At 44.7% G+C, this 72,089-nt stretch overlaps 3 protein-coding genes across 5 annotated transcripts in view; all 3 read right to left on the bottom strand.

Moving 5' to 3' along the window:
• LOC138784285 (uncharacterized) overlaps positions 1 to 12,364 on the bottom strand; it is a 25,032-nt gene extending 12,668 nt beyond the window's left edge. The window contains exon 1 of the mRNA XM_069959801.1: positions 12,082 to 12,364. The gene's annotated coding sequence lies outside the window, so the exon portion shown is untranslated. The remainder of the gene's footprint in view (positions 1 to 12,081) is intronic.
• A 6,100-nt stretch (positions 12,365 to 18,464) lies between these two features.
• On the bottom strand, positions 18,465 to 37,948 carry GPAA1 (glycosylphosphatidylinositol anchor attachment 1). 2 transcript variants are annotated; one of them, XM_069959800.1, is made up of 13 exons: positions 37,873 to 37,948; positions 32,844 to 32,936; positions 32,569 to 32,748; positions 32,089 to 32,200; positions 31,737 to 31,884; positions 30,958 to 31,059; positions 30,519 to 30,715; positions 27,056 to 27,252; positions 26,216 to 26,369; positions 24,162 to 24,233; positions 23,874 to 24,070; positions 20,889 to 21,059; positions 18,465 to 19,143 (listed from the first exon to the last, which is right to left on the bottom strand). In XM_069959800.1, the coding sequence occupies exons 2-13, from the start codon at positions 32,915 to 32,917 to the stop codon at positions 18,900 to 18,902; spliced, it is 1,848 nt and encodes a 615-aa protein (XP_069815901.1). In that variant the 5' UTR covers positions 32,918 to 32,936; positions 37,873 to 37,948; the 3' UTR covers positions 18,465 to 18,899. The 2 variants fall into 2 exon arrangements, with proteins under 2 accessions (XP_069815901.1, XP_069815900.1); XM_069959799.1 differs by having other exon boundaries at positions 37,838 to 37,884.
• A 6,563-nt stretch (positions 37,949 to 44,511) lies between these two features.
• Positions 44,512 to 50,529, bottom strand: EXOSC4 (exosome component 4). 2 transcript variants are annotated; one of them, XM_069959796.1, is made up of 4 exons: positions 50,483 to 50,529; positions 46,998 to 47,169; positions 46,460 to 46,666; positions 44,512 to 45,050 (listed from the first exon to the last, which is right to left on the bottom strand). In XM_069959796.1, the coding sequence occupies exons 2-4, from the start codon at positions 47,166 to 47,168 to the stop codon at positions 44,679 to 44,681; spliced, it is 750 nt and encodes a 249-aa protein (XP_069815897.1). In that variant the 5' UTR covers position 47,169; positions 50,483 to 50,529; the 3' UTR covers positions 44,512 to 44,678. The 2 variants fall into 2 exon arrangements, with proteins under 2 accessions (XP_069815897.1, XP_069815898.1); XM_069959797.1 differs by lacking the exon at positions 50,483 to 50,529 and adding an exon at positions 50,075 to 50,413.
• Positions 50,530 to 72,089: the final 21,560 nt, after the last annotated feature.

The following is a 72,089-nucleotide window of genomic DNA, read 5'->3' as shown; positions in this document are numbered from 1 at the left end:
TCTGCTTCACTCTCAGTACAGATCTCGCCTATCAAGTATAACGTATCCTATCAAAGCAAAGCTGTATTACCTGCTTCCTATATCAAATAAACAGATCTTATTTATTGTAACGGGACACCTACACAGTGGATACACCATCCTTGGGACATCTCCCCTTTCTGTGGGTGGCAGTGCCAATAGTTCGGGTGGGTCACTAAGCAGTGTCCCAGGGGTCAGTCACTTTCCCCTCTAGTGTGTGTTCTCCCTCTACCTTCAAGAGGGAAGGACGTGTTTTCTGCTGCTCCTCAGGGAGAAGGCCACAACTCCACCTAACTACCTCTGAGACATATTCCGGTCCAGTCCAGACCAGCCTCATCCTCAAGATCCTTACTTCACCTCAAGATCTGGGTACATTTCTCAAGTCGCTATCTTCATCTCATCGCTAACAGCAAGTATTCTCCTCAGTATAGTTATACCCAGCATCATTCTCAGGGAACTACTACTCCCATCCTCCGTTAAGATTCCTCTCAACCAAAGTGACTTTATCACACTACGGCAGGGGTACTCAACAACTTTTGGTGAGGGTCCACTTACCGGGGTCTATTGTCAGGTGAAGGTCCGAGCTGAACATCAGTTGTTCAACTATTTACATACAGAATTGCTGCTTATTAGCAGGAAAACTGGCATATTTTCTCTCTCACCAGCACTTTGATATTAGGTACAAAGGGGGTGACTGCCCTGGTAGTATATAGCCCCCCTGTTGCTCCCCCAGTAGTGTATAGCCCCCCTGTGCGCTCTTCCCCAGTAGTTTATAGCCCCCTGTTGCTCCCCCAGTAGTGTATAGCCCCCCTGTGCACTCACCACCTGTAGTATATAGCCCCCTGTGCGCTGTCCCCTAGTAGTATATAGCCCCCCTGTGTGCTCTCCCCAGTAGTATATAGCCCCCCCTGTGTGCTCTTCCCAGTAGTATATAGCCCCCCTGTGCTCTCCCCCTGTAGTATATAGCCCTGTGTGCTCTCCCCCTGTAGTATATAGCCCCCTGTGAGCTCCCCTCAGTAGTATATAGCCCCCCTGTGCTCTCCCCCTGTAGTATATAGCCCCCTGTGAGCTCCCCCCAGTAGTATATAGCCCTCCTGTGAGTTCCCACCAGTAATATATAGCCCCCCTGTAGTATATAGCCCCCCCCCTCGTAACGAGCGCACATAGTTACATGCAGCAGCGGCACTGACAGGGCAGGAGCCTTTGGCTCCCTCCCTGTCAGTCACTCTTGTGGCCGCAGGAAATGTTTTCCCTGTGGTCACAAGAGGCCGCTCTATGTCTTTGGTGCCGGCGCTCGAGGCGTCACTGGAGTGCCGGTGCCATGACAACGGGAGAGCGGCCTCTTGTGACCGCAGGGAAAACACTTCCCGTGGCCACAAGAGGGAAGAGAAAAAAAGGAAAGAGAAGAGGAGACGCCGGACCCAGGTGAGTAAAAATGTTGATTTTTTTTGTGTTATATACTATATAGGAGGTAGAACACACAGCGGGGCCTATATAAATAGGGGGAGCACACAGTGGGGGCCTATATAAACGGGGGGAGCGTACAGGGGGGCTATATAAATGGGGGGAGCGCGCAGGGGGGATATAGAAACAGGGGGAATGCACAGGGGGCTATATAAATGGGGGAGCGCACAGGGGGGCTATATAAACAGGGGAGCTCACGGGGGGGCTATATAAACAGGGGAGCACACAGGGGGGCTATATAAACAGGGGAGCACACAGGGGGGCTATATACAAGTGGGGGAGCGCACAGGGGGGCTATATACAAGTGGGGGAACACACAGGGGGTATATAAAATTGGGGGCAGCACACAGGGGGTATATACAACTGGGGGCAGCACACGGGGGGGGCTATACACTAGTGGGGGAGCACACAGTGGGTATATACAACTGGGGGGAGCACACAGGGGTATATACAACTGGGGGGAGCACACAGGGGGTATATACAATTGGGGGCAGCGCACAGGGGGTATATTCGACTGGGAGCAGCACACAGGGGGTCTATATAGTATACTGGGTGAGCACACAGGGGGGCTATGTATAACTGGGGGATCACACGGGTCTATATATAACTGGGGGAGCACACAGGGGGGTCTATATACTACTGACGACAGCACACAAGAGGTATATACTACTGGGGGCAGCAAACAAGCGGTATTTACTACTGTCGGCAGCGCACAAGGGTTCTATATAACGGGGGGCAGCACACAGCGGTCTTTATTACATTGGGACTGCACAGAAGTGCCTATATGCCTCACTACTATACTGGGGCACAGAACATACCTAATTATTAAGTGGGGGCACAGGGACACCTTTAATCTGTGGGGGCACAGAGGGGCGTAACTACTATATGGTCAGGACTCCTCCTCCTTACAGAGTGTAAGCTCCTATGGTCAGGACTCCTCCTCCTCCTTATAGAGTGTAAGCTCCTATGGTCAGGACTCCTCCTCCTCCTTATAGAGTGTAAGCTCCTATGGTCAGGACTCCTCCTCCTTATAGAGTGTAAGCTCCTATGGTCAGGACTCCTCCTCCTTATAGAGTGTAAGCTCCTATGGTCAGGACTCCTCCTCCTCATAGAGTGTAAGCCCCTATGGTCAGGACTCCTCCTCCTCCTCCTTATAGAGTGTAAGCTCCTATGGTCAGGACTCCTCCTCCTCCTTATAGAGTGTAAGCTCCTATGGTCAGGACTCCTCCTCCTCCTTATAGAGTGTAAGCTCCTATGGTCAGGACTCCTCCTCCTTATAGAGTGTAAGCTCCTATGGTCAGGACTCCTCCTCCTTCTTATAGAGTGTAAGCTCCTATGGTCAGGACTCCTCCTCCTTATAGAGTGTAAGCTCCTATGGTCAGGACTCCTCCTCCTTCTTATAGAGTGTAAGCTCCTATGGTCAGGACTCCTCCTCCTTATAGAGTGTAAGCTCCTATGGTCAGGACTCCTCCTCCTCCTCTTTATAGAGTGTAAGCTCCTATGGTCAGGACTCCTCCTCCTTATAGAGTGTAAGCTCCTATGGTCAGGACTCCTCCTTATAGAGTGTAAGCTCCTATGGTCAGGACTCCTCCTTTTTATAGAGTGTAAGCTCCTATGGTCAGGACTCCTCCTTATAGAGTGTAAGCTCCCATGGTCAGGACTCCTCCTCTTTATAGAGTGTAAGCTCCTATGGTCAGGACTCCTCCTCCTCCTCCTTATAGAGTGTAAGCTCCTATGGTCAGGACTCTTCCTCCTTATAGAGTGTAAGCTCCTATGGTCAGGACTCCTCCTTATAGAGTGTAAGCTCCTATGGTCATGACTCCTCCTCCTTATAGAGTGTAAGCTCCTATGGTCAGGACTCCTCCTTATAGAGTGTAAGCTCCTATGGTCATGACTCCTCCTCCTTATAGAGTGTAAGCTCCTATGGTCAGGACTCCTCCTTATAGAGTGTAAGCTCCTATGGTCAGGACTCCTCCTCCTCCTTATAGAGTGTAAGCTCTTATGGTCAGGACTCCTCCTCCTTATAGAGTGTAAGCTCCTATGGTCAGGACTCCTCCTCCTTATAGAGTGTAAGCTCTTATGGTCAGGACTCCTCCTCCTTATAGAGTGTAAGCTCCTATGGTCAGGACTCCTCCTTATAAAGTGTAAGCTCCTAGGGTCAGGACTCTTCTTATACTCCTATGGTCAGGACTCCTCCTCCTCCTTATAGAGTGTAAGCTCCTATGGTCAGGACCCCTCCTCCTTATAGAGTGTAAGCTCCTATGGTCAGGACTCCTCCTCCTCCTTCTTATAGTGTAAGCTCCTATGGTCAGGACTCCTCCTCCTCCTTATAGAGTGTAAGCTCCTATGGTCAGGACTCCTCCTCCTCCTTATAGAGTGTAAGCTCCTATGGTCAGGACTCCTCCTCCTTATAGAGTGTAAGCTCCTATGGTCAGGACTCCTCCTTATAGAGTGTAAGCTCCTATGGTCAGGACTCCTCCTTTTTATAGAGTGTAAGCTCCTATGGTCAGGACTCCTCCTTATAGAGTGTAAGCTCCCATGGTCAGGACTCCTCCTCTTTATAGAGTGTAAGCTCCTATGGTCAGGACTCCTCCTCCTCCTCCTTATAGAGTGTAAGCTCCTATGGTCAGGACTCTTCCTCCTTATAGAGTGTAAGCTCCTATGGTCAGGACTCCTCCTTATAGAGTGTAAGCTCCTATGGTCATGACTCCTCCTCCTTATAGAGTGTAAGCTCCTATGGTCAGGACTCCTCCTTATAGAGTGTAAGCTCCTATGGTCATGACTCCTCCTCCTTATAGAGTGTAAGCTCCTATGGTCAGGACTCCTCCTTATAGAGTGTAAGCTCCTATGGTCAGGACTCCTCCTCCTCCTTATAGAGTGTAAGCTCTTATGGTCAGGACTCCTCCTCCTTATAGAGTGTAAGCTCCTATGGTCAGGACTCCTCCTCCTTATAGAGTGTAAGCTCTTATGGTCAGGACTCCTCCTCCTTATAGAGTGTAAGCTCCTATGGTCAGGACTCCTCCTTATAAAGTGTAAGCTCCTAGGGTCAGGACTCTTCTTATACTCCTATGGTCAGGACTCCTCCTCCTCCTTATAGAGTGTAAGCTCCTATGGTCAGGACCCCTCCTCCTTATAGAGTGTAAGCTCCTATGGTCAGGACTCCTCCTCCTCCTTCTTATAGTGTAAGCTCCTATGGTCAGGACTCCTCCTCCTCCTTATAGAGTGTAAGCTCCTATGGTCAGGACTCCTCCTCCTCCTTATAGAGTGTAAGCTCCTATGGTCAGGACTCCTCCTCCTCCTTATAGAGTGTAAGCTCCTATGGTCAGGACTCCTCCTCCTCCTCCTTATAGAGTGTAAGCTCCTATGGTCAGGACTCTTCCTCCTCCTTATAGAGTGTAAGCTCCTATGGTCAGGACTCCTCCTCCTTATAGAGTGTAAGCTCCTATGGTCAGGACTCCTCCTCCTTATAGAGTGTAAGCTCCTATGGTCAGGACTCCTCCTCCTCCTTATAGAGTGTAAGCTCCTATGGTCACGACCCCTCCTCCTTATAGAGTGTAAGCTCCTATGTCAGGACTCCTCCTCCTCCTTATAGAGTGTAAGCACCTATGGTCAGGACTCCTCCTCCTCCTTATAGAGTGTAAGCTCCTATGGACAGGACTCCTCCTCCTCCTTATAGAGTGTAAGCTCCTATGGTCAGGACTCCTCCTCCTTATAGAGTGTAAGCTCCTATGGTCAGGACTCCTCCTTCTTATAGAGTGTAAGCTCCTATGGTCAGGACTCCTCCTCCTCCTTATAGAGTGTAAGCTCCTATGGTCAGGACTCCTCCTCCTCCTCCTTATAGATTGTAAGCTCCTATGGTCAGGACTCCTCCTCCTTCTCCTTATAGAGTGTAAGCTCCTATGGTCAGGAATCCTCCTTATAGAGTGTAAGCTCCTATGGTCACGACCCCTCCTCCTTATAGAGTGTAAGCTCCTATGGTCAGGAATCCTCCTTATAGAGTGTAAGCTCCCATGGTCAGGACTCCTCCTCCTTATAGAGTGTAAGCTCCTATGGTCAGGACTCCTCCTCCTCCTTATAGAGTGTAAGCTCCTATGGTCAGGACTCCTCCTCCTTATAGAGTGTAAGCTCCTATGGTCAGGACTCCTCCTCCTTAAAGAGTGTAAGCTCCTATGGTCAGGACTCCTCCTTATAGAGTGTAAGCTCCTATGGTCAGGACTCCTCCTCCTTGTAGAGTGTAAGCTCCTATGGTCAGGACTCCTCCTCCTTCTCCTTATAGAGTGTAAGCTCCTATGGTCAGGACTCCTCCTTATAGAGTGTAAGCTCCTATGGTCAGGACTCCTCCTTATAGAGTGTAAGCTCCTATGGTCAGGACTCCTCCTCCTTATAGAGTGTAAGCTCCTATGGTCAGGACTCCTCCTCCTCCTTATAGAGTGTAAGCTCCTATGTCAGGACTCCTCCTCCTTATAGAGTGTAAGCTCCTATGGTCAGGACTCCTCCTTATAGAGTGTAAGCTCCTATGGTCAGGACTCCTCCTCCTTATAGAGTGTAAGCTCCTATGGTCAGGACTCCTCCTCCTCCTTATAGAGTGTAAGCTCCTATGGTCAGGACTCCTCCTCCTTAGAGAGTGTAAGCTCCTATGGTCAGGACTCCTCCTCCTTATGGAGTGTAAGCTCCTATGGTCAGGACTCCTCCTCCTCCTTATAGAGTGTAAGCTCCTATGGTCAGGACTCCTCCTCCTTATAGAGTGTAAGCTCCTATGGTCAGGACTCCTCCTCCTTATAGAGTGTAAGCTCCTATGGTCAGGACTCCTCCTCCTTATAGAATGTAAGCTCCTATGGTCAGGACTCCTCCTCCTTCTTATAGAGTGTAAGCTCCTATGGTCAGGACTCCTCCTCCTCCTTATAGAGTGTAAGCTCCTATGGTCAGGACTCCTCCTCCTTATAGAGTGTAAGCTCCTATGGTCAGGACTCCTCCTTATAGAGTGTAAGCTCCTATGGTCAGGACTCCTCCTTATAGAGTGTAAGCTCCTATGGTCAGGACTCCTCCTTATAGAGTGTAAGCTCCTATGGTCAGGACTCCTCCTCCTCCTTATAGAGTGTAAGCTCCTATGGTCAGGACTCCTCCTCCTTATAGAGTGTAAGCTCCTATGGTCAGGACTCCTCCTCCTTATAGAGTGTAAGCTCCTATGGTCAGGACTCCTCCTCCTTATAGAGTGTAAGCTCCTATGGTCAGGACTCCTCCTCCCTATAGAGTGTAAGCTCCTATGGTCAGGACTCCTCCTCCTTCTTATAGAGTGTAAGCTCCTATGGTCAGGACTCCTCCTCCTCCTTATAGAGTGTAAGCTCCTATGGTCAGGACTCCTCCTTCTTATAGAGTGTAAGCTCCTATGGTCAGGACTCCTCCTCCTTATAGAGTGTAAGCTCCTATGGTCAGGACTCCTCCTCCTTATAGAGTGTAAGCTCGTATGGTCAGGACTCCTCCTTATAGAGTGTAAGCTCCTATGGTCAGGACTCCTCCTTATAGAGTGTAAGCTCCTATGGTCAGGACTCCTCCTTATAGAGTGTAAGCTCCTATGGTCAGGACTCCTCCTTATAGAGTGTAAGCTCCTATGGTCAGGACTCCTCCTCCTCCTTATAGAGTGTAAGCTCCTATGGTCAGGACTCCTCCTCCTTATAGAGTGTAAGCTCCTATGGTCAGGACTCCTCCTCCTTATAGAGTGTAAGCTCCTATGGTCAGGACTCCTCCTCCTTATAGAGTGTAAGCTCCTATGGTCAGGACTCCTCCTCCCTATAGAGTGTAAGCTCCTATGGTCAGGACTCCTCCTCCTTCTTATAGAGTGTAAGCTCCTATGGTCAGGACTCCTCCTCCTCCTTATAGAGTGTAAGCTCCTATGGTCAGGACTCCTCCTTCTTATAGAGTGTAAGCTCCTATGGTCAGGACTCCTCCTCCTTATAGAGTGTAAGCTCCTATGGTCAGGACTCCTCCTCCTTATAGAGTGTAAGCTCGTATGGTCAGGACTCCTCCTCCTTATAGAGTGTAAGCTCCTATGGTCAGGACTCCTCCTCCTCCTCCTTATAGAGTGTAAGCTCCTATGGTCAGGACTCCTCCTCCTCCTTATAGAGTGTAAGCTCCTATGGTCAGGACTCCTCCTCCTCCTTATAGAGTGTAAGCTCCTATGGTCAGGACTCCTCCTTATAGAGTGTAAGCTCCTATGGTCGGGTGACTTCCCTGTTCCCGGCAGGGTTCTCCTGCAGTTATTATGATACTATTATGGATCTGCTGGTAGTAGAATATATTTCTATACTCCAAGCAGCGGCTCCGGGGCGGAGTAGCAGGTTAGGTTTTGTATAGTGACCCCTCCACCTCTCATTGTGGAGTGAATACCCTGTGATGTAAACTGTTTGTAATCTGCAGCATAACAGGGGGCTCCTCCATTGTTCCTCTATCTGTAAATCGGCTCCTTGGGGATCACGCCCCCCACCCCCGGCACAGACAATACTTGGTGCGCTGCCACCATTCAGCTGTCTCCGTGTGTCCTACAGGCAGAGATGAGACAAGATACTAAACAATAAGTTCCGTTAACCCTTCCAAGGACGATGAGATATAAAAGGTTTGTATCTACCACATCTTGGTGATGCCACCGATATCATTGGATAACCTGATGTCCGGGCAACACTGGGGCACACTGCAGATACTATTACTATGGGATATCTGCTAGTACTAATACGGGGCACACTGCAGATACTATTACTGGGAGATATCTGCTAGTACTAATATGGGGCACACTGGAGATACTATTACTATGGGATATCTACTACTACTAATATGGGGCACACTGCAGATACTATTACTGGGGATATCTACTAGTACTAATATGGGACACACTGCAGATACTATTACTGGGGGATATCTAGTACTACTAATATGGGGCACACTGCAGATACTATTACTGGGGATATCTACTAGTACTAATATGGGGCACACTGCAGATACTATTACTGGGAGATACCTACTACTACTAATATGGGGCACACTGCAGATACTATTACTGGGGATATCTACTAGTACTAATATGGGGCACACTGCAGATACTATTACTGAGAGATAACTACCAGTACTAATATGGGGCACACTGCAGATACTATTACTGGGGATATCTACTAGTACTAATATGGGGCACACTGCAGGTACTATTACTGGGGATATCTAGTACTACTTATATGGGGCACACTGCAGATACTATTACTGGGGGATAACTACTAGTACTAATATGGGGCACACTGCAGATACTATTACTGGGAGATATCTACTAGTACTAATATGGGGCACACTGCAGGTACTATTACTGGGGATATCTAGTACTACTTATATGGGGCACAGTGCAGATACTATTACTGGGGGATAACTACTAGTACTAATATGGGGCACACTGCAGATACTATTACTGGGAGATATCTACTAGTACTAATATGGGGCACACTGCAGATACTATTACTGGGGGATATCTACTAGTACTAATATGGGGCACACTGCAGATACTATTACTGGGAGATATCTACTAGTACTAATATGGGGCACACTGCAGATACTATTACTGGGAGATATCTACTAGTACTAATATGGGGCACACTGCAGATACTATTACTGGGGGATATCTACTAGTACTAATATGGGGCACACTGCAGATACTATTACTGGGGGATAACTACTAGTACTAATATGGGGCACACTGCAGATACTATTACTGGGAGATATCTACTAGTACTAATATGGGGCACACTGCAGATACTATTACTGAGAGATAACTACCAGTACTAATATGGGGCACACTGCAGATACTATTACTGGGAATATCTACTAGTACTAATATGGGGCACACTGCAGATACTATTACTGGGGATATCTACCAGTACTAATATGGGGCACACTGCAGATACTATTACTGGGAATATCTACTAGTACTAATATGGGGCACACTGCAGATACTATTACTGGGAATATCTACTAGTACTAATATGGGGCACACTGCAGATACTATTACTGGGGGATAACTACTAGTACTAATATGGGGCACACTGCAGATACTATTACTGGGGGATAACTACTAGTACTAATATGGGGCACACTGCAGATACTATTACTGGGGGATAACTACTAGTACTAATATGGGGCACACTGCAGATACTATTACTGGGGGATAACTACTAGTACTAATATGGGGCACAGTGCTAGAAGTATTACTATGGGAAATCTACTAGTACTAAAATTGGACACAGTGCTAGAAGTATTACTAGAGGAAATCTACTAGCACTTGTATTAGGGGTATACATCTATACAGAGCGGCACAGACCATTTTATAGGACATTTTCCATGATAATCCCCCCGGGATGTAGGAATGTATCATCTTCACTATTTATTTGTACATTCCCATAAGAGTCTCCTATAACAGGATGTGTCCGTCCCCGGGGACCCTCCTCTGCTATGTGCTCAGTGTCCCAGTGATGAGGATGATGAGGAGGATGATGATGATGATGATGATGGATCCCCTGTTATTGTCCTTGTAAGAAATGTTTTTCAGAATCACCAATTATGTATTTATCAGGTAAATTCACAGACACTGAGGCCAGAGCTGCGGCTCCCACTGACAGTAATGTAATGGCCGCCGGGCACCATAGTAGCTGCTATAAGTGTCTCTAGTGCTGCAGAAGTGCAGAGCAAACAGGGGACGTTGCATAACAGCAGACTGCAAACATGGAGACACCTCATGAGGACTCTAGTAGTCACTGACTATTAAGGTGGTTTTCCCATCTGAGACCTGGAGATGTACAATAAACTTCATGAGAACCCCTTTAAAAATCAATCACTGTATAAATGACAGAATTTCCAGAGATTAGTTTGCTGTCACTGACAACAACTTTCAAAGACTGCTATCCAGTATATCCAGCTGTCTCCAGTGTAGACAATGCTCTGTGAGATCTATAGACTGATACATTGTACATAGCTAGTCCTGCTCTCAGCTGTATCCAGTGTAGACAATGCTCTGTGAGCTCTACAGCCTAGACTCCAGACTGATACATTGTACATAGCTAGTCCTGCTCTCAGCTGTATCCAGTATAGACAATGCTCTGTGAGCTCCAGACTGATACATTGTACATAGCTAGTCCTGCTCTCAGCTGTATCCAGTGTGGACAATGCTCTGTGAGCTCCAGACTGATACATTGTACATAGCTAGTCCTGTTCCAAGCTGTATCCAGTGTAGACAATGCTCTGTGAGCTCCAGACTGATACATTGTACATAGCTAGTCCTGCTCTTGGCTATATCCAGGGTAGACAATGCTCTGTGAGCTACAGACTGACACATTGTACATAGCTAGTCCTGCTCTCAGCTGTCTCCAGTGTAGACAATGCTCTGTGAGATCTATAGACTGATACATTGTACATAGCTAGTCCTGCTCTCAGCTGTATCCGGTGTAGACAATGCTCTGTAAGCTCCAGACTGATACATTGTTTATAGGTAGTCCTGCTCTTAGCTATATCCAGTGTAGACAATGCTCTGTGAGCTCCAGACTGATACATTGTACATAGTTAGTCCTGCTCTCATCTGTATCCAGTGTAGACAATGCTCTGTGAGCTCCAGACTGATACATTGTACATAGCTAGTCCTGCTCTCAGCTGTATCCAGTGTAGACAATGCTCTGTGAGCTCCAGACTGATACATTGTACATAGCTAGTCCTGCTCTCAGCTGTATCCAGTGTAGACAATGCTCTGTGAGCTCTACAGCCTGATACATTGTACATAGCTAGTCCTGCTCTCAGCTGTATCCAGTGTAGACAATGCTCTGTGAGCTCCAGACTGATACATTGTACATAGCTAGTCCTGCTCTCAGCTGTATCCAGTGTAGACAATGCTCTGTGAGCTCCAGACTGATACATTGTACATAGCTAGTCCTGCTCTCAGCTGTATCCAGTGTAGACAATGCTCTGTGAGCTCTACAGCCTGATACATTGTACATAGCTAGCCCTGCTCTCAGTTGTATCCAGTGTAGACAATGCTCTGTGAGCTACAGACTGACACATTGTACATAGCTAGTCCTGCTCTCAGCTGTACCCAGTGTAGACAATGCTCTGTGAGCTCTACAGACTGATACATTGTACATAGCTAGTCCTGCTCTCAGCTGTATCCAGTGTAGACAATGCTCTGTGAGCTCCAGCCTGATACATTGTACATAGCTAGTCCTGCTCTCAGCTGTATCCAGTGTAGACAATGCTCTGTGAGCTCCAGACTGATACATTGTTTATAGGTAGTCCTGCTCTTAGCTATATCCAGTGTAGACAATGCTCTGTGAGCTCCAGACTGATACATTGTACATAGTTAGTCCTGCTCTCAGCTGTATCCAGTGTAGACAATGCTCTGTGAGCTCCAGACTGATACATTGTACATAGATGACACTATAGGATATACTGGACTGGGATAAATAAATTATTGCTAGAAAGATACAATGATGACCTATAAGTAACAGGTGAGATAAGAACATGAAGCCATGAAGTCTCCATCACCTGCAGCGGCTCCTGTTACATTGTAGAGCATGGGGCACTTACCTGTAGTAGAACCGTCCCTCAGGATTAGATACGCAGCTCGGATACTTCCAGGGGTGCTTCTCATGTTTGCCTTGGATCACTATATTCCAGATGCTTCTTCTCCTCCCTTTTCCTTAAAGAAAAATAAGTTGTCATCTGGCAGAGAGTCAGAAGCTGCGCTGAGTGAGAAGACAATGGCCGAAGCCTCGCAGGAGAGTGCGACAAACAATGGCTGACACAGATGTGAGCGGAGAGGAAACAACTGGGGGAATCTGAAGGAAGAGGCTGAAGTGGAGGACAGGATGGAGAGAGAGAGGGGCGAGCAGCTCCGGGGAGGACGGCGGCCGTAATAACCTGACGAGGGAAATCCTATTACTGCTCTCTATTTACTCCTCACAAGGACTTCTAGAAACCGGAGAGCAAATAAATCCTCATCTCCGTATATCTCCGAATACTAACAGGGATCTGAAATCTGGCACATTTCCATCTAAAACATTTATTATGTGTTTTAAACACTTTTAGGCTATGTTCACACTATGTATAACTACGGCCGTAGTTTTGAGGGGTGGAACATAACCTTATTTTCAATGGGATCCCGGCCGGAGCGTACACACATCGTATACTCTCCGCCCAGGATCCCATGCGGCGCCAGAAAAAACTGACATGTCAGTTTTCTGCGGCCGGAATTCAGTGAATTCAGTCCGCAGAAAGCCCTGTCAGTTCACACGGTGAAGCAAGCGGCTCCAGTCACTCGCTTCACTGTGTGCTATGGGAAGCTCTGATGCGGGCGCACGCTGATGCGCCCGTATCAGAGCTCCGCGGCCGGAAAGATCACCCGGCCACTACTTAAGTACCGGCCGAGATGATCCGGGCTGAGACTGTCCGTTCAGTGACCCGGCTGGGGTCACGGAACGGACAGATGTTCACAGCGTGTGAACATAGCCTTATACTCCAGAGCTGCACTCACTATTCTGCTGGTGGGGTCACTGTGTACATACATTACATTACTGATCCTGTATTATACTCCAGAGCTGCACTCACTATTCTGCTGGTGGGGTCATTGTGTACATACATTACATTACTGATCCTGAGTTACATCCGTATTATACTCCAGAGCTGCACTCACTATTCTGCTGGTGGGGTCACTGTGAACATATATTACGGATCCTGAGTTACATCCTGTATTATACTCCCAGAGCTGTAATCACAATTCTGCTGGTGGGGTCACTGTGTACATACATTACATTACTGATCCTCTACTGATCCTGAGTTACATCCTGTATTATACCCCAGAGCTGCACTCACTATTCTGCTGGTGAGGTCACTGTGTACATATATTACGGATCCTGAGTTACATCCTGTATTATACTCCCAGAGCTGCACTCACTATTCTGCTGGTGAGGTGACCGTGTACATACATCACATTACTGATCCTGTACTGATCCTGAGTTACATCCTGGATTAATTCCAGAGCTGAACTCACTATTCTGTATACAGTCAGCTGTCCATCAGTGTGTTTGGGGGAAGCTGTCCAGTCAGTGTAGAGATACGGATCAGCAATATAAGAAGCTGATATGGAAACCTTCATTATGTTCCATCATCAGATCTCCGGCCATATCGGACGTGTTACTTCTGTTTCCAAAACCCATTATGTGGAAGAAGGAAAGTTTTTTATTTTTATCAAAGGAAAGATTTCCCACCGCCTCCTCCTGTACTTGGCATCAGAGTGCGGATGTGGGCACAGGGGGCGCCGGGCACCAATGTCCTGATATTGTGCCACACATTACAATGTATTCTTAGTATTAAGATTCTTTACTCTTTGTCCATGTTGTTATGTCGCAGCCTTGTGCCAGAATAAGGATGTTTGAATTTGCCCCCATCATTCTGCCCCCAATACCCTGAGATACTAGGACAACAGAATGGTAGGAATCTGCTAATCTTTTAAAGCGACTCTGTACCCACAATCTGACCCCCCAAACCTCTTGTACCTTCGGATAGCTGCTTTTAAGTTCTGTCCTGGAGTCCGTTCGGCAGGTGATGCAGTTATTGTCCTAAAAAACTACTTTTAAACTGGCAGCCCGAGCCCAACGGGAATATCTGTGCCCTAATTTTGCACCACCCCTCCGTCCCTCCTCCCCACCCTCTTCATCATTAGGAATGCCACTGGAACATTTTCTCCTGTCTGAACATTGCACAGGTGCCTTAACAATCCAGCCCATGTGCCGGGCTGCCACAGGTGAGGAATAGGAGGCAATCTGCCTGGAGCATTCCTAATGATGAGGAGGGTGGGGAGGAGGGACAGAGAGGGTGTGCCAGCCTAATGCATACACAATCTAAGCACCGGCCGTTGGCCAGTTTAAAAGTTGTTTTTTAGGACAATAACTGCATCACCTGCCGAACGGACCCCAGGACGGATCTTGGATTAAAAGCAGCTATCTGAGGATACAAGTGGTTTGGGGGGGGGGGGGGGGGCAGATTGTGGGCACAGAGTCACTTAAAGAAGGAAAAACTAAAATCCCCCACAGCCATAAGTATTCAGCCTAATCACTATAACATGTGACATTAAGCTCCTCCCATTCCTTCTGATCTTCTCTGAGATGTCTCTGCACCTTGGTTGGAGTCGCCTGTGGGAAATTCAGCTGATTAGATGGGATTTGGAGAGACTCCGCCCCTGTCTATATAAGGTATCAGCTGACAATGTATCAGAGCAAAAACCAAGCCATGAAGAGGAAAGAGCTGCCTGTAGAGCTCAGAGACAGGACTGTGTGGAGGAGGAAAGAGCTGCCTGTAGAGCTTAGAGAGGATTGTATGGAAAAGGAAAGAGCTGCCTGTAGAGCTTAGAGAGGATTGTATGGAAAAGGAAAGAGCTGCCTGTAGGGCTCAGAGACAGGACTGTGTGGAGGAGGAAAGAGCTGCCTGTAGAGCTCAGAGACAGGACTGTGTGGAGGAGGAAAGAGCTGCCTGTAGAGCTCAGAGACAGGACTGTGTGGAGGAGAGAGCTGCCTGTAGAGCTCAGAGACAGGACTGCGTGTGCGTGTGTGTGTAAGAGATTGATCAGGATGGAGGGAAAGCTGAATGTAGGAAATGTTCTTATTCACCTGATCAAGATCGCTCTAGACCTCATTTTTCAACAAGGCAATGACCCTAAGCACACAGCCAGGACTACACAGGAATGGAACCCCTTTTATTTAAGAAACCAAATGGAACATGACATATCTGAGTACCCCAGCAAGTAATGAGTGATGGAACATGGTGGCCATCTTGAAAGCCACCAAGGATAGGTTTTTCCAATGGTAAGAGGTTCTTGTATCATATCAAAGACCAAATTTGTCTACAAAATGAGCTGCCATGATTAGATTTGCAATATCTTGTATGGTTTAAAAGTTATCATAAGGACTGGATCCATCGCCTTTAGCTCTGTGTTTGGCACCATGGACAGCTCCGCTGGTGTGCAGGTGTATAGGGGAATAGGGAGAGGTCACTGCCGGCTGAATACTCATGTTTATGGTCCTGTTCTATGGACTTCCGCTCCCCCGCCGCTTCAGAGCCACGGAATTAGAGCAGGACCTAAGTGCTCACCCAACCACAGGCCAAGACAGGACATCGGTGTGGCCAGTGACTGGCTGAGCAGGCAGGTCCTGCTACAAATCATTGACTCCCTCCCCTGCTCGATTACTGCATTTTCCGGCGTCAAAGACGACCCCTGACTTTTAAGAAGATTGTCAGGGGTTCGCCTTATATGCCGGAAAATGTTAAGCCCTGCTGCGGTGAAACAGTTAACTCAACTGTGACCCTTTCCCGGCAGGGGTGAGTGCATACTACCTTCTTCTTCAGTTTCATGATTTGAACTGTGTATTAATAATACCCCCTAGCCGCTTGGCATACTGCTGGTATCAAGGGTTCTATATTAGTGAATGATACGAATGGACTAAAACGTAATGTCATCTGCTGTGCCCCCCATATAGTAATAATGCCTCCTGCTGTGTCCCCCATATAGTAATGATGCCTACTGTTGTGCCTCCCATTTAGTAATAATGCCTCCTGCTGTGCCACCCATATAGTAATATCCCCTGCTGTGCACCATTTAGTAATAATATCCTCTGCTGTGCACCATATAGTAATAATGTCTCCTGCTGTGCCCTCCATATAGTAATAATGCCTCCTGCTGTGCCCCCATATAGTAATAATGTCTCCTGCTGTGCCCTCCATATAGTAATAATGTTCCCTGCTGTGCCTCCATATAGTAATAATGTCTCCTGCTGTGCTCCTATATAGTAATAATGCCTCCTGCTGTGCCCTCCATATAGTAATAATGCCTCCTGCTGTGCCCCCATATAGTAATAATGCCTCCTACTGTGCCCCATATAGTAATAATGTTCCCTGCTGTGCCTCCATATAGTAATAATGTCTCCTGCTGTGCTCCTATATAGTAATAATGTCTCCTGCTGTGCCCCCATATAGTAATAATGCCCCGTGCCCCATATAGTAATAATGTTCCCTGCTGTGCCTCCATATAGTAATAATGCCTCCTGCTGTGTTCCCCATATAGTAATAATGTCTCCTGATGTGCTCCTATATAGTAATAATGTCTCCTGATGTGCTCCTATATAGTAATAATGTCTCCTGCTGTGCCTGCAAATATACAGTGGTCCCTCAACATACAATATTCATTGGTTCCAGGACACCAATTGTATGTTGAGACCAAAACTGAAAATTTAAAGGAAAATAAGCAGTCAACTAATATGGATACAGCAAGTCCTTACATATAACAGTCAGAAAGAGCTACAAGAGACTCTAAAGGGGCCGAGGGAGACCCCCACTATAGAAGGTGCAATAGAGCATACGTTTCCTGTGTCTGAATATATTAAAGGGGTCGTTAACTAACTAAATAAATAAATAAATAATTTCAAAACAACTGGTGCCAGAAATTTGTAATTTACTTCTATTAAAAAAATCTCCAGTCTTCCAGTACTTATCAGCTGCTGTATGTTCTGCTGGAAGTGGTGTTTTCTCTCCAGTCTGACACAGTGCTCTCTACTGCCACCTCTGTCCATGTCAGGAACTGTCCAGAGCAGCAGCAAATCCCCATAGAAAACCTCTCCTGCTCTAGACAGTTCCTGACATGGACAGAGGTGGCAGCAGAGAGCACTGTGTCAGACTGGAGAGAATACACCACTTCCTGCAGGACATACAGCAGCTGATAAGTACTGGAAGATCTCTGGCACAATCTGGATAGTCACTGGGACCATGCCTATACTCTGGGTAGTTAGATTCCCGGGCAGGCAGAGGGGACACGCGCCTCTTGTTGGTCACACACAGGATATATAGATTAGGAGCTTCCTGTTCCTGAGACCCCATGACGAGCGGCTCAGAGTTATTCTTATCCACAATTCCCAGCTGGGGTCTATTGACCGCGCTCGCTGCGTAACAGTCATTGTTAGGAGTCGGGAACATTATCTGTGATCACATCCAGAGTTTACTACATTCTGGGGAAAACAATGAAGGGACAGGACTGGACGAGCATCAAACACAAAGCCCGGCCGCCTACACACCCCGCAACACACATCACTGAGGACCTCTCTGTATTTATGGAATGGAGATTCACAACACATAATAATCTAACAAATGGCTATCCATATAACATCAACTATTGAAAAGATTACATACCGCCACACTGCTAACTACTGCCATATAGTGTCTGCTCCTAATATAAGTAATTCTGACAAAATGCTATATTCCTCCCATTCAGTAACTATACAGTATTATAGTAGTTATATTCTTGTATATAGGAGCAGTATTATAGCAGTTATATTCCTGTATATAGGAGCAGTATTATAGTAGTTATATTCCTGTATATAGGGGGCAGTATTATAGTAGTTATATTCCTGTATATAGGAGCAGTATTATAGTAGTTATATTCCTGTATATAGGAGCAGTATTATAGTATATATTCCTGTATATAGGAGCAGTATTATAGTAGTTATATCCCTGTATATAGGAGCAGTATTATAGTAGTTATATTCCTGTATATAGGAGCAGTATTATAGTAGTTATATTCCTGTATATAGCAGCAGTATTATAGTAGTTATATTCCTGTATATAGGAGCAGTATTATAGTAGTTATATTCCTGTATATAGCAGCAGTATTATAGTAGTTATATCCCTGTATATAGGAGAAGTATTATAGTAGTTATATTTTTGTAAATAGGAGCAGTATTATATAAGTTATATTCTTGTATATAGGAGCAGTATTATAGTAGTTATATCCCTGTATATAGGAGCAGTATTATAGTAGTTATATTCTTGTATATAGGGATCAGTATTATAGCAGTTATATTCTTGTATATAGGGGGCAGTATTATAGTTATCGTCTTGTAGATAACATATTGAATCCTGATTTTTAAAAAAAATCTTTATTTTTTTAATTAATAAACCAGATGTAATACAGGAGTTGTCACTCTGGCTCCAGTGAAGAACCTGCTGGTCCTGGAGAATATTTTATCCATCATCAGCTTCCAGAGAATTTCCTGCAGTCACTTGGACGTCTTTTTCTGACACTGGGTCATACAAATAGACAGTAAAACTCATGAAAAAGAAAGTCCACAAATAATAATTCTCATGCATCATTACTGATCCAAAACATTCCAATAAATATCTGCGGCAGTTTCTCTGGATTCCTCCTGCCGGTATCACCACCACCAGTCCACCGCTGCCAGATCCGTCTTTTCTTCCTTAATCTGCTCTTTGCATCCAGTCATATGGGAGCCCCCTTTTCTTAAGACGTTCCAATGCCAAGAACGTTTCTTTTTCCAGGAGGGAATAGCACCACAATCCGGTTCTCACTTCCAGAAGATGACGTTCCACAGCTGGAGCCAACACGGGTAAACAAAGAAGGAGATAAAGGGAAAGAGCAGCGACCCGTAGAGGTAGTGGTCCAGCATGCCCCCTGCGATGGCCTGGAGGAAGATCTGCCAGCATTCTAGGATAGTCACTGGATACTCAATGAGTTCTCGGTACAGGAAGATGCTGCCCAGGAGAGTGGTGGCCGGTGTCACCAGGACCAGGAGAAGAGCATAGAGGAGTCTGCAGACACAACAGAGATGATCTGACACCAATAAAAGGACTAAGGCGGAAATGGGGAGCCTTCAACCCTCCAGCTGTTGGAAAACTACAATTACCATCATTCCTGGACAGCTAAAGCTTTAGCTCTAGCAGTCCAGACATGGAGGGGAGTTGTAGTTTTGCAACAGGTGGAGGGGCTTAAGGTTCCCCATCCTTGGACTAAATCATTACATAATGACAAAGATGGCTGTCAGACGGTCATGTAACATCTGGTTGTCAGAAGAAACTCTACAAACCTTATACTCCAGTCACATCCAGAGCTGCATTGACATTGATAGTAAGAATCCACTTACTGACAGACACAGAACAGTTCTGACCCCTGATACCGTGTACAAACACTGGAATAGCAGGGGCAGCAATGAAACATGAGGCTGTGCAACCACAGACATAATAGGAAACAACAGACTTGTCAATGCTGCTCTGGGTGTGAGTAGAGTATAAACTGAGGGCTAAGCGATTATTCATCCGTCAGTTATCTCTCCCCCCCCCCCCCCCCCCCCCCCCGGTGTAACTAGAGTATGATACTGCAGGTCTGGGTGGGACTAGAGCATAATTCTGCAGCTCTGAGTGTGACTACAGTATAAGGCTATGTTCACACTACGTATATTTGAGGCTGTATATTTGAGCAACCAAAACAAGGAGTGGATTAAAAACACAGAAAGGCTCTTCTTATAATGTTGTAATTGAGTGGATGGCCGCCATTTAATGGCAAATATGTGCTGTTATTTTAAAACAACGGCTGTTATATTGAAATAATGGCCGTTATTTACCGTTATATGGCGGCCATCTACTCAATTACAACATTATGTGAACAGATCCTTTCTGTATTTTCAATCCACTCCTGGTTTTGGTTGCTATGAGGACCTGACATGAGGACCAAATACAGCCTCAAATATACATAGTGTGAACCCAGCCTAATACTGCAGCTCTGGGTTTGATTACAGTATAATACTGCTGCTGTGTGTGTGACTAGAGCATAATACTGCAGCTGTGTGTGTGACTAGGGTATAATACTAAAGCTCTGGGTGTGACTAGGGTATAATACTGCCGCTCTGGTTGTGACTACAGTATAATACTGCTACTCTGGGTGTGACTAGAGTATTATACTGCAGCTCTGTTTGTAACTACAGTATGATACAGCCGCACAGAGTGTGATAACAGTATAATGCTGCAGCTTTGGGTGTAACTACATTATAATACAGCTGCACAGAGTGTGATAACAGTAGGAGGCTGGGTTCACACTACGTATATTTCAGTCAGTATTGTGGTCCTCATATTGCAACCAAAACCAGGAGTGGATTAAAAACACAGAAAGGATCTGTTCACACAATGGTGTAATTGAGTGGATGGCCGCCATTTAATGGCAAATATTTGCTGTTATTTTAAAACAACGGCTGTTATATTGAAATAATGGCCGTTATTTACTGTTATATGACGGCCATCCACTCAATTTCAACATTGTGTGATCATAGCCTTTCTGTGTTTTCAATCCACTCCTGGTTTTGGTTGCAATATGAGGACCACAATACTGGCTGAAATATACATAGTGTGAACCCAGCCTAATACTGCAGCTTTGGGTGTAACTACATTATAATACAGCTGCACAGAGTGTGATAACAGTATAATGCTGCAGCTTTGGGTGTAACTACAGTATAATACTGCTGTTCTGTGTGTGAAATAAAATATGGACTGTAGGATTCACTTACTTGGGTCCGACAGGCTGTACAACAGCGGCCACTGGCACAATGGTGACGGCCAGGATGAATCCCAGGGAGAAGTTGATGACGGCGATACATCCGAGCTGAATGGCCAGATACAGGAGGGAGATGAGCTTCAGTGTCATCCAGCCCTGATCCGACCCACCTCCAGTCAGGACCCTGCGGGGAGAGGGCAGAACGCTACAGAGAGGGCAGAACGCTACAGAGAGGGCAGAACGCTACAGAGAGGGACTATACACACCACACAGAGAGGGACTATACACACCACACAGAGAGGGACTATACACACCACACGGAGAGGGACTATACACACCACACGGAGAGGGACTATACACACCACACGGAGAGGGACTATACACACCACACGGAGAGGGACTATACACACCACAGAGAGAGGGACTATACACACCACACAGAGAGGGACTATACACACCACAGAGAGGGACTATACACACCACACGGAGAGGGACTATACACACCACAGAGAGAGGGACTATACACACCACACAGAGAGGGACTATACACACCACACGGAGAGGGACTATACACACCACACGGAGAGGGACTATACACAGCACGGAGAGGGACTATACACACCACACAGAGAGGGACTATACACCGCACGGAGAGGGACTATACACCGCACGGAGAGGGACTATACACCACACAGAGAGGGACTATACACACCACACGGAGAGGGACTATACACACCACACAGAGAGGGACTATACACACCACAGAGAGGGACTATACACACCACACAGAGAGGGACTATACACAGCACAGAGAGAGGGACTATACACACCACACAGAGAGGGACTATACACACCACAGAGAGGGACTATACACACCACACGGAGAGGGACTATACACACCACAGAGAGAGGGACTATACACACCACACAGAGAGGGACTATACACACCACACGGAGAGGGACTATACACACCACACGGAGAGGGACTATACACAGCACGGAGAGGGACTATACACACCACACAGAGAGGGACTATACACCGCACGGAGAGGGACTATACACCGCACGGAGAGGGACTATACACCACACAGAGAGGGACTATACACACCACACGGAGAGGGACTATACACACCACACAGAGAGGGACTATACACACCACAGAGAGGGACTATACACACCACACGGAGAGGGACTATACACACCACACAGAGAGGGACTATACACACCACAGAGAGGGACTATACACACCACACGGAGAGGGACTATACACACCACACAGAGAGGGACTATACACACCACAGAGAGGGACTATACACACCACACAGAGAGGGACTATACACAGCACAGAGAGAGGGACTATACACACCACACAGAGAGGGACTATACACACCACAGAGAGGGACTATACACACCACACGGAGAGGGACTATACACACCACAGAGAGAGGGACTATACACACCACACAGAGAGGGACTATACACACCACACGGAGAGGGACTATACACACCACACGGAGAGGGACTATACACAGCACGGAGAGGGACTATACACACCACACAGAGAGGGACTATACACCGCACGGAGAGGGACTATACACCGCACGGAGAGGGACTATACACCACACAGAGAGGGACTATACACACCACACGGAGAGGGACTATACACACCACACAGAGAGGGACTATACACACCACAGAGAGGGACTATACACACCACACAGAGAGGGACTATACACAGCACAGAGAGAGGGACTATACACACCACACAGAGAGGGACTATACACACCACACGGAGAGGGACTATACACACCACACGGAGAGGGACTATACACCACACAGAGAGGAACTGTACACCACACGGAGCGGGTCTATACACCGCACGGAGAGGTGATAATATCAATGGATGACAGCAATACTTATTACAGGAAAAGAAATACAGAGAAAGCACAAAATCCATAAAAAATCTGTACAAAGAAGGAAAAAGATACTATTTCCTGATCCATCGGTCAGTGATTAACTCCTAACTTGCCAAGAATACCCAATTTATAGGACTAGAGCGCACTATGTACACTATGAATTCCAGGCAGGGAGACTATTGTCTCTGTACACTATATACACTATGACCCCCAGGCAGGTAGACTACGGTCTCTGTACACTATATACCCATATACACTATGACCCCCCCCCCCCCCCCCAGGCAGGGAGACTATGGTCTCTGTACACTATATACACTATGACCCCCAGGCAGGTAGACTACGGTCTCTGTACACTATATACCCATATACACTATGACCCACCCCCCCCCCCCCCCAGGCAGGGAGACTATGGTCTCTGTACACTATATACACTATGACCCCCAGGCAGGTAGACTATGGTCTCTGTACACTATATACACTATGACCCCCAGGCAGGTAGACTATGGTCTCTGTACACTATATACACTATGACCCCCAGGCAGGTAGACTACGGTCTCTGTACACTATATACACTATGACCCCCAGGCAGGTAGACTACGGTCTCTGTACACTATATACACTATGACCCCGAGGCAGGTAGACTACGGTCTCTGTACACTATATACACTATGACCCCCAGGCAGGTAGACTATGGTCTCTGTACACTATATACACTATGACCCCCCAGGCAGGGAGACTAAGGTCTCTGCACCCATACATCTACACCAATGACTATAATGCACCACCTCCTGCACTGTAATACCCTTCTGCACTGTGAAAAGCGACAAAAGTTGCAATATTTTTGTGCAAAACTAGAATCTGTGTCCCATTTTCCCACTGTTTTCAGGATCTCTTCTTGCTGTTAGTGAACAGGGATCTGTGCTCCGCTCTATAAGCAGTCACCTGTGTGAGCGGCCGAGGTTACGATGCATTTTCACTAACAGCCACCTAGGATCTTCATAAATCTTACAAACTGGAGCACCAAGTACATGAGAAACCTGCAGAGGGATGAGTGACCCTCATCTCCATCAGTGCTCGAATACCTGTGTGTATTATGGGGCAGCGCCAGTCCAGCCACATATATAGCAATAGCGATGAGCACGACGGCTTCAGACTCTGAGACGGGGAAGTGATCGGTGGCCATATCCTGGCTCAGCACCGGGAGGTAGTAGAGGCTGAGGCCTGTAGCATGGCAGATGACAATGGGGGTGGCCAGTGACAGGAAGCCCGGTCTGCCCTCCTACAACATGATCACATAGAGGTCAGGTCATAGACAAGCAGCCCCCCCCCGCCCCTCTGTATACAAACAGGACGAGAGGAGATGTACGAACCACTTCAATGTCCCCAGCTCCGTCCTCGCTTGTCGTTTCTGGTCGGCTCAGCTTAATCCACAGATCCAGAGCGTGGGAACAAGGTTAAAGATCAGTAAAGAACTAAAAATCACCAAAAGGCTTATTGTCTAGTCACCACCAGAGCTGCATTCACAATTCTGTCGGTTTTGGGTGAGCTCTCAGACAGAAGCTATATACCCGGCTACCCTCTGTACAGAACACGCTGTGCTGTGCTGCGCTGCATTGTAGGAGATGGTGTTCACACCAGGGATTTCGCCCCAGTTTAAAGGGGATCTGTCACTAAGTATATAGGGCCTTAAATGAGGGCAGCATGAACTAGTGACAGAAATGCAGAACATATCCGTGTAGTACTTACATCATTCTGTTCAGCAGTTCTCATAATATGTAAGAGAATAGGATTCTTGCCGCACTCCTCCCCCCCCCCCCCACCCTCCAGCTGCTGATTGACAGCTGTCTGCCTATACACAGCATGGATAGATAAATGCCAATCAGCAGCTGGTGGGCGGAGTTTTCTTCTTCCCATGAATATCCAGGACTACTGGGCTCATGCACATAATGGAGAGGACTACTTATTGTCCATATTATTTAAGAGGAGATCTCTGGATCAGCTGCACAGAACAATGTAAGTAATCCATCATTCTGTTCAGCTTCTCTGTCACTAGTTTATGCTGCCATGAGATAAGACACCATAAACCTGCTGACAGAGTTTCTTTAAAAGGGGTATTCCGGCACTGATTAAAAAAAATTGTTTTCACATTTACCATCCCTCCTGAGTCTGTCCCGCTTGAATTTCCCGCTGTTTGCAGGTCCCTGAACCTCCAAGTTGGGGGTTCATTTTTTCTTTACTTCCTGGTTTGGGCTTTCCCATGAGGCAGATAGGTGATTGAAGCATATTACAAAGTTATATAACTTTGTAATGTGTTTCAATTACTGGGGAAAAAGCTTTTCGCTGGAGTACCCCTTTAAGGATGGAATGAGGGAAGAATTTACCATATAGCACAATGCAAGATGGTACAATGAAGAGCATTACTGGATCTTGGCTCGTACATGAGAAGGGATCTACTAGCAAAGTAGAACAACATTCCCGTTTGGAGTCATTGGGATTGGGTGCAGCTCTGGATGGAAACTTTTGGTTACTCTTCCTCGGCTTCCATTAATATCAGTCCCTCCTGTCACTAAGCAGCAATTCTGTAGATTCCTCCTCTCTCTGTCAAGTCCTCTCTCCTTGCCTGATCACAGCTCGGGGTACTAATCACTCAGGAGATCCCGCTTCTCAAGATATCTGGACTCCCACCAATCCCTCATCCATGCGTCTCCTGTGGATATGTTATCCAGGGATAACTACTTCAATGTATGACTATAATTTTAAAAAAAAGTTTGACACCTCATAGAGACATATGAGAGGTTTGTATTGGTTGGGGTCCTGATGCCGAGAAGCACTAGAATGAAGGGGCAGCTTGCGCTCTGCCCCTCCATCTCCGCTATAACTGCAAATACCAACAGAATTATAATGGAAGCCCACGGAACTTCCGGCAATTCCGTATACCGGCAGTTCAATAGGCTCCTATTGTAAGGCTGGGTTCACACTGTATTCTTGCAATCTGTTTTTTCATCAGTTTTTATAATAAAAAAAAAAAAACAACTGATGTATTTGTGTGCATCCATTTTGATCAGTTGTTCCATTGACTTAAATTATAAAAACAAAAAAAGAAACAAACAAACTGATCTTTATAATGGAAGTCAATGGAAAAACAAACTTAAAATGGATGCACACAAATACATCTGTTTTTTGCATGAAACGGTTTGCAAAAACGCAGTGTGAATCCAGCCTAACACAGAGGGCCGCTATTAGCAGTTTATAGCAGAGAAGAAGGGTAAGAGCGCATCTGCCCCTTCATTCTTGCTTCTCAGCAGACGGACCCCCAATGATACACATGTTGCTATGAGACGTCAGAAGTTTTTTTAACCATAGTTACACTTTAAGATTACAGCCATTATGGTGGGCCTGGCATTGTAGTTTTAGTAAAGGATATTCGAAGGATGAGAATGAGGATGATGAAACCGATGGCCGGCATGTAAATCCCGATAGACACAAATCTGGAAAGGGAGGGAAGCAGGTAGAAGAAGTAGGACTGATGCAGACGCTCGGACAGGTTATTCAGTTTGCGGAACATCCCTTCAATAGTCCTGAGAAAGAAGAGAAATAGAAAAAAAGTTCAAGACAAAATGTGTGAAAATGACCCCCATGTGGACACATGAGGAACTGCAGTCATTATAAGTCCTGTGTATAGAGCTACTAGGGTGTACCAGGGGTACTGCGGCTGGTTTCAAAAAGTCGTAGTTTTTTTTGTTGTTTGTTTTTTAAATGTCTAGCATGACATCTTCAGTGGACAAAATGAATTAGGAGAAATATATATTTTAATCACACTGTCTATAGTTATAGTTATGATAATTTAACATGACATCTTCAGTGACATGACTTATCATGACATCTTCATCATATAGATACAATACAATCCTTTCCTTAGTGTTGGTATGAGGAGTATTGTAATAATGGATACTCATCTATTGAATATAAATGAAACAGAAAATAAATCATGTAAATAAACATATCAAAATAGAAAATAATAGTAATAAGAAATAAAAAAAGTTCCTGACATGGACAGAGGTGGAAGCAGAGAGCACTGTGTCACACTGGAGATTTTTAAATAGAAATAAATTACAAATATATAAACTTTCTGAAACCAGTTAATAGAAATTTTTTTTCTCCCCAGAGTACCCCTTTAAGAAGTTTTGTGATGATTTATGAGATTTTCTGCAATGTGATAACTCCTGATGACTTTATTCCCCATTATATCCCCGTATACACTTACTCTCCTATGGTGACCATATCGTATTTGTACTGGCGAAAGCTGTTGATACCGCGCAGGGTGATGGCTTCGATGTGGTAGCGGAGGAAGAGGCCGTGGTCTCCCTGAGGTCGGCCGGAGCCTTGCTTCAGCACCATGAGCAGCATTGTCTGCAGGTTGTGTAGGTATCCGGGGAAGGTGTCAAAGTCATTGCGCTGCAGCTGTAAGAGACGTACATCAGGGTCAGAACAGTAGGGGGAGCTGTACTGTGCAAGACACAGAAAGAACAGCTAATACAATGGTTATGTAAATGAGAAGCTGAGCTGCAGCATTGCATGTGCTCTAGTTACTACCAAAGCTGCATTCACAAAGATCCTAAAATGCATGTTTTCTGTATTATGTAAATTTTCAGGTTTAAAGGGAACCAATCACGCTAAAAACAGCCATAAAGCTAAGGAAACGTGATGTACCAGCACGCTTCCCAAACATCCCCCTGTACCCTGCAAACCATGTACATATAAACCGCAAAGTTAGTTTAATTATCTCCCGCGCTGTATGTAAATGACCAGCCAAGTAGTCACGGTGGACGGTCGGCTTATTCAGGTAGTCATGGTCCTGGGCCGGCTCCGGTGCTGTAATCACGCCCCCTCTGGGCGTGTTGAAAAGAACTGCATACTGACGTCACCCGGGGGGGGCGTCATTGCACGTCTGCCACGCAGACGGCTTTGCTTTGCTGCGCTTGCGCAGTACAGCAGGAGAAGACGCTGCTGTACTGCGCCTGCATCTTCTCTTGCTGTACTGCGCACGGTCAGCCTAGTAAAGCCATCGGCATGGACAACGTGCAATGCCACCCCCCACCCCCCCCGGGTGACGTCTGTATGCAGTTCTTTTCAACACGCCCAGAGGGGGCGTGATTACAGCGCCGGAGCTAGCCCAGGACTGTGACTACTTGAACAAGCCGACCGCCCACCGTGACTACTTGGCAGATAATTTACATACAGCGCGGGAATTAAACTAACTTTGCGGTTTATATGTACATGGTCACAACAAAGTCACAGCCCCTGCACAGATACGCTCTGGTGAAAAGGAGTATGGACAGGACTCACGTGGTGGGGGGGCGTTACAGAAATAATTAAAAACGTGATTAACCCTGTGTTACAGAAACATACTGAGGTCTATTCTGTCATTCAATCCGCTTGCTCCTTGAGCATTGGTGGCTAGTATCCAACGTGCTTCTTTTTGTAAGAGTAACTTATTTACATCTTGCCCTATTTTCCCTTGCACTTTTTCTAAACCCATAAATTTAATTTGTTTAATGTCATTGTTGTGTATGTCTTTCATATGCTTAACGAAGCGAGTGGCTCCTATACCTGTGCGGAGTGATCGTACGTGCTCGCTGAACCTGCGGTTTAGACATCTAATGGTTTTGCCTATGTAATATAAACCGCAGGCACAGGTCATTGCATATACAACGTTTTTGCTACGGCAACATATTAGATCCTTTATTTTTTGGGTCACGCCTCCCAATGTAACCATTTTATTTTCCCCATAGTAAGGGCACCACGAACATGACCCACATTTAAAATTTCCTTTGGGGGTACTCTTTGTGAGCCAATTTTCTTTATTTTTATCATCTTGCAATTTACTGTGCACCAAGAAATCTTTTAAGTTTTTACATCTTTTAAATGTGACCATTGGGGTATCGGGTACTTGTGTTGCGAGAACAGGATCCTCTTACCAGGTACCAGTTTTCATTGATGGATTTTTTTATTACGTTAGCTAGTGGAGAATATTTGAACGTGAATGCAAAATGGGAATTCTTACTATCTTTATCTGTTTTTTTACTGGAGCTGTTACTTTTTTTTATACAATAGTTCTTTTCTGTCTTGGTGAAAAGCTCTATCCCTGCTTTTTTGTAATTCATCAATTCATCAAATCTCTTCGGGACAGTCTAGTCATTAGTTCATCAGCTTTATTTTGGAAGGTGTTATCATCGCTATTTATGCGGCGCAAACGTAAAAATTGTCCATAAGGAACTGCTCGCTTGGTGTGAACAGGGTGATAGCTACCATAGTGTAATAATGCATTTGTAGCGGTGGGTTTGCGATAACTTGATGTGGTAATATGATTGTTTATGATTGAAACCATTACGTCTAAAAATTCTATTTCTTCCTTATGTGTCTTCATGGTAAAATTTATATTAAACATTTCATTTCAATCCCATTTTGCATTCACGTTCAAATATTCTCCACTAGCTAACGTAATAAAAAAATCCATCAATGAAAACTGGTACCTGGTAAAAGAGGATCCTGTTCTCGTAACACAAGTACCCAATACCCCAATAGTCACATTTAAAAGATGTAAAAACTTAAAAGATTTCTTGGTGCACAGTAAATTGCAAGATGATAAAAATAAAGAAAATTGGCTCACAAAGAGTACCCCAAAAGTAAATTTTAAATGTGGGTCATGTTCGTGGTGCCCTTACTATGGGGAAAATAAAATGGTTACATTGGGAGTCGTGACCCAAAAAATAAAGGATCTAATATGTTGCCGTAGCAAAAACGTTGTATATGCAATGACCTGTGCCTGCGGTTTATATTACATAGGCAAAACCATTAGATGTCTAAACCGCAGGTTCAGCGAGCACGTACGATCACTCCGCACAGGTATAGGAGCCACTCGCTTCGTTAAGCATATGAAAGACATACACAACAAAGACATCAAACAAATTAAATTTATGGGTTTAGAAAAAGTGCAAGGGAAAATAGGGCAAGATGTAAATAAGTTACTCTTACAAAAAGAAGCACGTTGGATACTAGCCACCAATGCTCAAGGAGCAAGCGGATCGAATGACAGAATAGACCTCAGTATGTTTCTGTAACACAGGGTTAATCACATGTTTTTAATTATTTCTGTAACGCCCCCCCATCTACGTCAGTAGGCGTATATTTCACCTGTGTACGTGAATGGGGTAGCGACGTCTGATAGAAGCGCCAGCTAGGCGCGAAGCAGCTGTCACGTCTTCAGTGATTTGAGTGTTGTGGTGTTCCTACCACCCGATGTACTTATGGATGGCTTTTAGTCTTTGATGAAAGAATAAAGAAGTATACAATTTTACGGGGTGATTGCGCTCCTTTTCTTCTTATCATGGTTGTTATATGTACATGGTTTGCAGGGTACAGGGAGATGTTTGGGAAGCGTGCTGGGTGAGGTACCAATACGTTTCCTTAGCTTTATGGCTGTTTTTAGCGTGATTGGTTCCCTTTAAACACTACATTTCCCCAATGCTACGCAGAAATATATGCACAATATAGACAAAGAAGCAGTAAGGAGTAGGAATGATATTACAGACTAACAAACAAGGCAGCTGAATTCTGAATGCAGCTCTGGATCTGACAGGGGGCACTCCATCATGTTACCTAAGAGACTATAGCCAGATCTGTGAAAGCCATAAGAATGTGATGTGTTACAGAGGATGAGGCCTCACCTTGCCCTGTATGGTGCAAAGCAGCTGGTTCTTCTGGCAGAAAGCTAGGAACAGGTTCACCATATCCAGGTTGGGTAGCTGCCCGTTCAGACCTTCAACCACCACATCAAAACTGGTGATGACCTCGCTGCTAATCTCCAGAGATATGGCGGCCTGGATGGCCCCGGCTCGTCCCATCATCACCGATGACTTCATTTCTAGTGAAGAGCATGAGTGAATGAAGAGTGAATGAGCAACGAGGGAGAGAAGACCGAGATGCAATAGTCAGAATGGACTCTAGATGGAAGCCAAGCACAATGCATGGGACAAATCTGACACATTAAAGGTATGTTCCTGTCCAGGCATGCTGGGAGCTGTAGTAGAGAGCCACAGGTTGTAGACCCCTGATCTGGGTACTGAGATGACTATGCTGACTATAAAGGACCTACAGCTGCTGTACCTGTGACATTGACGTCATGGTATCCCTCCAGCCAGGCCTCCATCCCGATCAGGTCGTGCTCATTCACCAGGAAGATGATATCCTTGGCCCAGTAGATCTGCCCTGTGGGACCCGAAGTAAAATAATAAAGTGAACAATCGCCCAATAATCCAGAATGTGTGATCATCTGTCACCTATCAGATCTGATGCCGGATTAGAGGAACGTTACTACTCCCGGGAGGTCTCATTGCTGCGCTCTGAGGCCCCTCTGTCTATGTGACGGCAGATGGTCCGAGGTGAATGGAAGCTACTCCGCTTATTTCACCTAATCAATTATTTACAGTGAAGCCAACCCCCCCCCTCCCCCGATCGATTATAAGAACAGTAATGGCCGCCACGTAAAAAAAAGAACGTCTCAAAAGATTACTTGTTGCTGTTTTTTTGTTTGTTTGTTTATATTATATTATAAAGGGGTATCCCATCATCTAAATGTTTGTTAGGTTGTAAGGTTATAGGAAATAAATTAGCAAAACAGCTTTCTTGTGATGTTTGGCCCTTGAAGTCGGCCCTTTTAGTATTTCCCTTCTTATACCAGGCAGGTTCCATTCTGTTACTGTAGATTTACCTACCATATCTGCTGGAAGTTTGTTCCAAGCACCTACTACTCAAAGCATTCTTTTCCCCCTGTGCTGTGTTGCTATTTTACACGGTATACGACACATAGACAATACATTATGATATAAAGCGGACTGACACTGAGCGGGTTATACCCCCCCCCCCCCGCCTCTCCTGGGTCTCACCTCGGAAATAAGAAGCCAGAGAGAGCAGGAGCCCCACGGCCTGGTTATTGTTGTGGCCCTCGCTGCAGGGGACGCTGAGGACCAGGGACTCTGTACTGGCGGCACGAGGGGCCCGTAGGATCCCGTACACATTGGTGCCTTTCACCATCTGTAACCATAACGATGGAGACATAGAATGAGGTTATTACAGGGGATGATCTTCTTCCAGCTTAGAGGATGAGATATAACTGTGTAGGCAAAGTAACCCTAAGCAGGGGTCTGAGTGGGAGACCCCTCCTTATAACAGCACTCTGTCCTTACAAGGTCCCCCCCCATAGATGTCCCATAGTCGTGTGCTGCTGTATATACATACGTAGCGCTCCGTGGACTCATCAGGGAACGGCAGATGCCGGACAAAGCTCTGAGTATAAACCTCCAGGCCGATCCCTCGCATCGTCCTCTCCAGCCAGGCGACCGGCGAGCCCCTGTACACAAGGAACCAAGAGACAATAAGGAGTGATAGCACACACCAGCAGCACTGTTTGTTACAGTGTATCAGTTCAGAAAAAGATAGGTATGGGATGTAGCATCCTCTCTATTGGGGTATGGGGGATACAGTGTCCTCTTATCGGTGGCACAAGGGATGCAGCGTTCTCTGTATATGAGGTCTGGGGAGTGTAGTGTCCTGTCTATTGGGGTACTCAAGGTGCAGCATCCTGTTTATTGGTGGTATGGGGGGTGGGGTGCAGTGTTCTCTGTATAGGGGTACAGGGAGTGTAGCATCCTCCTTTGTATTAGTGGTATAGGGAAGGGGTAGCATCATTATATAGGGGCCACAGATCATGTCACTCACCCGGCCGACTTCTTGTGAGCAGCGAACTCTCGGGCGTAGGACAGCGCTCTCTCCCCGTAGATGAACTTCTCCTCCACCATGGTGGATCCCATGGAGTTCTCTGATATGTAGGAGCGCAGTGTGAACGGCTGGAAGGCCAGGCCCAGGAACCAGCCCAGCCCGATCAGGTAGCTGATGATGCTGAGGGGAAACCAAGTAACATGATAATAAGGGGGAGCCTGCTACCAGGACGCCCCCTATAGGTGACCATACCCTCCACATCATAGCGTACTCACCAGAGCGGAGCGTTCAGCCTGGTGATGACACGTGACAGCGCCTGCCGCCGATTCGGGTCAGACAGGATCCCCATGATGTCAGAAGAGGAGACACTGTAATAATATAAAGGAGAAGCTGTCAGTGTACATTATAGGAGGCCATTATACAGGCTGCTATACTAATATACAGCTGTCACTATACACAGGTTCTTGTATCACTATACACAGGTTATAGTATTATATATAGATTCCTGTATCATTATACACAGGCTGCAGTATTATACACAGGTTATAGTATTATACACAGGCTGCAGTATTATACACAGGTTATAGTATTATACACAGGTTATAGTATTATACACAGGCTGCAGTTAGGGCTGGGCGATATGGCCTAAAATTTATATCACGATATAATTTGATGCATGCACGATATAACGATATATCACGATATATAATTTTTTTTTTGTGTGTATACTCACCCCCCCCCCCTTGCCAGTGATCAGCCTTCCCCTGTGCCAGTGATCAGCCCTCCCCTATGCCTTCAGCCCCCTTTGTGCCAGTTATCACCCCCCTTGCCAGTCATCAGCCCTCCCCTGTGCCATCATCCCCCCTTGCGCCAGTCATCAGCCCCCCTTGCCAGTCATCAGCCTTCCCCTGTGCCATCAGCCCACCCTGTGCCAGTCATCACCCGCCTTGCCAGTCATCAGCCCCCCGTTGCCAGTCATCAGCCCCCCGTTGCCAGTCATCAGCCCCCCCCCCCCAGTGCCAGTCATCTCCCCTCTCAGTTTTCCAGCCATTTCATGTGCCAGCCATCATGTCCCCCCAGCCAGGGCCATCATCAGCCCCATGCCAAGCCATCTGCCGCCCCCAACCCCTCTGCTACTTACCTTTCCTGCAGGGCTGGCTGATGGAGTCCGCGAGGCGAGACGGGCCGCGTCTTCTACCCAGCATGCACTGGGAGACCTGACGTCACACGCATCAGCGCGCTAGCGCGCTGACGATGCGTGAACGGAAGGCCCTGCAGTGCGGTACCACGGAGCGGTAAGTGAGAAGCTTATTCACTACCGCTCCGTGGTATATTGCGAATTGATGACGATATTTTGGCATATCGTTTATATCACCCAGCCCTAGCTGCAGTATTATACACAGGTTATAGTATTATACACAGGTTATAGTATTATACACAGGCTATAGTATTATACACAGGTTATAGTATTATACACAGGTTATAGTATTATACACAGGCTGCAGTATTATACACAGGCTGCAGTATTATACACAGGTTATAGTATTATACACAGGCTGCAGTATTATACACAGGCTATAGTATTATACACAGGCTATAGTATTATACACAGGCTGCAGTATTATACACAGGTTATAGTATTATACACAGGCTGCAGTATTATATACAGGCTATAGTATTATACGCAGGATATAGTATTATACACAGGTTATAGTATTATACACAGGCTGCAGTATTATATACAGGCTATAGTATTATACACAGGCTGCAGTATTATACACAGGTTATAGTATTATACACAGGTTATAGTATTATACACAGGCTGCAGTATTATACACAGGCTATAGTATTATACACAGGCTGCAGTATTATACACAGGTTATAGTATTATACACAGGTTATAGTATTATACACAGGTTATAGTATTATACACAGGTTATAGTATTATACACAGGCTGCAGTATTATACACAGGTTATAGTATTATACACAGGTTATAGTATTATACACAGGCTGCAGTATTATACACAGGCTGCAGTATTATACACAGGTTATAGTATTATACACAGGCTGCAGTATTATACACAGGTTATAGTATTATACACAGGCTGCAGTATTATATACAGGCTATAGTATTATACACAGGCTATAGTATTATACACAGGCTATAGTATTATACACAGGCTGCAGTATTATACACAGGTTATAGTATTATACACAGGCTGCAGTATTATATACAGGCTATAGTATTATACGCAGGATATAGTATTATACACAGGTTATAGTATTATACACAGGCTGCAGTATTATACACAGGCTGCAGTATTATACACAGGTTATAGTATTATACACAGGTTATAGTATTATACACAGGCTATAGTATTATACACAGGCTATAGTATTATACACAGGTTATAGTATTATACACAGGTTATAGTATTATACACAGGCTGCAGTATTATACACAGGTTATAGTATTATACACAGGCTATAGTATTATACACAGGCTGCAGTATTATACACAGGTTATAGTATTATACACAGGCTATAGTATTATACACAGGCTGCAGTATTATACACAGGTTATAGTATTATACACAGGCTGCAGTATTATACACAGGTTATAGTATTATACACAGGCTATAGTATTATACACAGGCTGCAGTATTATACACAGGTTATAGTATTATACACAGGCTATAGTATTATACACAGGCTGCAGTATTATACACAGGTTATAGTATTATACACAGGCTACAGTATTATACACAGGCTGCAGTATTATACACAGGTTATAGTATCATACACAGGTTATAGTATCATACACAGGCTATAGTATCATACACAGGTTATAGTATTATACACAGGTTATAGTATTATACACAGGTTATAGTATTATACACAGGCTATAGTATTATACACAGGTTATAGTATTATACACAGGTTATAGTATTATACACAGGCTATAGTATTATACACAGGTTATAGTATTATACACAGGATATAGTATTATACACAGGCTGCAGTATTATACACAGGTTATAGTATTATACACAGGTTATAGTATTATACACAGGCTGCAGTATTATACACAGGTTATAGTATTATACACAGGCTACAGTATTATACACAGGTTATAGTATTATACACAGGTTATAGTATTATACACAGGTTATAGTATTATACACAGGCTGCAGTATTATACACAGGCTATAGTATCATACACAGGTTATAGTATTATACACAGGTTATAGTATTATACACAGGTTATAGTATTATACACAGGCTGCAGTATTATACACAGGTTATAGTATTATACACAGGCTATAGTATTATACACAGGCTGCAGTATTATACACAGGTTATAGTATTATACACAGGCTACAGTATTATACACAGGCTGCAGTATTATACACAGGTTATAGTATCATACACAGGTTATAGTATCATACACAGGCTATAGTATCATACACAGGTTATAGTATTATACACAGGTTATAGTATTATACACAGGTTATAGTATTATACACAGGCTGCAGTATTATACACAGGTTATAGTATCATACACAGGTTATAGTATCATACACAGGCTATAGTATTATACACAGGTTATAGTATTATACACAGGTTATAGTATTATACACAGGATATAGTATTATACACAGGCTGCAGTATTATACACAGGTTATAGTATTATACACAGGTTATAGTATTATACACAGGTTATAGTATTATACACAGGTTATAGTATTATACACAGGTTATAGTATTATACACAGGCTATAGTATTATACACAGGCTGCAGTATTATACACAGGTTATAGTATTATACACAGGCTATAGTATTATACACAGGCTGCAGTATTATACACAGGTTATAGTATTATACACAGGTTATAGTATTATACACAGGTTATAGTATTATACACAGGCTATAGTATTATACACAGGCTGCAGTATTATACACAGGTTATAGTATTATACACAGGTTATAGTATTATACACAGGTTATAGTATTATACACAGGCTATAGTATTATACACAGGTTATAGTATTATACACAGGTTATAGTATTATACACAGGCTATAGTATTATACACAGGTTATAGTATTATACACAGGATATAGTATTATACACAGGATATAGTATTATACACAGGTTATAGTATTATACACAGGTTATAGTATTATACACAGGTTATAGTATTATACACAGGCTGCAGTATTATACACAGGTTATAGTATTATACACAGGTTATAGTATTATACACAGGCTGCAGTATTATACACAGGTTATAGTATTATACACAGGTTATAGTATTATACACAGGCTATAGTATACACAGGTTATAGTATTATACACAGGTTATAGTATACACAGGTTATAGTATTATACACAGGTTATAGTATTATACACAGGCTGCAGTATTATATACAGGCTATAGTATTATACACAGGTTATAGTATTATACACAGGTTATAGTATTATACACAGGTTATAGTATTATACACAGGCTGCAGTATTATACACAGGTTATAGTATTATACACAGGTTATAGTATTATACACAGGTTATAGTATTATACACAGGTTATAGTATTATACCCAGGCTGCAGTATTATACACAGGCTATAGTATCATACACAGGTTATAGTATTATACACAGGTTATAGTATTATACACAGGCTGCAGTATTATACACAGGCTATAGTATTATACACAGGCTATAGTATTATACACAGGTTATAGTATTATACACAGGTTATAGTATTATACCCAGGCTATAGTATTATACCCAGGCTGCAGTATTATACACAGGCTATAGTATCATACACAGGCTGCAGTATTATACACAGGTTATAGTATTATACACAGGTTATAGTATTATACACAGGTTATAGTATTATACCCAGGCTGCAGTATTATACACAGGATATAGTATTATACACAGGTTATAGTATTATACACAGGTTATAGTATTATACACAGGCTGCAGTATTATACACAGGTTATAGTATTATACACAGGTTATAGTATTATACACAGGTTATAGTATTATACACAGGTTATAGTATTATACACAGGTTATAGTATTATACCCAGGATATAGTATTATACACAGGTTATAGTATTATACACAGGTTGTAGTATTATACACAGGTTATAGTATTATACACAGGATATAGTATTATACACAGGCTGCAGTATTATACACAGGTTATAGTATTATACACAGGTTATAGTATTATACACAGGTTATAGTATTATACCCAGATTCCTGTACGGATATATCAGTCTCTCTCACCTCCTCCTGCAGCTGTCACTACAGAGACTTCCGCATCATAGAGACCAGGAAGAGGAGGGCAGAGCGGCCGCCATCAGCGACCATAGAAAGAATGAAGAGGGAACAGCGACACCTATAGGCAGGAGGAGGAACAGCAGCATCTATTACCTGCAGCACGTGACCCCATGCATATCCCATAAACTGTACAGCAGCGCACATGGAGATACAGCACACAGACTCTGCCATAATAATACTGATAATACTGATGATAATAATAATAATAATAATAATAATAATAATAATAATACTGATAATAATAATACTGATAATACTAATAATAACAATATTAATAATACTGATAATAATGATACTAATAATAACAATACTAATAATACTGAGAGCAGCTGATCCTGAGTTTTTGGCGTTTTTTCTGGTTATGTCTGCTATGTTCTCTAGTTAGAAAATCCAAATAAACTCCACATGCAGATTTCCCTGAAGACTTCCCAGCTTCCCATAGGAAATCAAACACAATGAGGGGCCTACTTCAGGGAGCAATAATCGGCCGAACAGGGACGTAACTAGAAATGGCAGGGCCCCATAGCAAACTTTCACATTGGCCCCCACGACACACACACAGAATGTGGCCTGCATATTATTTGCGATCATCATCAACCCTCCCCCCCATGATTTTGGCCTGCATCTTATTAGGGCCTGGGATCATAATCATCATCATTATTCCCCCCCCATCATCATAATCATCATTCCAACCCGCGCCCCCCCCCATCATCACCATCATCATCATTTCACCCCCGCCCCCCCATCATCAACATTCCCCCCCAACATCATCATCATCATCATTCCAACTCCCGCCCCCATCATCACCATCATCATTTCACCCCCGCCCCCCCATCATCATCATCATTCCAACCCCTGCCCCCCCATCATCATCATCATCATTCCACCCCCCGCCCCCCATCATCATCATTCCCCCCCAACATCATCATCATCATCATTCTAACTCCCGCCCCCCCCCATCATCATCATCATTCCAACTCCCACCCCCCCCAACATCATCATCATCATCATTCCAACTCGCGCCCCCCCCCCATCATCATCATTCCAACCCCCGCCCCCCCCATCATCATCATCATTCCAACCCCCGCCCCCCCCATCATCATCATTCCCCCCCCGCCCCCCCCATCATCATCATTCCCCCCCCGCCCCCCCATCATCAGCATTCCAACACCCGCCCCCCCATCATGATCATCATCATTCCCCCCCCCGCCCCATCATCATCATCATTCCAACCCCCACCCCCCATCATCATCATTCCCCCCCCCCGCCCCATCATCATCATCATTCCCCCCCCGCCCCATCATCATCATCATTCCCCCCCCCGCCCCATCATCATCATCATTCCAACCCCCACCCACCCATCGTCATCATCATCATTCCCCCCCCTGTCCCATCATCATCATCATTCCAACCCCCACCCCCCATCATCATCATCATTCCCCCCGCCCCATCATCATTCCCCCCCCCACCCCATCATCATCATCATCATTCCACCCCCCACCCCCCATCATCATCATCATCATTCCCCCCCCCCAGCCCCCAGTGACAGGCAGCTATTCAGCAGCTGCAGCAGCAGGGATACCTCTGGGGCGCACAAGTCACTTGCTCTCTGACAGTCCGCCTCCTCCTCAATAATGGCGCCTGTGACTGTGACTCCGCCCCCCTCCCCCACGGTACGGCACAGCAGAGAGGACCTGCGTGCATGCGTGCACTTACGTGGGGGAGGAGACGGCTCAGCAGTGACTTCGGAGGCGGCCCGCCCAGGAACTCAGCAACGTGAGAGGCGGCCGCGGGGACAGAGACGGGGACAGATGCCGGGGCGGGCCTGTTCAAATACAGAGTCCAGACAGTTTCTCCCCGGGTGGCCTAACTGGGGAGAAAATTAACTCACACACACTCAGGACACAAGGACTAGCTGGCCGGGCCGGGCCCCTTGATGCGGCGGGCCCCGTAGCAACCGCTACCGTTGCTACGGCGGTAGTTCCGCCACTGAAGCCGAATCAAACCTAATTTGACCTAACAGCTCCTCCAGCCTGCCCCAGCTGCCAGCAACCATCCCCCCCCCCCCCCATTAGTGGGGAGAAGCACCTGCTCTGCACCTGATCCACGGAGTGTAAAAAATAACCTCCAGCAAGAGTTGTTTTCTTTCAAATCCCCTGGTGTCATTAAGTTATATAGATTTATAATTTACTTCTACTTAAAATTCTCCAGTCTTCCAGTACTTATCAGCTGCTGTATGTCTCGCAGTAAGCAGTGTATTCTCTCCAGTCTGACACAGTGCTCTCTGCTGCCACCTCTGTCCATGTCAGGAACTGTCCAGAGCAGGAGAGGTTTTCTATGGGGATTTGCTGCTGCTCTGGACAGTTCCTGACATGGACAGAGGTGGCAGCAGAGAGCACTGTGTCAGACTGGTTTGTGCACACACATTATGAGATCACAGTATTGTGGACACTTAATATTACACTTGTATATAATGTATGGATGGATAATTATACTGTACTGAGTGTATTAGCACACATGTATACTTGCATTGTGACGCTACTTGAAAATACAATACTGGTGAAACGCTGTATTTCAGTGTAAATAAGCCGTCTCCATGCTTCCCTCCATACTTTCAGTAGCACACAGACCTGGGTGCGGTTTAGTGAGGCCTGGTGAGGCTCATGTTCCTGTGCTGCCATTGGTTGTTGTTTCGGAGTGTTAGGTTGTCAGAGTGTTAGGTTGTCAGAGTGCTAGGTTGTCAGAGTGCTAGGTTGTCAGAGTGTTAGGTTGTCAGAGTGCTAGGTTGTCAGAGTGCTAGGTTGTCAGAGTGTTAGGTTGTCAGAGTGTTAGGTTGTCAGAGTGCTAGGTTGTCAGAGTGCTAGGTTGTCAGATTGTAAGGTTGTCAGAGTGCTAGGTTGTCAGAGTGTTAGGTTGTCAGAGTGCTAGGTTGTCAGAGCGTTAGCTTGCAGTTACAGCTTCTTGTGGAACATAACACGACCCCATTCACATACCCAAGATGTAAGGGGGCTGCGGGGGGCTGCCCAGGGGATCACTGTTCGTCTGGGCAGCCCATAAGATACAGTGTCTGCTGCCGACGCTCCTATTCCACGGAGAGACGGCTGCAGATCGTTGCTGTATCAGTCGTTTGTCTTTCAACATGTTTGAAAGACAAACGACGCAACGATCAACCGACATGAACAATGTCGGCTGATCGTTGCTGTCAATTCCACAGGACAATTATCGGCCATAACGGCCAATAATCGTTCCGTGGAATAGGGCCTATAGTAAGCGGGATGGTAGGAGAACAATGCAGGCGCGTTCCACTGATGATGACCATTTCAGGACTCCTCCCTTCCTTCGCTCTGCAGAACGTGCCTGCATTGTTCTCCTAACACCCCGCTTAATATGATGATTCGCAGAACAGCTTTGGGTAAGCGCTCAGCGCTTTATTCCACTCCGTTACATTGTTGCCACAGTTGTGCTGTTGCACCCTCTATGCTACATAGTCATTTGCTGTCCTATACCTGGATTTGCTACCTTAGGGTACGTGCACACTAAGTATTCCGCTGCTCACGGCCGCGCGCCATAGACTTCATTCTAGGCCTGGGCAGATTCTGCCGTCCGTCCAAAGATGTCATTCTTTGGATGGACGGCGGAATCTGCCCGTGCATAGAATGGAGTCTATGGCACGGGTGGATCCGTGCATGGCCACGAGCTGCGGAATCCGCGACAAGTTGTCCGCTGCGATTCCGTAGTGTGCACGAACCCTCATACCTAGAGCCTACTGATTGCTCACTGCGGTGGTGCTGCCTAAGACTTCGCCACACCTGTAACAGATTATATATATATATATATATATATATATATATATATATTGGGGTATAGGATATGTATATACCTCTGCTGTCAGTTTCTAGATGACAAGCAGCAGTGTATACTTACCATCCGCACTGCTTGTGATCCGACATCTGGTTCTCCGGTCGCTGCTGTAACTTCAGGCTGTCGCCTCCTCCGGAGTGATTGACAGCCAGAGGAGGCGGGCCTGAAGATAAAGCCAGTGCAAGGATATCCAGTATACAGTATATTCTATATGTACAGTGTATCCTGTATACATATCGGTGCTGTCACCTTGCAACTCACATAGCAAAGACCCTGTGTAGCCTTAGGCTATGTTCACACATGGTGGAAATGCTGCAGATTTCCCATCCAGATTTGTCTTTTCTCCCTGCTTCTGAGGGCAGGCCTGGCCACTAGTATTCCATCTCGGCCTGTGATTGGCTGAGCACTCAGCAGCAGGGAGTAATGAGTAACGTTTATTATTTTCACATCCCGCCCAGCAGCATATATAGCATTGTTATTATGTCGGGACACTTCTTTAGGTTACAAACACACTTGGCGGGTCTGCAGCGAGTCTCCATGCTGCGTTTTTGCAGCGAGACTCGCTGCAGATCCCGGCCCTATGCGTTTAATGGCAGACAAACACGCAGCAGGGATGTACATCCCTGCTGCGAGTTTGTTTGCAGCCCACCCCATTAACCCCCCAGCCGCGGGAGCTGATACTTCACCTGATCCCGGCTCCGGCGGTTCCCGATGTCTTCAGCAAGCCGGAGCGGGGACCAGGTGAAGTATATCCTCCAGCCAGCTGCCCACAGCCCCGGCCGCCCGATCGCCCCCCCGCAGCACCGATCGCACGGCTGGGGCTGCAGGGGGGCGTGCGAGCGATCGGTGCTGCGGGGGGGGGGGGCGTGCGATCGGGCGGCCGGCTGGAGCATATACTTCACCTGGTCCCCGCTCCGGCTTGCTGAAGACATCGGGAACCGCCGGAGCCGGGATCAGGTGAAGTATCAGCTCCGGCGGCCGGGGGGTTAATGGGGTGGGCTGCAGACAAACTCGCAGCAGGGATGTACATCCCTGCTGTGTGTTTGTCTGCCATTAAAAGTATAGGGCCGGGATCTGCAAAAACGCAGCATGGAGACTCGCTGCAGACCCGCCAAGTGTGTTTGTAACCTTAGGGTAGCTTGACATGTACCGGATCCGCAGCGGATTTATGTAGTGTGAAGTTAAATGGGTCACAAACCCGCAGTGACATTTTCATTCCGCTGCCAGTATGTGACCCGGCCCATTTAAGCCCCCGCAGCATACATTACCTGCTCGGTGCCGCGGCTGTGTGTGAGGCTCCCAGCTCCCGTCGGTGCTGCCGGGCACTGATTGGCTGGCCGGTAACCTCACACACAGCCGCGGTGCCAAGCAGGTAATGTATACTCCGGGCCGGGGGCTGCGGGGGGTTAAAGAAGTTCGGCGAAAATTTTTATTTTATTGCCCCCCAAAAGTTATACAAATCCCCAATATACACAACAGGAAATGCCTATAAAGTGCTTTTTTCCCTGCACTTACTACTGCATCAAGGCTTCACTTCGTGGATGACATGGTGATGGTACTTCCTGGATAACATGGTGATGTCACTTCCTGGATAACATGGTGATGTCACTTCCTGGATAACATGGTGATGTCACTTCCTGGATAACATGGTGATGTCACGACCCGACTCCCAGAGCTGTGCGGGCTGTGGCTGTTGGAGAGGATGATGGCAGAGGGATGCTCAGTGTCCCCCTACCATCATCCTCTCCAGCAGCCACAGCCCGCACAGCTCTGGGAGTCATGTCATGACATCACCATGTTATCCAGGAAGTGACATCACCATGTTATCCGGGAAGTGACATCACTATGTTATCCAGGCAATACAATATTTAAATAAAATTTCCGCTGGACTTCTCTTTAAAAGGGGCCGGGTAACATACTGGCAGCGGAATAAAAAATCCGCTGCGGGTATGTGACCCATTTAACTTCACACTACATGGATCCACAACGGATTTCGCTGCAAACTCGCAGCGTGAAATACGCTGCAGATTTGGTACGTGTGAAGCTACCCTTATACAGGTTGAGGAATATTTGTCCTATAATAGATCCAGCAATAAACAAAAAATCAAACAAACTGCAAGACCTGTGAGCCTATATGTGATTGGTGGGGTCTGAGCACTGGGATCACTAGTACAGAAGTCCTATGTCTCATGAGTTGAGCGGCTGTCAGAAATTCAGCTGGTGTGGGTTCCATGGACATAGCCAAAATGCTGAACTATCAGCATCAGGCCCTTAGAGATAAATGGAATAGCCGCATGATTTTCTTGATTTCAGAAAGTTATATTGATTATAAATTAATTCTATTTAAAAATCTCCAGTCTTCCAGTACTTATCAGCTGCTGTATGTCCTGCAGGAAGTGGTGTATTCTCTCCAGTCTGACACAGGGCTCTCTGCTGCCACCTCTGTCCATATCAGGAACTGTCCAGAGCAGGAGAGGTTTTCTATGGGGATTTGCTGCTGCTCTAAACAGTTCCTGACATAGACAGAGGTGGCAGCAGAGAGCACTGTGTCAGACTGGAGAGAATACACCACTTCCTGCAGAATATCCAGAAGCTGATAAGTACTGGAAGACTTGAGATTTTTTAATAGAAGTTAATTACAAATATCTGACACTTTCTGGCACCAGTTGATTCGAAAGAAAAAAATTCTTGGTGAACAATCCCTTTAAATGCAGTTGAGTAAACTTTATATACAAAACCAGAGCTTTTTTACTATGAAAAAAACTCTTTTTATTAAACCAAAACATAGAAAAATATAGACAGCAGAGTCCAGGCTTATTTGGGTTTCCTTGGTGTTTACAGCTCCCCCTACAGACCACACACAGACTTCTGGCTTCCAGAAGAGTCACTGTCTATGCAGACCCCCGATCCCCGACCAGTGCGGAGACCTCCTGTAAATGGTCTCGCACCACCTGCTCCAGCACAGCGTACACGTCCTTACAGGCCTTGCTGGCTGCATCAATCACCCGCTCCAGGTGATCCTCGTGCAGCCGCGAGTTCATCTCCAACAATGCAATCTGCTCAGATTTGGGTAACAGAGCTAAAGCCAACTGGGGTCCTCCTGCCGACTCCTCCACGTAACTGAGATCTGCCAGCGGTGTGTCCTCGATGAATCCGGCCGAGCTGGCACACACATAGTCCCGCATGGGTATGCCGGCATCAATCACCGCCAGGGTGGCTGCATTCACACACGTGCAGTAATTGCCACCATCTGCTTGAAGGATCTAAAGTGAGGGAGGAAAAAATATTATAAAGTATATTACACATATACTCTCCCCGAGAGAGTAATAGATTGTATATACCCGTCCTACAGTCATCTCCCTCCCAGCCTGACATGGCTGATACCAGAGAGTAATAGATTGTATATACCTGTCCTACAGTCATCCCCCCCCAGCCTGACATGGCTGATACCAGAGAGTAATAGATAGTATATACCTGTCCTACAGTCACCTCCCCCCCCAGCCTGACATGGCTGATACCAGAGAGTAATAAGATTGTATATACCTGTCCTACAGTCACCTCCCCCCCCAGCCTGACATGGCTGACACCAGAGAGTAATAGATTCTATATACCTGTCCTACAGTCACCCCCCCCCCCCCAACCTGACATGGCTGACACCAGAGAGTAATAGATTGTATATACCTGTCCTACAGTCACCTCTCCCCCCCCAACCTGACATGGCTGATACCAGAGAGTAATAGATTGTATATACCTGTCCTATAGTCACCTCCCCCCCCCCAGCCTGACATGGCTGATACCAGAGAGTAATAAATTGTATATACCTGTCCTACAGTCACCTCTCCCCCCCCCCCAGCCTGACATGGCTGATGCCAGAGAGTAATAGACTGTATATACCTGTCCTACAGTCATCTCCCCCCCCCCCAGCCTGACATGGATGATACCAGAGAGTAATAGATTGCATATACCTGTCCTACAGTCACCTCTCCCCCCCCCCCCGCCTGACATGGCTGATACCAGAGAGTAATAGATTGTATATACCTGTCCTACAGTCACCTCCCCCCCCCAGCCTGACATGGCTGATACCAGAGAGTAATAGATTGTATATACCTGTCCTACAGTCACCCCCCCCCCCAACCTGACATGGCTGATACCAGAGAGTAATAGATTGTATATACCTGTCCTATAGTCACCTCCCCCCCCCAGCCTGACATGGCTGATACCAGAGAGTAATAAATTGTATATACCTGTCCTACAGTCACCTCCCCCCAGCCTGACATACATGGCTGATACCAGAGAGTAATAGATTGTATATACCTGTCCTACAGTCACCTCTCCCCCCCCCAGCCTGACATGGCTGATGCCAGAGAGTAATAGACTGTATATACCTGTCCTACAGTCATCTCCCCCCCCCCAGCCTGACATGGATGATACCAGAGAGTAATAGATTGCATATACCTGTCCTACAGTCACCTCTCCCCCCCCCCCCCAGCCTGACATGGCTGATACTAGAGAGTAATAGATTGTATATACCTGTCCTACAGTCACCTCCCCCCCCCAGCCTGACATGGCTGATACCAGAGAGTAATAGATTGTATATACCTGTCCTGCAGTCACAGCCTCCCCCATCCCAGCCTGACATGGCTGATACCAGAGAGTAATAGATTGTAGTCACCTGTACATAGATATCTATCTGGGAGCGTGGGTACAGCTGGGTGAGGATGGCAGCTTCGAATGTCTGTTTCAGGTGCAGGGTCATCTCGGTGGATTTGCGGTCTCCGTGTGGCCGGCGTTTCCGTTCCCCGGTGCTGAAGGTGGCCATACTGTACTGGCAGTTCACCACTGCACGGTCATGGAGGGTTTTGGCACGAGATCCTCGAATCTAAGGGTAAGAAATGCAGAAAACGGCGTCAATGTCAGCGTCGAGAAATGTCAATAAAGCTTTATTGTGAAAGGATCTACCTTTACTGCTCTTAACAACCAATCAGAGAGCAGCTTTCAGCCTGTATTGTGGTGAGGAGAATGAAAGCAGTCCTGTGATTGGTTGCTATGGTCAGATGACTAGTAGAAAGTTGGTGAATCTGTTTGTTGCCCATAGCAACCAATCACTGCGCAGCTATCACTTTCCACACTAAAATATGAAATGAAAGCAGAGCTGTGATTGGCTGTTATAGGTATTTAGCACAATGTGATACCCAGGCGGTGGCCCTCACCTCATGGGGCCCGTACACCACAGCCAGCGCCTTGGTGTTCCCCTGCTCGATATAAGCCGAGCCGTCGGCCTGAGCGAACACTCCCATCCGGGCCTGGATCTTACGCAGCTCCCCGGCCTTCCGTCCGTCCACCCGGTATCCCTGATCCGACAGCAGCTCCAGCCCGGCCATCCTGCAGCATGTGAGAGAGAGAGGCGACCAGGGCGTGAAGGACCTGCGATGATGTCACCACCATGTGATCAGTCACATGTGTGGGAGGAGTCTACACTGTGCTGTCTAAACAAATACAGCTCTGCACCGTACACTGTATACACACACAGCTCTGCGCCATACCCCGTATACACACAGAGCTCTGCACCGTACTCTGTACACACACACAGCTCTGCACCGTACACTGTATACACACACAGCTCTACGCCATACCCCGTATACACAGAGCTCTGCACCGTACACTGTATACACACAGAGCTCTGCACCGTACACTGTATACACACACAGCTCTGCGCCATACCCCGTATACACACACAGCTCTGCACCGTACACTGTATACACACACAGCTCTGCACCCTATACTGTATACACACACAGCTCTGCACTGTACACTGTATACACACACAGCTCTGCACCCTATACTGTATACACACACAGCTCTGCACTGTACACTGTATACACACACAGCTCTGCGCCATATCCCGTATACACACATGGCTCTGCACCGTACACTGTATACACACACAGCTCTGCACCGTACACTGTATACACACATAGCTCTGCGCCATACCCCGTATACACACAGAGCTCTGCACCGTACACTGTATACACACACAGCTCTGCACCCTATACTGTATACACACACACAGCTCTGCACCGTACACTGTATACACACAGAGCTCTGCACCGTACACTGTATACACACAGAGCTCTGCACCGTACACTGTATACACACACAGCTCTGCGCCGTACACTGTATACACACACAGCTCTACGCCATACCCCGTATACACAGAGCTCTGCACCGTACACTGTATACACACAGAGCTCTGCACCGTACACTGTATACACACACAGCTCTGCGCCATACCCCGTATACACACACAGCTCTGCACCGTACACTGTATACACACACAGCTCTGCACCCTATACTGTATACACACACAGCTCTGCACTGTACACTGTATACACACACAGCTCTGCACCCTATACTGTATACACACACAGCTCTGCACTGTACACTGTATACACACACAGCTCTGCGCCATATCCCGTATACACACATGGCTCTGCACCGTACACTGTATACACACACAGCTCTGCACCGTACACTGTATACACACATAGCTCTGCGCCATACCCCGTATACACACAGAGCTCTGCACCGTACACTGTATACACACACAGCTCTGCACCCTATACTGTATACACACACACAGCTCTGCACCGTACACTGTATACACACAGAGCTCTGCACCGTACACTGTATACACACAGAGCTCTGCACCGTACACTGTATACACACACAGCTCTGCGCCGTACACTGTATACACACACAGCTCTGCGCCATACCCCGTATACACACAGAGCTCTGCACCGTACTGCGCCATACCCCGTATACACACAGAGCTCTGCACCGTACACTGTATACACACACAGCTCTGCACAGTACACTGTATACACACACAGCTCTGCGCCATACCCCGTATACACACAGAGCTCTGCACCGTACACTGTATACACACATAGCTCTGCACCGTACACTGTATACACACACAGCTCTGCACCGTACACTGTATACACATACAGCTCTGCGCCATACCCCGTATACACACAGAGCTCTGCACCGTACACTGTATACACACACAGCTCTGCGCCGTACACTATATACACACAGAGCTCTGCACCGTACACTGTATACACACACAGCTCTGCACCCTATACTGTATACACACACAGCTCTGCACCGTACACTGTATACACACACAGCTCTGCGCCATACCCCGTATACACACATGGCTCTGCACTGTACACTGTATACACACACAGCTCTGCGCCGTACACTATATATACACACACAGCTCTGCACCATACACTGTATACACACACAGCTCTGCACTGTACACTGTATACACACACAGCTCTGCGCCGTACACTATATATACACACACAGCTCTGCACCATACACTGTATACACACACAGCTCTGCACTGTACACTGTATACACACACAGCTCTGCACTGTACACTGCATACACACACAGCTCTGCACTGTACACTGCATACACACACAGCTCTGCACTGTACACTGCATACACACACAGCTCTGCACCGTACACTATATACACGCACGCTCTGTGCCGGTCTTTTTGGGAGCACAGGGCAGGGGAGATCGTCACACTGGGGGGGTCGTCACACTGGGGGGTCGTCATCACACTGGGGGGGTCGTCATCACACTGGGGGGGGTCATCACACTGGGGGGTCGTCATCACACTGGGGGGTCGTCATCACACTGGGGGGGGTCGTCATACTGGGGGGGTCGTCATACTGGGGGGGTTGTCGTACTGGGGGGGTCGTCATACTGGGGGGGTCGTCATACTGGGGGGGTTGTCGTACTGGGGGGGTCGTCACACTGGGGGGGTCATCACACTGGGGGGGTCATCACACTGGGGGGGTTGTCGTACTGGGGGGGTCATCACACTGGGGGGGTCGTCATACTGGGGGGGTCATCACACTGGGGGGGGTCGTCATACTGGGGGGGTTGTCGTACTGGGGGGGTCATCACACTGGGGGGTCGTCATACTGGGGGGGTTGTCGTACTGGGGGGGGTCGTCATACTGGGGGGGTCATCACACTGGGGGGGTCGTCATACTGGGGGGGTTGTCGTACTGGGGGGGTCATCACACTGGGGGGGGTCGTCATACTGGGGGGGTTGTCGTACTGGGGGGGGTCGTCATACTGGGGGGGTCATCACACTGGGGGGGTCATCATACTGGGGGGGTTGTCGTACTGGGGGGGTCGTCATACTGGGGGGGTCGGTACTGCTGAAAAGACTGGCGCAGTGCGCTGATGGTCCATTCAATTTACCAATGGGGAAGCTGGAAGCCGAATCCGCTAACATTGTGCAGCCACGTTAATGCGCATATTCCTGCCAGTACTGCGGCGTGTGCATTCACCCTATGTTCTACACATTTACAATAGTTTTTGCACCACGTCGTCTATAACACAGGGGAGGATTCGTTACACTGGATTCTAGCAGCTTTCCCTCTGTTGCCCATAGCAACCAATCTGGCTCAGCTGACATCCGATAAAATGATTTGTTGCTATGGGTAACATACGATGGCCATGCTTCTGGAGGTCCAGCTGGGGAAGAACTACAACTCCCATCAGACTCCGCCCGGCAGGACATCATGGTGGTTGTAGTTTTGTCCCGGCTAATATCGCACAGAACGTGAATGACGCTCACACATCCAGCACGCGCATGCGCAGACTCACCCCCGGTCGCTCCTATAGCGCAGCAAACAGCCCGGCCGACTTCACAAACTCCTCCCACACGAGTCTGGTCACGTGGGAGTGACGTCACACCCAGTCTCGCTCTGACTCGTTGCAGCCTCCTACAGTGTAGCTGCAGTCTTCCTACCACTAGATGTCGCTAGTGCTCCGGCGCTATCCGCTCTGTACAGCGGTGTTGGTATAAAAGAGGCGGCGCGGCACGGTCGGCGCCATTTTGTGAAGAGATTTGGTGGGGTGCGGGTGGTTGTGCGCGCTGTACAGCAGTGGTTTAGATGAAAAATACCGGTGTAGCGCGCGGTCAGCTGCCGCTACACCTCAGATATAACATCATGTTACAGCAGAGAGGAGGTTTTTTTTTTTTAAATGAAATATTCTTTGAGCTTGATCACATAGCTACTCTGAGGCAAAGTTACCTCACAGCATATCAGTCTGTGCTAGTTTAGTGTAGGAAGTGGGAGAAATCACAACTATCAGCAATCTCTGCTGCTTTTGGTCAGATATAAACACTAGAAAAAGAGTCTGAGCAATGGGACCGTGCTGTAGTTAGTCAAACGTGAATGGTGTTATTCCAGGGTCAGAAGAGAGCTAGACACAAGGGGAATACAGAACACTTCTATATATTACGTGAAGTAATGCACAGCTGCTATTCTGCACTAGAATATTAAAAAGTATAATTTTATATATATATATATATATATCTACACATATATATATACACACACGTGCGGTGCCTGTAGTCCAGCAAATGCCTCATGGCACAAAAAATTACAAAAGAAATAAGGAACATATTTTACATCTAAAGATTTGCTAAAAAGCTGTGATATATATAAAGAAAGCGAATAACTGCTAATGTCACTACGGCTCTTAGGGTACAAACCCACACACCTTATACACAGCAGATACGCAGCAAATATGCAGCAGATTTGTTGGTACAGATTTGATGCTGTGTTCAGTTATTTAGATATAATCTGCTGCGTATTTGCTGCGTATCGCAGCAGTAAATACGCTGCTTATACGGCGTGTGGGTTTATACCCTTAATGTAATAGGTCGCCCGCTGGTATATGGCGGTTACGTGATCTGCCAAGTGGTACAGCTAAAGTATATAAAAATACATGATGGCTGTGTTATTATACAGTATGACTACTTTGTTAGTGAATGGCTGATGAATATGGGAACCTGAATAAGACAATTCCTTACAGCGAAAAAATTATTTTTATTTATGTAGTACCAGCAGATTCAGGAGCACTTCACAATTCTGGGGCTACATACATAGACAAAAATAGACATTACAGAGATGTACATATAATTATTCATACATGAGGAGTGAGAGCAATTCCAAGTATTGAAGCTGAAGCCCTAGTGTGAAATGATTACTACATAGAGAGTTACTACCAAACCTACAGTGAAACAGATGAGGTGCATTAACTCCTACCTAATAAACATCTCTGAAAAATAGTTAAAAATAAAATAAAAATATTTGCTTTTAACCGCTGCTAATTCGCTGTATTCAGCAATCTGGCTATTATCGTTCATTTTGATCTTTCAACAAGTTCTCAAATCGTCGTTGATCGTTCGCAAAAAATTTGCAGATCGTTCCATGTAAACAGTCTTAAAACTATTTCACCTCTGTGAGATAGGCTTAAGCGATCGCATAACAATTTTTCCGTACGATGTATCATTCTGTCTAAATGCTGATCATTTTTTTGTTGTGATAACCATATGAGGACTTTGTGGATGATTTGTATTTATCCATCACACAACATTCATTAATCATCTCCAGGCAGTGTAAAAGAAATATTAATGTTTATTCTCTGGGTTGAAAGGGCTATAGCAATTTATCATTTTTGTATTTTTTTTTTTTCCTTATGTTTCAGTATTTTTGCAAAGCGAATGCTCAGTTTTAACAGCTGTGATATTTTATACTTTAAATACATTTTTTGTGATTAATGGGCCTGGAAAACCGCAAAATGTGGGACAGAATCCTCAAAATATCCAATTTTTCTAATGTATTCGTCTGTTATTTACCAAAAGAAGAATAATTTAACAAAGTATTCTAAATGTGTAAATCATTTTCAGAATATTTGCTAAAAAAAAATTGGAAATTCCCCTCGTACTGCCCAGACGTAGGCCTACACCAGTGTGTGCGACTTTTTAGAAAGTCGAAAATGATAAATTTGGCACAAATCCCAGAATATGTGAATATTTGGGTGAATACTCAAAACAGGCATCTTAAAAGTCGAATCTAAAAATATTTGCCCTTCAAATACAATAGAACTTGAACCAAAAATGGGTGAAAAATCCAATTTGCCTAAAAGTAGACGCAAAGCCCTTGACGATAAATTTTCCTCCAAATCTCTATTCATAGCCCTGGAATTTAGTTATTTAGATACACATGATTCCTATATGAGCAGCTAAAAATATATAACAAAACGGTGCACAAATGACTCAACGATTCAAAAATCATTGATTGGGTAATGGGGTTCAAGAACAGTCTGGAGTTTATATAGAATAAGTTATCGCCAAACTACAAAAATACTTAGTCCTTAAAAACTGTAAAAAACAATGCACAAGTTGATGACCATAGCCTCCGTAATACACATTGGCAAAAGTGCTGAAAAAAATGCATCCTACTGTAGACAGCAGAAGCGTTCAGACACAATGGGACTAATTTATTAAGGTGTTCCTATCAGCAAATTGTTTTTGACTAGGTTCCCTCAACGTTTTTCCTTGTCAGTTTATAATTTTTAAAATAGTACGTTATTTTGAGGTTTGGCCACAACAGCTCCTTGTACATTGTTCTAGTTTGGGTTTACTATTTGGCCTTTGGGTGTGTCTTTAATTGAAAAGTCCATTGAATTTAATAGTAACGGAGAGAGGGTGGTGAAAAAAGAAAAACTGTTGGGGAAAAAGTCAGCTGTTTGCAATAGACCTCCGAAAATTATTGACGTGATAATTATTTTCACATCCGCGCAGATAACGTCTGTCATTTTATACACCATCTGCTTTAGATGTCTCTCATTTCATTGACTTCAATGCACTGCAGTCAGTTAAATCGAGGCAATAATAGACATCTTTTTAAATAGAAAAGCACACGTCTTTCTGTTCTTTTTTTTTTTTTTTTTTGTACGTATGATCATGGCCCTTTGTACATTTTTCCAGTTGGTTTAGTGTTCCAGACACATTTACTAAAGGCGTGTGAAGCAACCCAACAAAAAACCCTGCTAACCTGTTTTTGTCCAAAAAAAACTAAACCCAAGTGGGTGTGTCCTTTAAAATCTGTCGTCGCTGACAGATTTATTAAGCGTAACGTCAGTAATTCAGAAAGCAATCACTAATTTGGGTGCATCGTGTCCCCTGTCAGAGCGGGGGGTCACAATGCAGTGCTTATTGATTACTGTTAGAATATGGGATCGGGATCGTTTAAATTCCCCTGAAGAAGATGCTGGCATTCACAGGATAGTCTTGTATCGAGATGCTATCTAGATACCCGCCTGTTATGGAGCGATTTGGTATATGCTCTCTAGCTGTCTGTCTGATCTCTATTGTTCCTTATTGCCCTTGCCAAACGATCTACCGATAAGTTACTACGCCAAGCTGAATGTAGCTATTAAAATTTGCCATGCCTTTGACATGTTTCGTCGGTCCTCGCTGACTTTATCAAAGCTGTGGCATTGGGGGGTTAAGGTTTTTTATTTTTATTTTTTACAGTGGTTGTGATGTGTTTCACCCAATGTCGTTTAATTAACCTATCGAGTGTCATCCCTGTGGTTTGATTTTCAAATGACTGCATAAAGTATTGGTATATTTGTTCAACCAGTAATTCACGGCAGAAGAGGTGCTACAGCATTGTGTCTGTCCTTTTTCAGATAGCGCATGTCTCTTGTGCATTTGCTTATGCCGCCCATTTTTATGGATTTAGATCATCCTTCGCATATCCTGGGACTGATAAATTTTTGGCAATGACTTACCGCAGAAGGCGCATGTCTTAAAACTTGTGCGTTTTGTTAGGTCAGTTTCAATGGGCGCATGACAACTGTTAGTCTACAACCTTCAAAAGGGGCTGTTTGTGGTGCAAATTTACGAATTTTTATTTTCTTCAATGTAAGTTTTAAGTATACTGTATTTTCTGGCGTACAAGACAACCTCCAACTTTTCCAGTTAAAATATAGAGTGTTTGATATACTTGTATAAGACTACCCCTCTTCCAACTCAGAAGGAGGTCCAGTAATACTGATAAAATACGAGGGCGGCCAGATGGGTTAAAAAAGGTGTGTTTTTGTGGGCACAGCGCCACTATAGCGTCTTTTTTTTTTCCATACTCCGGACGCCTCTGCAGCTTGCTCTACCCTTCATACAGGTGCAGCATATGGCGGAGATATTTTTTGCTCCCACCACCATATGCAGCGACCACAGATTCTGCAGTCTGGTTTCCAAGATTTTCAGTACCTGCCCTATAAGACGACCCCTGACGTTTGAGATTTTCCTAGGTTAAAAAGTCTTATACAGCTGTGTCCTATGGTGGATGATGTGGTACCGTAGGACATAACCTCTGATTTTGTACTGAATCCATTATCTAAAATGCACATTTTAATGGATATTTTTTATTTTATTTTTTATTTAATTTTTTTAGATTTTTTTTTTTTTTTTTGCAGAAATGGTGTAAACGTGAATTCTCCATTGATGCTATGCGGAGCCAGTGTTCTTAGTCTGTAAATACGTTTTGCCTCTAGTTAAAGCCGTTTGTTTTTAAGATTGTCTCAACTCGCGTTCATTCTCACTAATTCTATTCCCCAAAAAGTCAAACTCCTGTTGTCACCACCTTGATAAGTAGTGACATGTCTTGCCAAGCTAGCATCCGCTTTAGTATTGATATTGCTGATATATTTAGCAATTCTTGTCCTCGGTTGTTGAATCTATTATACAATATGACATATATTACTCCTGTAGTTTGACAATAACTTGGCGAATTTCATATTCCTTGGTGTCAGATGGGTATTTGAAGCTCTTTATCTTGGGTAAATATTTACAGAATGTGCAGATACCACATGGATGAAACCCTTTTGGTGAAACTCGGTGAGTCTCGGGGCTTGCAATTCTTGCCTGTCTGGAGATCCCTCAAAAAGATCAGATTTTGGGCCACATATCTGTCAGGGCAAAGTTTTTTTTTATTATTCCTACCTTTTTCATGTTCAGTTTTCCTGCCAAGAGATCCGGCATAATTTGTTGATTCACATCTGGAATATCAGCCGTGGTATCTGGATTGAAATGAAGGAACCATAATCTTAATTTCCAACAAAAAAAGGAAAACTTTTTAATTAAAATTTTAAGACATATACTGGTGAAAAAGTTAGTTTGCACTGTAGTGAGTTAATAAGCGCTAAGAACCAAAATTTGTAATTGAGAGGATTCTAATTTAATACTGTCTCGACATTTTGTGTGGTCAAGAACCCGGTGTGTTGCTCTTTTTCTGGAGTTTGCTCTAGTGGATCAAATCCACGAGAGCTCTGACGCTGCATTAGTGCTACCTTTACGAGCCCCGACAGTTATCAACTTGTTTCCATTTGAAAGTAGTATTTATCTCCCATTCCTCTTAATCTCTTGAGAATTCACTCTTCTTGCCCTTCATGATGTCACCTTTGTATTTTTCAAGAATGTTTTTAAATCGTGTTTGAAAAGGGGCTACATGATGAGCAGCATCAAACCTATAGAATAGTGACTCCAAATCCCCTCTGTTAGTGGAGTACCGAAGTACTTTGTAATATTCCAGTAATTTGTTGATCAGTATGTGTGAACATGGTATCAGTCCTGACTCCCAAGATGTTCTGAAATCAGGTGTAATTTCTCATTATGGAAAGATTGGAGCCCTCCGCCCAACAGTACCATGGACATTTTTAGATATTCTTCAAGACTTCTTAAATGTTTGGCATCAAATTTGATGTTAAACCTGATTCTAGCTCTGCGGAATGTGTTTGCACTATAAAAATAATCAAATTTTGGATAAAACTGAAGCCCAGAACAGGCTGCTTGCCTCTAACATTTCCAGCATCGGCTTCCATTCTTCAGATGGGTACACAAAAAATTTCCACTTTCTGTAATGCTCCACCCGCTATTGTGCCATATACAGACCTTACTCATGGTTTTAGGTGAAGGTTATCACAAACTGATCTTCCACATTGGGACTGTTGATTAGTTGAGTAATACTAGATTGAGTTGATGTCTAGATTTATTGTCATCTGTATTGAAAGACATTAATTTTGCATGGATCATGATGGATAATAGTGAACCTTGAAATGCAGTTTTTGATTATTTGTAACACGCTCCTTGGGGCTATTCAAGATGCTAAGGTTTTTTTCAGTTTACCTATCTCTCCCACATAATGTTTTTGAAAACTTGATTCTATACATGGATGTCCACGAATGTGGCCATAAAGATATTAGCATGGGGTGGTGCCACCCTCGAACCCATTGTGGTTCCCGTTTTTTATATGCAGACCTGATAATCCAAGTTTGCAGCTAAACACAGTAGTTTTGTGTTTGACACAAGTATATCGGTATATTCTGCATTCTTGCTAGTGAGGGAATCAGATACAACTTCAGTCCGATGTTCAGGGAGGTTTTGTTTATTTTAATTTACTGAAGAAAGTACATTACAGGGACCTTTGGACGCTTGTAGATGTAGAGGGACATCTTTCAGACCAGCCATAATTAAATTGGAAATGGTGCTGTCTTGAAAAGAGGGAGGTCTTCTTTAATTTAAATTATTCCTTATATGGGAACGTCCTGGATTACGCATGATGGATTATCATTACCTGACCCTTTTGTTCTCAGCAATTTCAGGTGATACAGTGAAAACCCTCTAAAAGACTTAAGGGGACCATCCATCCTCATTGATCTTCCGGCAGGTCTCTCTTGGCCTCCCCTTACACATGGACATTTCTGTGCTCTCCATGAGGAGGGATAAACTGCAGGCTTTATAAACCCCTATAATGCCGTCCAGCGGGCTATAGATAGTTACTTTGTATCTGAGTGATAATATAATTGAATCCTATAATAGTTATTCTACCAAATTTGGGTGATTTTTAATTGAATGTGTAATAGATCATATTTTTGTATATTCAAGTTAGGGAATAATATATGTTTTTGGTGTATATGGTGCATATGTCAAACCCTTGCTCACAACTTTACACAATGTGTCACTGAATATCTCTTCTTAGATTGCATCAGTTTTGCCATGTGTTTTTTTTTTTTTTCTTTCTCAGTTTGTTGTAGGGTTTCAGCCCATAGGGGGAATGCCTCTGTTCTCTCCCCAGCCATCTGGTGACAGTATATTTACCAGTTATATCACCAAACCTAAAGAAGTGCTGGAAATAGAAATAAATTGTATATAGAACATATAAGACCCACAGAAGTCACTGCAATGCTAGTTGATTGAAAAGTCCTGAAAAACCCATTTAAGGCTTCCACGAATCCCCAGTACACCGACATTGATGTAAACTGGAATAGCAATAAATTTATACTATGTGCCATACTATAGGGATGCAGGGAATTCTTGTTGTAATTATAGAAGCGTGATGCTAAGTGCAGCAGCGTCTTCCGTTTACTGCACCTAGACGGTTTGTATAGTTGGCTACATACAGTTTGAAAGCCTGGCGTGACCTTGTAGTTAAGTCTCCGCTGGATTCTCCATGAGAGGCTGCATCATCTGCCACTTTATGTTGCATGTGCACCTCACAGTTCTGGAAATAGTCCGTTTACACACTAGAAATTTGAGGTGCAGGTATTCAAAGAATAATAATATTTTAAAAATTTGATTAGGAATCCTGAAAGGTAAAAAAAGCAAATTACTGCCAAATTTCATCAGCCAAGATCACCTCAGTCGTAATATTGTGTTTGAGGCATCCAGTAGTTAATACTTGCTTTGAAAAATAGCAATAAACTTCCCAGGATCATTTTTCAAGAGGTTTTGTAATGCCCTTTGTATAAATATACGCCAGAACAGAATGCAGACAAATAACCAGCTTGATGGAGCCGTCAATTACAGTTAATGAGACAAAAATAATAATAAAAAAAAAAAAAAAATCACAGTCCACGTTCAGGGCTCAACTCAGCCAAGAATTTCACCTTCTGGCCAAGCCCATACTAGAGTGGGAAGGGAATAAGAGGTCCCACTAACGATCCAACAGCCATTCCATAAAAAGCTAAGCCACACACCTATGTCAGTATACACATTCCACTCTAACCATTTTATTATAGCGTCCCATCTCATAGCACATTGGCCACTGAACTGCAGCATCTTATTGTATCATAGATACAAGTTTGTGGTGAATTCAGTTTTGCACATTAGATGTTGGTCCTGACATACTCTAAACGGTCTGTTCCATGTACTCCTAGAGTTGTCTATAGGATTAAGATCTGGGGGCTTAGAAGGGAGCAAGGAAACAGCATTGTCATTTTCCTGGGGCCAGTCCATGACATTACAACTTTTTGTGGGGATGGTGCATTGTTCTGCAGAGTCTTGCCATAAGGAAACAGTGAATGTGCCAAGAAAACATTCCTTGAACCATTGTGCCACCCACCTGAATTACTTACATCTACTTAAGCTACTTACAACTACTTGAACTACTGACAGGAAGGGGCCATCGATTCATAATGCTCAAACTAAATCCTCCCCATCAGCATGGTGCTACAGACATCTGGATCCATCTGACCGGCCATGTTTCTCCACATAGATCTGGATCCATCTGACTGGACATGTTTCTCCACAGAGATCTGGATCCATTTGACCGCCCATATTTCTCCACAGACATCTGTATCCATTAGACCGGCCATGTTTCACCACAGAGATCTGGCTCCATCTGACCGGCCATGTTTCACCGCAGAGATCTGGATCCATCTGACCGGCCATGTTTCACCGCAGAGATCTGGCTCCATCTGACCGGCCATGTTTCACCGCAGAGATCTGGCTCCATCTGACCGGCCATGTTTCACCGCAGAGATTTGGCTCCATCTGACCGGCCATGTTTCTCTACAGAGATCTGGATTCATCTGACCGGCCATGTTTCTCTACAGAGATCTGGATCCATCTGACCGGCCATGTTTCTCTACAGAGATCTGGATCCATCTGACCGGCCATGTTTCTCTACTGAGATCTGGATCCATCTGACCGGCCATGTTTCTCTACTGAGATCTGGATCCATCTGACCGGCCATGTTTCTCTACAGAGATCTGGATCCATCTGACCGGCCATGTTTCACCGCAGAGATCTGGATCCATCTGACTAGGCCATGTTTCACAACAGAGATCTGAATCCATGTTTGAGTGTGCACTTCTTTTTGTAAAATAGTAACTTTGATTGTAGTAGTCTGAATTTTAGACATTTCGATTTGCCTCTCATCATTTAACAAACGGCTGTGCACATGGGCCATATTCCTCCACAGAGATCTGGATCCATCTGACCGGCCATATTCCTCCACAGAGATCTGGATCCATCTGACCGGCCATGTTTCTCCGCAAAGATCTAGGGGGATTCTGTGGACAGAAACAACTTGCTGCCAAAAGGGGCGAAAGGAGAATGTCAGGAGGAATGGGGAATACTGTTGGAAAGCTGCACCAGCAGCATTGGGTGTCTTAACTAAAAAAATATCTGGACTTCAGGAAACAAATGAGCAAATTGTAAAACTCAGCTTTGAGAAACATCATCGGTTAAATGGATGTATTGGAGAAACATGGCCGGTCAGATGGATCCAGATCTCTGTGGAGAAACATGGCCCATGGGCACAGCTGTTTGTTAAAACAGAAAACTAAAGTAAAGACACTGTATTCTCCAGTAAGTTATATACAATAAATAAGATTAGCAGACAAAAGTCCACTGTGTAGTTGAGATCAGATTTGTGGAGAATAATGTCCCAGTCAAATGGATGCAGATCTCTGTGGAGAAACATGGCCGGTCAGATGGATCCAGATCTCTGTGGAGAAACATGGCCTGTCAGATGGATCCAGATCTATGTGGAGAAACATGGCCGGTCAGATGGATCCAGATCTCTGTGGAGAAACATGGCCGGTCAGATGTATCCAGATCTCTGGAGAAACATGGCCGGTCAGATGGATCCAGATCTCTGTGGAGAAACATGGCCGGTCAGATGGATCCAGATCTCTGTGGAGAAACATGGCCGGTCAGATGGATCCAGATCTCTGAGGAGAAACATGGCCGGTCAGATGGATCCAGATCTCTGGAGAAACATGGTCGGTCAGATGGATCCAGATCTCTGTGGAGAAACATGGCCGGTCAGATGGATCCAGATCTCTGGAGAAACATGGCCGGTCAGATGGATCCAGATCTCTGTGGAGAAACATGGTCGGTCAGATGGATCCAGATCTCTGTGGAGAAACATGACCGGTCAGATGGATCCAGATCTCTGTGAATAAACATGGCCGGTTAGATGGATCCAAATCTCTGTGAATAAAAGGAACAAATCCTCCAGCATTTACCAATCGATGCTTAAAGTATTTATTAATAAATTCATATATCCAATTGTTAAGATATAGCACAGGACACGTTTCGGCCTTTATCAACTGCCTAATACAATGTATCAAGCATCTATATAATATAGAGGTAATCCAATCACAGCGTGTGACATACTAACCCAACGTGGCAACATCACTCCTCTCAGCGATCAATCTTTGTGCAGTCCATTAACTCATTAGATATGGGTTCAAACTTTGTCAATCTAAAGTGCACAGTGTGAACGTTACTTAACAACTAACCAAATCCTTTTACAAAAAACATACAAAATTACATAAATATTCATAAAATCCCTCTTATTTACACTATGTACAACTAATTGCTATGTTAGTAGCTACAATATAGATTATCAATTACTCACTTCAGTCCTATATCAAAAAGTTAGTATATTCAAATAATGAGATAAGAAACATACTAACTATCCAGGTTTTTCTTAAACCCATTGCTTGTATTGAGTAAAAATATAAAGGAAAAGAAAAAACGTGAGGAACACAAGACAAAAAACATCAGGATAAAAACTTAAGTTCATATTCTCGATTTAACCCCTTAGAATGTAATGTTTGTAGGGTATGTATCCAGAAGGCTTCCCTTTTCTGTAACATTTTCTTAATGTCCCCTCCCCTTCTCGGAAGAACAATCTGCTCCAATACGTGAAATTTAAGTTGAGATATTGAATTTTTTTTAGCATGAAAATTGTGAGGGACAGGGTAGGTTACTACAACGTATAGTAGACTTATGCTTACTAATTCGATCATGAATTGGCTGAGTTGTTTCTCCTATATACAGCAGCCTACAGGGGCGTTTAATGCTATATATAACTTTTTTAGAGGTTGGACATGCTAGTTACCTATTTTTTTTAAGCAGTTCAACTTTATTTACTAGCTTTTTTTGTCACAGTCAATGTCAAATTGTTAAAATACATACATGAAAAGCTGTTTACTTGGTGGCAATAAAGATGAGCTAAAATGCTCGTTACTCATTTTTGAGTCTTGTGTCACCCTGTGGAAAATTTTAATTTATATGTTAAAATTGAAAATTTTAATTGAATTTAAAATTTGACATTGGTGGGAGGATTACATCTAGCTGCACGGAACACTGCACTATGACGGATTGGTGGGCGTGATAGATGACCGCGCAGGTGAATGGGTGTTTGCACGGTGGGAAGCTCACATTAATGTGTTCGGGGCAGTTGAAGGGCAGGAGACACACAAACTATGAATAATTGATAATAAATAAAACAGTATTCATAAGAGGCTGTGGAATTTGGTGGCGACCCCCTTAATTGTGGACGAGACATCTCTTGAAATTTTTTTTTAAAAAGTGAGAATTTTAAACTGAGTTTCAAATATAGAGGGGAATGCCCTGGCAGTCTTGTCGAATGGACATGTACATGGTGTGTTCCGGTCCAAGCACCTAATTTAAATGACTTGTCAATAGTACACAAAAGGGCTATTTTACATCCTGCACCGTCCTAAGTGTCTATCATGCCTGGAAGACGCAAGAAGCTGAACATGCTGGAGAAGCTGATTAGGTTCTACCTCACCTAACTTATTTCATTGCCTTATTAATTTTATTAGAATTAAGTAATTGTAACAATTTCATCCATGTTCTTCGGCTTTGGTACATGTCTTCAGTGAGACTGTTCTAAGTATTTTTTTTGCATCAAGTTATTAAAAATTACCAGGGATCTTGTATGACAGTTGTCAACTAAATGGAGCCAAACAATAATAAAGCTGTTTAATAAACTCCTGTGATGTGGCTGGGCGTAGTAGTATCACAGCCTCACTTGATAAATCTCAATGTCATAAGAATGTTAAAGGGTCTTTACATGCTCTTTGCTATGGTAGGAGGGGGCTGCACACGTTGGTGCATTTTTTTCACTTTACCCTAGAGCAGGAGTGTCAAACTCAGGCCCTCCAGCTGCTGCAAAACTACAATCCCCATCATGCCTGGACAGCCAAATGGGAATTGTAGTCTTGTAATAGCTGGAGGGCCTGAGTTTGACACCTAGGCCCTAGAGATATGTAGAGCGCCATTAATGGTGATGGATAAATAGCGTCCATACGTAAGTCCTACTTAGTGCAAAGTAGTAGCCTCGTGACACATGCAGATAGACTACACTCTGTATTGTGTTCCGCAGTATAATCCTCAATAGCACTATTGCTGAGGCTGCCGTGCGATCCACTTTCCGCTGCGTCTGTGTGAGGAGACTTGCTCCACAGACTTCCATATTGCTCCATAGACTCCATATGGTAGATTGTAGCCCCCTCACCCAGACCCCACCTTCCTGCAGTTTATCCCCTTCTGCTTGTGGGAGCGGAACACCACCTACTTACAGTGAATGTACCAGCACATATGCTGGTAAGCTTTTTGTTATACTGACCAATCAGTTGCACTGCTCTGATTCCAGTGGTGCCGTTCCTTTGGAGATTTGCCGCTCTGTTCTGTAGTTATGGCCGTTATTGTGTATATGTAAATCAGCATGTCTTGTGCACTGGAGGCGGGCCCAGCGCCCCCAGTGCACAGGTATCGACTCCCATCTCACTGACGTCCCAAATTTTATTCATGTATGACGCGTCCGTAAGATGGGAGGAGATATCGGTGTACTGGGGGCGCTGGGCCCGCCTCCAGTGCACCAGGCATGCTTATTACATATACTGAATAACAGCCATAACTACAGAACAGGGTGTTGTATCTCCAGAGGAACCCCACTGCTGGTATTACAGTGGCACCGCTGATCGATGAGTTTGAAAAACTTCTACCAGCATGTGTGCGGTTACATTCGCTTTAAGGGGTAATCCGGACAAGGGACATTTTTTAACATATGCCCGGGATAGGTTGGTTTAAACCACTCCGTCCTCCTGTTGGAAGCCACCGGATCCTGGGGCTGTGACATTCCAAGCCTGCCTAGCCCATCTGCGGAGTACCTCTTAAGTCCTTTTCGATTGCTGAACATTCTGCATGTAAAGGGGAGGATTCACATTTACATGGTGGAAACATTCTTACCCTGAAGTCTTGATTTTTTTCTTTGTACCTGAGTAAAGATAATAAATTCTGATTAATAGGGATCTATGAGGACAATGAGAAGATTTCATCCCCATATTTAAATAACTGAGCTTAGAACTCTGGGGGAAAAAGATAATTCTTCAAAGTAATTTAAAAGTAAACTTCAACATCAATAAAAAAAATTAGAATTTTTGGCGTTATCCATCTGACCAAATATTAAGGCTATTGATCAAACTGGTTTGTTTATATGAAGACCTCTTCATACTATGTCTGCAGTTGTCGATCCATTGCTGCTAGTTGAGCTCTTGCACGCATTTAATCAATGAAAAAATCAGATCCTTTGCTTTTGGGTGAGGGGTTTGCAAATCAATGTGTGAATTTAATAGATCGGAGATCAAATGGTCGGTCACCTAAGTGCCATTCACATCCAAAGAGAGGACACCAAGGGTGGGGTCATTCCAAGAAATTTACCATTATGGTAGAATACAGGTACACCATAGTGTTCAGAAGGCAAGCTGTACAGGTAGCTGCAGTGTCCCAGCGGATCATCATGGATGTCGCTGAACGATCTCTATGGAGCCAGTCATATGTTATATGTAACCCAGCATACCAGCTGTTCTATACTCCCACTACCATGGGGGGGGGGGGAGCTTTTATGGGTGTCATCTGAGGTGGTTCCCATTGTAAATCTTGGACCTGCGCTTATACCCTGATGAACTCTCACACAGTTTGTGCACCTTCATGGCAAATTTTGCCCTGTAAGTCATATTATAATACAGCTTAGATTTGGCAACAAATACATGCAGCATATTTCTTGGGATTTGTATCTTGGCAAAAGCTTTGTTCAATATGCCTTGTGAGAAGCCTCAAACAATTATAAGATGGAGCATCTTGGCTCTGTGTATTGTCACCATAGTATAGAATTGTGTAGTAAAATAGTAATACATTTTTTAGAATTCATTTTTTAGCCCCTCTATGTGGGGGCTGCCTCTGTAGGCATACCGGGGGTCGAGGAGTGTGAAGATCCAGTTTTTTTGTTGGTCAGACTGTGGGCAACACGTTTGTTTTGGGAAAAGCAGCCTAACATGAAGTCAGCCATGTGTACTCTTCAGTGTGGACTCCTCAAAGATGTTTAACATCTTGCATATGTCAGATATACATGGCCACTCATGGCTAGCGAACTACGGAAGCTGAGTGAGAGGCTGGTACTCCATTAATGCTCTCTGCTGCTCAAAAACCCTGGCCAACATGTAGTATGTTGAGTTGCAGCGCATGCTGACGTCGCACAACAGCCGGTGCCCTGGAAAATGTAAGCACTGCTGCAGGTTCATCAGGCGGGCCCCAGCCACTGTTGACTTGCAGAAGTGGGCACACAAGCGGCATACTTTTACCAGTAGCTCTGGCAAATTGGGGCCTGGTTCGTGTGGAAGTTTGCAAAGCTCAAGAGCGGCTACCAGGTTATGCCTATTATCACACTAACACCCTTGAGGGTCCCATGATGTGTCAGTCCGTCTTTTGCAGCAACATTAGTGAGGTACCTATTCCTCACAAGAATGGGACTTTAAAGGGAAAAGGGATGACGGCAAAACCGGGCACGACATCTTAACGGGCATTACAACTGTGGGCACACACAAACTTGTGGGAAGCCAATGTGGTTCAACTTCTCAGGCTCAAACAGCAGAGCGTCTCTGGTATGCTAGAGACAACCTTTAGCTTACTCCTACTTGGAGTGTGGAGGTGCAGCAGGTGCCTTCTTTCTTAGCTGTGCCGGTAGTAGCAGTGGTTGTCACACGAATAGCAGTAGAGGTGACAGCTACGTTGTAGGTGACCTGGGGCTGTACCTGGGAGAGAGTACAGTCCACTGGAGCTGTTTTTCAGGGACATTTTTAATAATAATAAAAAGAAATGCTTTTATTTGTATAGCGCACACAGATTCCACAGCACTTTACATAGTTTTGCCAATTATTGCTTCCTGTCCCCATTAGGGCTCACAATCTAAATCCACCTATCTGTATGTTTTTGGGTGTGGGAGGAAACCGGAGTACCCGGAGGAAACCCACGCAAATACGGAGAGAACATACAAACTCTTTGCAGATGTTGCCCTTGGTGGGATTTGAACCCAGGACCCCAGCGCTGCAAGGCTACAGTGCTAACCACTGAGCCACCGTGCTGCCCATTTTGCGCTTGAAGGAGCTTCAACAGCCACAAACACTTTTTTCGGTGGCTTTCTGCCGGTGGTACTGCTCCCATGTCTCATTCCAGTCTTGGGAAGCTGTTGATTTAAATTGCTCTTGAATGTAATGATGAGGTCTGGTCACTGCAGCAGCCCATCTCTCTTTCACGTACAAATGGGGTGTACTCGATCTCCCCTTTCAGGTTGTGCTTGGTCACAGGGAGGTAGGCTCTTTTAAAAGCTCTGCGACTGACTCGAACATGCTCGCCCGTGTCGGAGTCCTGAACTACTCCATACCCCCTCTCCTTGTCAAATGAGACAACGGTGGCTCACCGCCTCCCAGGAGGGCCCTCACCTGGACAATTATCTTCAGGGCAAGAACGCTTTGGGTGGTCAGACAGTTGTATCTCCGCTTTGGCTGCCTTTTTGAAGTTCCAATGCTTTTGGCGGGAGACGTGTACTGTTGCGTTAACGCATCAAAAATTGCAAAACTTAATACACTTCATCCACCACTTTAACCTGAAAGAGACACTTTTTGACAGGTGTACAGGAGGGAGAAAAACACCCGTAGTGGGTCCCCATAGCTGTGCTTTATCTCACCCAAGCTGATGAGCTTCAGAGCGACCTGTTGATATCTCCCAATGCCAGGACAATGTTTCGGTGTATGAGGAGGGCTTGTTCAAATTGTCATAAAATGTTGTCGAAACCCCAGGTACACAATCTTGGATGTGGGTAGCATGTAGGCCTCATGTCTCAGGGTGTGATTCCATCCTAGCCTCAAACGCTTCTCCACGTGTCAGTGGTTAAGTGGACCTGTGCGGTAACCGCTTTGCTCTGGGAATTCCATTTTGTTTAAACAAAAATAAAAAGCACAAAAACTGCAACTGCGTGGATTTTTGTAAAAACATAATGACAGTGAATGATCTGGCAATAAATTTATCCCTTGCATTCACTGCTTGTCATAGTGCCATGTTCTTCACAAATGAACTTGTGGCAAACACATAGTCCTAAACACAGAAAATTAAAAATAACATTGAAATAAAATTTAAAAACAAATTCAAAATATCACCAACATAAGCAGATATGTTACTTAGAATACATAGAAGGTCAGTGTCTGAGATTGACCAGTTTTAGAAATATTTCAATTTATTCAGGGCTGGGGTGTATATGACTCCATGGTTCCACAGCAGGGTTAAACTTAAGTGAAAAATTGTCTGGATACATCTATTTAGAGTCCTCCTCCGATCACAATTGTGTAGCGTAGTGGCAGCGACAAGTCTTCTAGATCGGCTTCTTCCATGGTTTGCTGTGACAAGTAATTGACCAGGTATTTTTGTTAATTCAATTCGTTTTGGGAGCAACTGGCCGGACTCCTGCAATTGAAGTATCATTTCAACCTTGTTTGACTAATGATAGACAAACTGAGCGGATGGACTCTTCGACGTGTATAGGATTATTTTGTTTCCTATTTTTGACTTGAGCATTATGTACAGTATATGGCATGGCCATTGTTTCCTACTATATCTAATTAATGTTATCCCTTGGTTTCCCTTTCCCCCTCCTCTTATCTGGTACTACTCGTATATATTGTTAATTATTTATTCTATTGCTTCTTGTGCCTGGCTGCTTGGGACCGCGTTGCCTGTGGAAACATTATTTTGGTTTGTTATGTTTCCCTTATTTTTGATCAGCTTTGTGTAATATTTGCCATTACTTTGCTGCACTATATATGGGGGTAAACTGTCTATTTAGCTTCACTGCACGTGTTTTACATGGTGCGGCTTTGTGAGTATCATTCACAGATTATTATTTATCAGTGTTCCCACTCTGTTATAGCAACCTGTATAATTAATATATTTTAAGGTATTGTCCTTTATGTTGGTGTTTTAGATATCTATACATCAGACTTACCTCTTTATGGTGTGGTTCTAATGAACAATTCATGTATTATTATTTGTAATTCCTATAGTTGCTTCTTTACATCATAGTATTTTTTATCACACGGTATATTCACATGGTGCGGTTAACACTATACCGCAGCATATTACCACAGTGATGAATCGAGGTGTTTTGTGCTGGCGGCATCTATGTGCATGGCTTATACTTGTTCTAGTTATATATTTGTCTATGCTGTGGATATCATTTAGTAATCTTATTTCTGTCATTGTTCATACTGCACGGTGCGGTTATTGACACACTTCATTTATTTATTTCTGCACTGATTAGCTATTGTAAGTTACCATCACATTGAGAAGGAACGTGTTTGGTCTTGTGGACCCCTGATTTGGACCTTTCTGATTGGTGGCGACTATGCCTTGCCCCACTTGGGTTTGCCTTTACTCTTTAGAACTTGAGTCCTGCTCATAATACAGACGGGTGGTCCAGGGGCCGCTGTTATAACAAGGCTCTCTGATTTTTGTGTGTTTTTTTAATAATTTAAATTACTGTGGTCTCTTTTCTACGGATTTGGCATTTCTAATTAAATATTTGTATGTGTTTAATACCTGAATTGGTGGTGTGCTGGAGACTGTATATGACATGCTTTACTTTTGTCTGTACTAATTTAATATCTTGTCATGACATTCAGCACCTGCTTTATTTATACTTATTTAGCGGTGCAGAGCCCACACACACACACTGACCCTGCAGAACATCGCATAACAGTGCACCCACACACGCCTGACCCTGCAGAACATTGCACCCACACACTATACAAATAAAAAAATCAACAACAAACACCCCTGACCCTGCAGAACAGTGCCCTTAACCCTTTGAGGACCAGGCCCAAAATGACCCAGTGGACCGCGCAAATTTTGATCTTAGTGTTTCCGTTTTTCCCTCCTCCCCTTCTAAGAGCTCCAGCACTTTCAGTTTTTTATCTACAGGCCATGTAAGGGCTTATTTGTTACAGGAATAGTTGTACTTTGTAATGGCGTCATTCATTTTACCATAACATGTATGATGGAATTCCAAATATATTATTTATGAAGATATAAATAGGTGAAATCGCAAAAAAGAATGCAATATGGTAACGTTTGGGGGGTTCCTGTGTCTACGTTATGCACTATATGGTAACAGCGAAATGATACAATTATTCTATAGGTCAGTCCGAACACAACCATATGCAGGTTTACACAGATTCTCTAATGTTATATATGTATTTTTTAATGAAATCCTTTTTTTTGGCAATTAATTATAAATAAAATGGGACTATTGTGACGCTTATAACAGTTTTATTTTTTCACCTACGGGGCTGTATGGGGTGTCATTTTTTCCGCCATGATCTCTAGTTTTTATTAATACCATATTTGTGAAGATCGGACGTTTTGATCACTTTTTATTAATTTTTTTATATATATAATGTAACATAAAATCGGTAATCTGCGCACTTTTTCCCCTCTTTTCGTGTACGCCGTTCACCGTTCGCAATGACGCTTGTTATATTTTAATAGATCGGACAATTACGCACGCTACGGTATATTATATGTTTATCTATTTATTTATTTTTATATGTTTTATTTATATAATAGGATAGGGGGGTGATTTCAACTTTTATTGGGGGAGGGGTTTTGGGGTAGTGTGTTAGTGTTTTTAACTTTTTTTTTTTTACACATTTGAAGTCCCTTTGGGGGACTTTTACATACATTACTTGGATTTCTACACTGATGAATGCTATGCCATAGGCATAGCATTGATCAGTGTTATCGGCGCTCTGCTCATTGAGCCTGCCTGTGCAGGCTTAGAGTAGCAGAGCGCCGATCGGACCGCATGGAGGCAGGTAAGAGACCTCCAGCAGTCCGTTTTACCGATCGGGACCCCCGTAGTCACACTGCGGGGGTCCCGATCGGTAAGTGACGGGGTCCCGATCGCTGCAGCGTGTCATTGCCGGTGAGGTCCCGGCTGCTTCATAGCGGGAATAACACCCAGGGCGTACAGTTACTCCCTAGGTCGTCTGGGGACAGACTTCCATGGCGTAACTATACGCCCTGGGTCGTCTAAGGGTTAATGTGGTTTACCTCCTGCTGATCCTTTACCCTGCTGCCTCATTAACAGCCCGGGAAACCAGCTGCCTCACAAAAAGTCCACGGAGGAAGATAGCTTCTCCCACACTGGTCATAAGGTCCTTTACACCTCTCTGTCAGTGCTGCTGTATGTAACTATAAATGCTCATTACCAGCGCTTCATAGTTAAGGCGCAGGGCAGGCGAGCGGCCCTGCCTCATGGCGCCCCCTCCCTACGGCCCTGCTTACCTACGATATCACTGATGTGTCTTTTAAATTGAACCCTCCGCCATTAATCCTGCAGTTCTCCTGGCTGAATAGTTCACAAGTCACCATACATGGAACAGATGAGTCAAGTTTAACAGGATAACTGTTAATAAGGTTCTTAAATAATTCTTCTTTTAAGTCCATAGATTCCTGGGTCTGTTTTTCTTGGCTTCTTCATGTTCTTCCTCCTCTTTTCCTGTCCTATTCCTATGCTTAAAGGAATCAATGCCTTGGCCAGCACACCGTTCTCCACTGTCTCTGTTAGCTTCTTAAAGTTTTTGGATGCCATTTCTTTCCTGTTCTAGGAGATGTTCCAGAGCCCAGTTTTGAAACTAAGTATCTTTGTAGTGAAGTGATACTCGTACTGACGTTCAGACCATGTCTGACCAGACTGTGGAAATGAAAGGCCTTCTGTTACACCTTGAAAAGATAAGAGTAGTCCCTCAGCCATGGCCCTGGAGTTCCTGGCGTGCGCTAGGGTGTTCTTTTTTGGCTGATCTTCCCTATTGTTTGCGTGAAAATAGTAGTTACTTTAGAAGAAATAAGTCTTTAGCTGCATCTGCGCTAGGTTCCTGTCAGGGGTCTTGGCAAAAGCTAGGCCCTGGCTTAACTGCAGCAGGAACTGTGGTTTTGTGTGTCCTTTTACTGAGAAACCTGACGAGGCTGGACTCACTTCCTCCACCATGTAACTCCTCCTATAGGGGACCTGCCTGTGAGTGGTGGGGATGAGTGTGGGCAAGAGAAAGGATAGGATAGAGAGAAATAGCACCTGTTAGTGGTCAGCACATAACACATGGTATAAGCTACTAACCCATCACCTCCTTCAGCTTTGCATAGGAATAATACATATAAATATGTAGAACAATGACCTAGTGGGGAAACTGAATACCTCATACACCACTTGTTTATCCTAAGAACTTAAGAACAGGTGAAAAGAAGAGAAACACCAGTAGTGGGACAGTATATAGCCAGCACTGGTAGATAAACATTAAACGTAATGGCTTTATCATTCCAGATGTTCACTCACTCCTCCATGTCCACGCTTATTTAAAAAAAAAATTTCATTAGCTTTTAAAAAAATGCGCCAACTAGGCATCCTTAGAGTGAAGTGTGGCTTATTTCCTCAAAGTAGGTGTCAAAATATTATAATACTCCTTATTTGAAATGTTATAATTTCCTTACATTTGTAGTGTATATGGTATTTAATACCTCTAAAATATACATTTTTGGGGGGGAAATGGGACAAAACGCAAAAATATTATTCAGCTACTTACCTTGAGGTCTCTTCTTGGAGGTGATAAATTTGGTTTGTTGTAATCATTCATGCCTCCACCATGTTTTCCATTGTCTTCTTTCTGTAGACGCGCTCTGCTGTAGAATTTCAATGTGCCTGGCAGTTTGAAGAGAATTCTTTTTCATTGCTGTTTGTACAATTGAAGGCGACGAATGTCTCTGCATCCCTCCTAACCTTCTGGCTGGTCACTGGCTTTAATCTAAATCTGATGAATTTAAAAACATTCAGCAAAAAACTTTTTATGAAATCTTGCCGTGGCATTTTTCAGCAATGTAGGCCGTACTCTTTCATAGTAGATTTGGAACCAGTAAAAGTAAAACAAATGT

The sequence above is a fragment of the Dendropsophus ebraccatus genome, chromosome 2, assembly GCF_027789765.1.
Source record: "Dendropsophus ebraccatus isolate aDenEbr1 chromosome 2, aDenEbr1.pat, whole genome shotgun sequence".
NCBI classification, from domain to species: Eukaryota; Metazoa; Chordata; class Amphibia; order Anura; family Hylidae; genus Dendropsophus; species Dendropsophus ebraccatus.
Note: the sequence above shows the minus strand (reverse complement) of the source record. Positions and strands in the feature narration are given on the sequence as shown.

Bases quoted from the DNA above. Each gene is read 5' to 3' on its own strand.
- GPAA1 (XM_069959800.1), bottom strand. From the start codon at position 32,917: ATGGGGATCCTGTCTGACCCGAATCGGCGGCAGGCGCTGTCACGTGTC. The intron at 26,370-27,055 runs GTAAGTGTATAC...CTTCTTTCTCAG, and splicing joins GATATGGTCACCATAGGAGA to GACTATTGAAGGGATGTTCC. The intron at 19,144-20,888 runs GTAAGTGAATCC...TTGTGTCTGCAG, and splicing joins GTACAGCCTGTCGGACCCAA to ACTCCTCTATGCTCTTCTCC.
- EXOSC4 (XM_069959796.1), bottom strand. From the start codon at position 47,168: ATGGCCGGGCTGGAGCTGCTGTCGGATCAGGGATACCGGGTGGACGGA. The intron at 46,667-46,997 runs GTGAGGGCCACC...TCTTACCCTTAG, and splicing joins TGGTGTACGGGCCCCATGAG to ATTCGAGGATCTCGTGCCAA. The intron at 45,051-46,459 runs GTGACTACAATC...CCCTCACTTTAG, and splicing joins AGATAGATATCTATGTACAG to ATCCTTCAAGCAGATGGTGG.